The sequence below is a fragment of the Panthera tigris genome, chromosome A1, assembly GCF_018350195.1.
Source record: "Panthera tigris isolate Pti1 chromosome A1, P.tigris_Pti1_mat1.1, whole genome shotgun sequence".
NCBI classification, from domain to species: domain Eukaryota; kingdom Metazoa; phylum Chordata; class Mammalia; order Carnivora; family Felidae; genus Panthera; species Panthera tigris.
In genome coordinates this window covers 98,796,254-98,868,342 of record NC_056660.1, presented here as the reverse complement: position 1 = coordinate 98,868,342, position 72,089 = coordinate 98,796,254, and the positions used below count along the sequence as shown (strand labels likewise).

At 37.4% G+C, this 72,089-nt stretch overlaps 1 protein-coding gene and 1 long non-coding RNA gene across 4 annotated transcripts; both read right to left on the bottom strand.

Annotated features, from left to right (window-relative positions):
* Positions 1–27,953: 27,953 nt before the first annotated feature.
* LOC102970717 (protein FAM170A-like) lies at positions 27,954–44,166 on the bottom strand. 2 transcript variants are annotated; one of them, XM_042982675.1, is made up of 8 exons: positions 44,152–44,166; positions 43,141–43,259; positions 41,196–41,330; positions 38,924–39,064; positions 34,145–34,282; positions 32,996–33,145; positions 30,950–31,986; positions 27,954–29,927 (listed from the first exon to the last, which is right to left on the bottom strand). In XM_042982675.1, the coding sequence occupies exons 2-7, from the start codon at positions 43,208–43,210 to the stop codon at positions 31,301–31,303; spliced, it is 1,320 nt and encodes a 439-aa protein (XP_042838609.1). In that variant the 5' UTR covers positions 43,211–43,259; positions 44,152–44,166; the 3' UTR covers positions 27,954–29,927; positions 30,950–31,300. The 2 variants fall into 2 exon arrangements, with proteins under 2 accessions (XP_042838609.1, XP_015395117.2); XM_015539631.2 differs by lacking the exon at positions 44,152–44,166 and having other exon boundaries at positions 43,141–43,349.
* A 2,831-nt stretch (positions 44,167–46,997) lies between these two features.
* LOC122237666 lies at positions 46,998–68,555 on the bottom strand. 2 transcript variants are annotated; one of them, XR_006216268.1, is made up of 8 exons: positions 68,465–68,555; positions 59,732–59,995; positions 59,511–59,604; positions 56,509–56,696; positions 55,539–55,620; positions 53,409–53,474; positions 52,768–52,994; positions 46,998–47,214 (listed from the first exon to the last, which is right to left on the bottom strand). It is a non-coding gene; the product is annotated as an uncharacterized LOC122237666 (long non-coding RNA). The 2 variants fall into 2 exon arrangements; XR_006216266.1 differs by lacking the exon at positions 55,539–55,620.
* Between the last annotated feature and the right edge of the window lie 3,534 nt (positions 68,556–72,089).

Sequence of the window (72,089 nt, the reverse complement as noted above, 5' to 3'; positions counted from 1 at the left end):
ATTCACTGGATCTTATTTTATGATTTTCAGGTAATTATCTCTCTTATAAGAGTGCGAATATAGTACAGACTTTCTCATTTGCAGTTTTTCCCGTCTATGGAACACGTTCATCTTGCCAAAAGGTAATGTTACAAATGGTACTTAGCTAATCAAAAGTTAAAAGAAAACATGACAGAAGAATGGATGCATGAGAAAAACACAATTTTGGTAATTATAATTACACTGGAAATCCACTTGAATCATCTTTTTGCCATGGTTAATTTTAGATATTTTAACTTTTCATGTATCATCAGAGCAAATGCTATCCCTACTAAGGAGGAGAGGGCCTGAAGAAATAGAAATAAAACCAACCGATTATTAACCCAAGTAGTAAAGGGGAAAAGCCTGAGTTCAGACTAAATTCTACACTCCTGCGTCTGTCCAAGGAAAAATAATCAGTAAAAAATATGCATACTTATTCATTCTTTCATGAGTCAATCATTTAAACTTTCATTAATAAAATGATCAAGTTGAGTCAACTAATTATATCCATCATATTCTTTTAGCACCACTAGTATGATATGAAAAGATAGGATAAAATAGGCAGCGATGGAAAGGATTAGGACCTGAGGTCCTGGGTGGGGAAAGACACCTATTTGGGAGCAATGCTGGGAGATTTTGACACTAGCAAACCCCTTGGGACATAAAGTTCCTTTTAAGAATGTAACAGACAACACCTACTGCCACCACCCACCCCCTACCCCCGCCAGGGTTCCCTCAGGACTTTGACAAAAGACCTGACTAAAAAAAGTAGACCATAAAACCTATGACCCACAAGGAACAGTATGGCCATACACTACCCCTCATAGAATGGGAACGAGCCAATCAGGAATGGACAACCCAAGACCTAGAGTTAGCCAATAAGGGTAGAACCTGAGAAGGACCAGGAGGAAGGATGGGGGGGAGGGGGACAAGAACCTTGTAAAAGTGGCCCCTCTCTGAGAAGAGAGCTTTCCTACTATTCTTCCTTTCTAATCTTATACTCTTAATAAATTTTTGCCTGCTCCTCATTTTGTGTCTACCTCTTCATTCTTTGAAATGGTGAGACAGTGAATTCTGGGTATTGAGGTAAAAAAATACTGCAACAGTAGAGAACAAACATAAAGCTGATGTTTACCTTGAATTATAAGGTATATTTATGAAAAATACAGTTATTATCTGAATGTGTAGAGCATTTTCTAAATCTTACCAGATTGCTTAATTTGAATGCTTATTATAGTGTCTTTGTATAATATTTTTCCTTTTAATTTTCTTGATGTTTGGAGAAAACCAACATAAAGAATATTTTTTAGCCAAATTCATTCATTTTAGTTTTCCAGTCATTTGTTGTCATTTGTTCAACAAGTATGTCTTTTTTACTATGTGACAGTTGTCACATTAAGGGTTGAATGTATATTGATGAAGTCGAAAATGCTGTCATTCAAAATTAGTGACAGATGCCTGGGTGGCTAAGTTAATTAAGCATCCAACTGGCTCAGGTCATGATTTCATAGTTGGTGGGTTCGAGCCCTGTGTCAGGCTCTGTGCTGGCAGCTCAGAACCTGGAAGCTGCTTCAGATTTTCCGTCTCTCTCTGCCCCTCCCCTGCTTGTGCTCTCTCTCTCTCTCTTTCAAAAATAAATAAACGTTAAAAACAAAACAAAAAAAAATGTTTTTAACTTAGCGACATATCAGGGCACCTGAGTGCCTCAGTCATTTGAATGCCTGACTCTTGATTTTGGCTCAGGTCATGATTCCAGGGTCTTAGGATCGAGCCCTGTGTTAGGCTCTGAGTTAAGCATGAAGCCTGCCTAAGATCCTCCCTCTCTCTCTCTCTCTCTCTCTCTATCTGCCCCTCTCCCCTGCTTGTGCTCTCTCTCTCCTAAATAAATAAATAAATAAATAAAAATTAGTGGCGTATCTATCAAAGTAATAAAGTGAAATAATTTTAATATGATACAAATATTTTAATAATTCTAAACTAATTCAGTCCTTGGTGATCAAAAAACACTAGTTCACATGACAGAAAAAATATACACAAGGAATTAATGCAATTTTACTGTGGTGTTTGAGGAGCCATGGTTGAGACTTTGTGTGCAAGTTTGCATTTTTTTATAACTGGTTCACCGTGTCATAATTAGGAACTGTCTACAGCTAAATGTGGAAACTCCAGTTTTCAAAGGGTGTCTCAGCAAATTAGATTTGCTTCCAATACCACATTCTTCACAGCAACGTGAAGATTCCTGACATATGGTACAGTTCCTAAACTTGTTTAGGTTAATGTTGAAAATTAATCCTAACAACTGACATTTTCAATGTACAAAAATCTCCCAGCAGGATCTGACCAAACAATACAAATTGAGGCATTCTGAAGACAGAAGTTTCCTGAGTCCAAGTGTAGGGAAACCTGATCTAGAAGAGGGCAAAATATTTAATGGGCTTTAACAGCTAGGTCCAACAGAAACAAATCACAAACATTTTATTGAAAATTCCCACCATGCCTTCACTGGACTGCAGTCCTGCTGGAATCCCTGAGTTGAAAGTAACAGCTATACGACATAAATTAAAACTGAGCGAATAATTGGTTTGAAATGACCTGGAAATCCCTATATCCTTAAGCATTTTTGTTATTACCCTCTCTTTCGGCTTATATTCTCTCCATATGCAACATGTCCAATGGGACATCCTACAATAACCAGAAATATAATTGTTCAGTTTTTAACTTCCATTAGATAGTAATGTAGCAAAATGCACCTGTAAATACCATGGCATGAATATCTCTATTTGCTACTTCTACTAATCAGAAAACAAGGGGCCTGTGACTCAATTGTTGTATTTATATAAACATAAATATATAGTATATATATATAAATAAATATATAACTAATAAATATATAAATAAAAATATATAAAAATATATAAATAAATATATATTTTTATATATAATATATAAATAAATAATACATATAATATAATATATAATAAATATTTAATATATAAATATATAAATAATAAATAAATATATAAATAAATATAAATATGTAGTATATATATAAGTATATAAGTATATATAGTATATATTTATGTTTATATAAATACAACAATTTGTATGTAAAATTTGTATAAATTTGTATATTTTATATTTTTATATAATATTTAAATATTTAAATATAATATGTATATTATATATATATTTTATATATTTGTATATATATTTGTATATATTTGTATATATTTTATATATGTATATATTTATGTTTATATAAATACAACAATTTGTATGTAAACATACATATATTTATACATTTAGATATTTACATAAATTAACGTAAGCATGTGTGTGTGTGTGTGTGTGTGTGCGTGTGCATGTGTGTGTGTGAATCCAGAGACGAGTCTACAGAACAGGAAAATGAGAAATGTATTTCAAAAATTGAATTCATTACCACTTCTCAGATGTGTAACTAACCCCCATGATCTTTCCAGTCTTCCAGAATTAGAGTAACTTTGGAGATATTACTTTTGTGTATGTGCATTCATGCGTGTGTGTGTGTTGTTATTTTTTCCCTTTAATATCTCAAATCTATAGCTATATCTCTGACCAATGTATTTTCTATAAACAGAAATTGGATATACTGGCATGCCCTTCTTGGGCTGGCTAACACCAAGGGTGTTAAGATTTATTGGTTTATTTTTTCAACAGAAAAAAAGTAGAGTGAATTTTTCACAGAATGATTCTAAATAATGTCACTGAAGTTAAAACCTAGATGAAAATAGAGTAAAAGTTAGTGTATAGGCATGTTTATGAAACTTTCCTCATTTTAACTGAATAAAATTGAAGAAAAAGTAAAAACTGTAATCTGAGCAGAATGCCTCCAGCCTCATAGCAGAAATGAACAAGTGAGAGTTTGGAACCAAGTGAAAAGGACAGCAAACATGAGCAATAACTCCCATACTCAAAGGCATGGGAAAGTCTGTGAGAAGAAATTGCAAAAGACCCTACCAATGTTTTCTGTCACGGAAGAACCAGAATTGTGGATATGGGCGTGTTGTACAGAAGGCATTGGATAAAAAATTTTTTTCATCCTATTTCATCAAGACATGTCAGTAGAAGACCAAAGGAAAGTCTGCCAGGCTATATACCAACCATTTTTGATCACTGGCCTAGATCCCTAAAGAAGAAAATTGAGGTTGAATAATAAAGGTAGAGAGTAGGAAACGGTATAAACAGCTTACATTATGAAAATGATGGTGGCCAACCATAAGAAATCTTTGGGTGAAGAGTAAATAACACACATTTTAATTCAGTTCTCATTGTCATGTCACCCCAAGGGAGACAAGGCACACCCACCAGTGTCTCTGTGTCAGTGGGAAAAAGTAGACATGTTTCACCAATTTTGATATAATTTAGAGAAACTCAAAGAAAAATTTCACAGACTGACGGCCATTACCCATATTTGTGTTTGTTTCCTCTGCTCCCAGGCAGCTGAATGAATGAATATAGAAGAGACATTCTTCAGTCAAGCTCTTAGGCACAAACAGAACCCAGGTAAACAGCTAGTCAAAAACAGTCTGCTCACATGATTTTCAGACATAGTTGTCTAGATATCTGTTGCTTCTGATAAAAAATGAGTAGCAAAGTAAATGGGAAGCATGGAATCATATTCAAGAAAGGAAGAAGAGAGAAGGGAAAAGTGGAGAAAGAGGAGAAAAAGCAAAAAAAAAATTTTTTTGCAAAGGATAGCATTTAAATATGAGGCGGAATTCATCTAGCAAGTAGAAGATAATTTTAGAAAATCTGTATTATTCCACCCCTGCCATCCCCACATTTAATTTAAAGAAAGTGTGAAATCTAAAATGCTGGATAACGGGAAAACTGAATATAAAAGAGATAGATAATAAAGAAAATTATAAACAAGAGAGAACAGCACCACAGTAGTCATTAAACATTATAATGGACGAACTAATATCAACACTGGAAAAAATGAACAAATCAGGAGACTATAGATGCTGGAGAGGATGTGGAGAAATGGGAATCCTCTTGCACTGTCAGTGGGAATGCAAATTGGTGTAGCTGCTCTGGAAAGAGTGTGGAGTTCCTCATAATTAAAAATAGAACTACCCCAAGAGCCAGCAACAGCACTGCTAGGAATTTATCCAAAGGATACAGGAGTGCTGATGCATAGGGGCACTTGCATCCCAATGTTGCACTTTCAACACTAGCCAAATTATGGAAAGAGCCTAAATGTCCATCAACTGACGAATGGATAAAGAAGTTGTGGTTTATATATACAATGGAATACTACTTGGTAATGAGACAGAATGAAATCATGCCATTTGCAGACACAGATGGAACTGGAAGGTATTATGCTAAGTGAAATAAGTCAGAGAAAGACAGATATCATGTGTTTTCACTAATATGTGGACCTTGAGATACTTAACAGAAGACCATTGGGGAAGGGAAGGGGAAAAAATAGTTACAAACAGAGAGGGAGGGAGGTAAACCATAAGAGACTCTTAAATGCAGAGAACAAACTGAGGGTGGATGGGGGGGTGGGGAAGAGGGGAAAATGGGTGATGGGCATTGAGGAGGGCACTTGTTGGGATGAGCACTGGGTGTTGTAGGTAAGCGATGAACCACGGGAATGTACCCCAAAAACCAAGACCATACTTTACACACTGTATGTTAGCCAATTTGACAATAAATTATATTTAAAAAAAATACTGGAAATATAAAAGTAAGTGAAATAAAGCACAGACTTAAAAAAAATATGCCCAGTCGATTGCCTAACATCAAACACTTCACTGTGGAAAGAGATCGTGAGGGTTCATATGCTTGTGTGTGTGTGCACGCCACGTATGTGTGTGTGTGTGTGTGTGTGTGTGTGAATAAGGGAGTGATGAGTATGAAATTAGTTTGGGAATTGTACTTAAATGGATTAAAACTTTTTAAAAAACTGTAAGATTAGTAAAATATTTCAATATTGTAGCACATTACTTTTTATCTTTCTGATATGGATAAAGCTCATGTATATAACAAAGTTATTAACATCTGCCCGAAGACTGCAAATTGGAATGCAGTTTGGTCAATCTCTTACACACAAAACTCAGGGATCAAAGATATGGCAATGACTGGGAGAGCGTATAAGATGGGGAGGGAAAAAGACATAAGAAACAAAAGCAGCAGACGTAACAATAGAGTTAAGGTCTTTATAAGAGATTCCAGAGAGCAATTTCTTCCTCTCCCTCCCTCCCTCTCTCCCTCTCCCACTGTGTGTGTGTGTGTGTGCCCATGTACAGTGGAAAGACCATTTGAGGACAAGTAGAGAAGGTAGCCAGCCATCCACAAGCCAGAAAGACAGCCTACATGTACAAACTGATCATGGACTTCTTGTCTCCAAAACTGTGAAAAAATAAATTTCTGTTGTTAAAGTGGCTCAGTCTGTGGGATTTTGTAATGGCCACCCAAGCTAATACAGTAATACATCATCGATGTTTATAATTCTCATACCTCCTTACTTTTTTTTTTTTAGTTTATTTATTTATTTTGAGAGAGAGAGAGAGCGCACAAGCGGTGGAGGAGCAAAGTGAGAGGAGAGAGAGAATCCCAAGCAGGGTCCATGTTGTCAGAGCAGAACCCAATGCAGGGCTCAATTCCACAAACCATGAGATCATGATCTGAGCCAAAACCAAGAGTTGGATGCTTAACTGACTGAGCCACCCAGGCACTCCATCCTTCCTATTTCAAACATAATTCTTTATTTTCAAAACATTATTTCATTGCACTGAGTTCCAATTTTCCAGCAGTATCTTTTCTAGTAACACGGAGATACATGTTCCTTGATAAGGTTTTTAATAATAGCAAGTAGTTCTTGCCACTTTTCACACTGCTACTCCTCATAGAGACCCATCCATGGTGAGGGAACAAAAATACCTCTATGCATTCCCCAGACATTCCATGTTGTTTGTCTCTGTGGCACTACATAAATTATATGGTAATATATATGATAACATAATATACATTTATATTTATCTAAGTGTAAATAGATATTTAAGTATATTTAAAACAATATATGGCAATATAAAATCTGTATGTGTATATATACATATGCATATATTTTTATATGATTTAGAAACAAATAAATGTTTCTTACGATTCCTGGAATTTAAACTCAGCCCCTGGATGGCTCAGTCAGTTAAGCATCCAACTCTTGGTTTTGGCTCAGATCATGATCTCACAGTACAGTACAGATTTATAGAAACAAATAAAAGAACAACACCTCAATCTTAACAATTCTTTGGGAGAATGAATCAGATCTTCAGTTTATTCTCTGACCATAAACAAAAAGCTGGACAATTCTAAAGTCAAATTTACTATAGTAGTTTTTGTGTATTGTTCAAGATATTAGTGTAGTACTCTCAATTACATGGGAGATAGCAATATAAAAAAATCACAAATAGGACAAAAGTTTCAAAACATGTTTTCAATAATGCATTATGGTAATGGCAAATCATAGTTAATACGCTAAAATAAGACCATATAAGAAATCGCATAAACATATGTAAGGTGTAGCAAATACACATAAGAGACAGAATTATGGATCAGGAAGGAACTTTGAGATCTTTACATTTAAAAGCTTCAATGTACTGGGGTACCGGGGTGGCTCAGTAGGTTAAGCCTCTGACTTTGGCTCATGTCATGATCTCTCTGTTTGTGAGTTCAAGCCCCATGTGGGGCTCTGTGCTGACAGCTCAGAGCCTGGAGCCTGCTTCTGATTCTGTGTCTCCTTCTCTCTCTGCCCCTCCCATGCTCACTCTCTGTCTCTCAAAAATAAATAAACATTAAAATAAAATAAAAATAAAATAAAAGCTTCAATTTATAGATGTATAGATCATTCCCCATTTGTCCCCTCATGTCCCTTTTCTAATCATCTTCACCATGTTCTGTTCGGACAACTACCGAAGACTGTTTCATATTGTAGCCTGGTTGTGTTTGAACATTAAGCTCCTGGCCACAGACCAAAGGGTGGGAGGAGAAAACCATTGGGGTGCTGATTCCCCAGCTCCCTTCCTGCCAAGTCAGCAGGTTGCCAGAGCAGGTGTTATTCTTCCAAATGTCACTACTCCTGCACAGTCATCGGATAGCTCTCCCTTCCAGTCTCTACAAGCCCACAGAAAGGAGCAACTTCCCACTACTGTTAGTACTGGACTCATTCACCCTTTCCTCTTGGTTTCCATTAACAATTGTTAAAACCCCTTATTAAACTCCTGCCAATTGCCCCTTTTTAATGCCCTATTTTCCCTGGGAAATGAACTAATATGAAAGATGAAATCTCTAAGTCCTAAAGAGATAAAACTACAAGGGCTAATTTATCTCGGTCATATTATCATTTGCCTGTGGTCTTACAAAAGCAAGGAGCTTTATGATAGCCATTATAAATGCTGCCCACAAAGTACCAGCTTAAAAATAAAATTCACAGCTCCTAGTATATAAGAGCGTTTCTATTCATCCCATTTCATTAAAACGCTGAGCACAAAGGAAACACAAAATGTGTACACATTAGTTTGTCCGTCAGACAAGAGTCTAGAAGGCTCATATGTTGCTTTTTGTTGTGTGCCTCCCTAGGTGCCAAAGGTTTACAGGCCCTGATCACAATGACACAGGTTAGTGGTAGAGCCTAAGCCAGAACTAAGCCCTTCCCACATTTGTGCTCTCCAATGGGATCCGACCACTGGTAAACAATGATGACACACTATTTCTGAGAAACTACATTATGTCCCCACATTAAATAGATGCATGGGATAAAGAGAAGGGAAACTTTGGAAACAGACACAAAGAATAAGATGAGTGGAGTGGTGACTTAAAAAGGAGCCCAGAGCCCTTGATCATCATCAAATTTTCGGTTGCACTCCTTCTTGTTGGCTCCTATCTCAAGGAAGCCAAAGTAAGCACGGACATCGATCCTCAGATTCCTGGTAAAGAGTGAGAGCCTGGGAAATTGTGTCATACAAACAGCTCAAGTGAAACCACAATGGCCAGGAACGGGTTTCCTACACTCATGGAGAAAGAACAAGAACACATTGGCTGCCTTCATTTTCCTACGCTGTTGCCAAAAGCCACAACGTTAACCTGTGTGCAGTGACTTGACCCCCGTTTTGCAGCATTCCTGTTCACTAGGTTTCAGATAACCATTTAGCAACAATTGGTTAGGAAAAAGGCTCAGAATCAACTGAATTTCTGGATTACGGTATCATTTGTAAACTATGTCTCATCATTATCAGGGTAAAACCTTTCCATTTTCATCAATTCAAATTGTTTCCATTAGGACACACAGATTTTGCACAGGGACTATAATTACCAACAATTTATGTAAACTGATAGATTACTTGCTGAAACACATCAAAAAATTCCATTATATATTTTGTTTTCCTTAAGCTATGAAGGGAATAAAACCCAATTCCTTTCATCCTTGTTGGAGCTTCATGTTTCTTTGCGTGCCCATTTATATCCTGCTGCTTTTTTTATGCCTGCTACAGGAAGGGCTGTGACATCAGGACTCTTGACCATGACAATTGGTTAACTATGCAATAGTTAATGGAAGTAAACATCAGGAATAAGGTGAAGTTATAGTGGAAAGAAGAGTAAAGGGGCTAAAATGTTAGGGGAAATTGGCTTCTTTTTCCCTTTCCTTTCTATAAATGCAGAAATCAGAAAAGAATGGGCTATCAGATTTCTGTTCAGCAGGGACCTAAAGTTGTAATCCATACCAGATGTGAGGAATAATAGGAGGAATCAATAAAAAGGAGTTTTAAATCCTACCTTATTATAATGAAAAGGAAATGGAAATTTTTTTCTTTTCTTTCTTGCTGTTTTAAAAGAAAAAGCAATACATAAAACCATACAAGGAAACTTCAGTTTTAGCGCACTAACAATCATCATGTTTTGATGATATATGGGTAATCCAAAAATAGACAATTTTCATAGGGTTAGAACAAAAGAGTAGATCACTAGGAAAATAAATGTTTCAAATTATTGCAGATCGCTTTGCACTAGTCACAAGTATTTACATTTCTGACAAGTTTTTATTTTATTTTTTTAAGATTTTTAGATATTTACAATTCCCAGTGTTCTAGACTAAGATGTCATTTTCTCATTTCTTTTCCATTGGAAGGAAAACATCCATGAAATGTTAGTATCCGATTTTTTTTCCAGATAAACTTTTATGTTAGGTATTTGTGTTCAGTTCCAACGTCCTCATCAAACTGCAACTAATCTTAAAATCTCTGGAGAAAGTGTCCTATTTTCTTTTCTTGTATTGATTCACTTAAAATGTTGGCAAGGCGGTGGGGCAGGAAGGAAATGTGAAGAAATGATCTTCCAGAGAGTCATAAAATTAGGAAAATCATCTCTATTGAAATGCATTTATCTCTTATTTTCATGCTATTTGCCTTTAATGTTCATGAAGTATTGTCCTTGGAGTCTTAGATAGTCAGCCAAAGGGTTGTGGTTTACGATACTTCTGTCTGGCTCTCACCTTGACTGTGAAGATCTTCTCTGTTATTCATTTGGACACAAATCTATTTTGCTTGCTTTATTCCTAAAATATGAAATGATCCAATTCTTGAGCAGGCCACAGAATAAGGACAGAACAGCCATTCCCAATTTAAATAAAACAGTCGTCTGACTTTGTGCAAACATGGATTGTCCAGGATTGTTTATCTGTAAATTTATAACGGCAAAATAAATTCCTAACACTAGAGAGTTAGTTAAATAGATCATACTTCTTTATAATGTATGCAGGAGAGAAGCTTAAAACATGTTATATACGCATATTTATTTACTTCAAATAATATTTTCCTGTATTGTTAACTAATTGTATTGTAGGAGAATATGATAAGCAGATGAGACCAGTCTAGAAAAATGTACTCATTAATGGCTATATGAATAATATTTACCTTTTTGGTAGTGACTTTTCTGTCCTGTGCTTCATGTGCTAATTTTCTTCACTGAACTGACATTAATTTTATAAATAAAATCAAGCAATTTAAAAATGGAGACTACAGTGGTTATCACGTAGAGTTCACCATGTTTATTCTCTGCCCTCTCCATATGTTGAAATATTTGAAAGCACATGAGCTTGAGCGTTGTAACTCAAAAGTATTAAGGAGAGACAGTTTGAACAAAACCTTCACAAGGGACAAGGCTTTTATGCAGTCTGGTGGACAAGAAGCGACACACTAAAATTTTAACAAATGTATCACTGATATTCCAAGAGGACAGTATACTGTGACTTTCACACACTGCTTGAAGGAAGTACTTGTCACAGCTATAGGGAGTCAGCAGACAACATCATATGTCACTCCTTGGAGGCTTCCTCAGCTACACAGGGCAACATCATCCAAGGGCCTGACCTATTGGGGGAGTTTACACCAATAACCAATCCAAGAAGAGTACAAAGGCCACTACTACACAAGCCCCTGGGACTCTCAATGGTGTGGGCTGAGGCAATTGTTGGGCCTGTATCACATTCACCACCTCCTTCTGTCCAATGCTGCTTCATTCTGCCATCTTCCTCAGCTGTCAATCTTGAAGGTGAGCTAAACTCTCCCTCAAAATCTTTGTTTTCAGCAATTCAAACAATGGGAGTCCAAGAAAACAATGGGAAAAAAAAATTCTGATCCTGAGCAAACACAAATATATTTTATTGTAACATTATAGTACGTTTCGATGTGGGAGAGAATTTGCATCTACTTTATTGCGTTAGTTATTCTCAACATAAAATTAGGAATTAGCACGATGATGTCCATTAAAGACTTTTACTAGAATACGTATGTATTTTGACGTTATACAGTAAATCACAAAGGCATTATATTTAATTCTTCCAATAAATAGCACATAATTATCTCCATCTACTCAAATCTTTTCTTGTACACCTCAGTGAAGCCTTAGTTAATTCTTCAAATAGGGACTGCACATTTCCTGTTAAGAGTCTTGTTCTATCTCAGTGCTTTCAATCCATTGTGAATGAAATCTGAGTTCCTCTTGGATGTCCCGATATGTAGGTGATTTTCTTAATATTAATATTCCCGCGATTAATCACTTTGTAAACATTGTTCATATCCACATTTTCCTTTGCTATTATCTTCAAATCTTCTGACTCATTTATTTTGATATGTCATTTAAAAACCACAGAGCGACCTATGTTGCAATGGTTTATTCCTTGCTGAAATGAGAATCTCTGATGTTTAAGGATTTCACTCATACCCACTTACTGTGATCACTAATGTGCAGTTGTATTTTACGTTTGTTTTTGACTCTCTATCCTACGTTCTTTCCAGGTCTTTTGGTTTGTATGTACACAAAGCTGTACATAGTCTACCACCAAGAAGGTACTTGTACTTCTTTATCTCTTAGTTTTTTCTTTTACATTATATTTGCATAATTATTTAATATTATATGTTGGGGAACCCTCTTAAAAGCCATGGCTCTGGTTTTTTTTGGTATTTTTTGTTTCCCTCTTAGATTCAGGTAATAATACCAATGAGCACTTTGAAACTGTTCTGACACTTTCCTGATGTTTGCTGAAAAGTTCTATTTATTCTCAGATTTCTGAATATATTTTCTGAATGGACCAAAATGCCACTTTCATTATTGTACAGGATGTTTTTTGTTACTCCTTTTTTGGCTAGTAAGAGCACATTCAGTACGTCTTTCTTAAGCATTGGGATATTTTCTCCCATTATTTCTTGGTTATTTTGTTCCTTTTATTCTATTCCCTTCTACTGTTTGTACAGAAGAAATCCTCGTGGCAGTTTCATTGTATTTCCCTAGATTAATCTTCCAGGTCAATAATTTCTCTAATTTATTTCATTTTACTATTTAATTCTTTTTTAATTTTTTTTTTATTTTTGAGAGAGAGAGGGAAGGGCAGAGAGAGAGGGGTACAGAAGATCTGAAGGGGGCTCCACACAGACAGCAGTGATCCTGATGTGGGGCTCAAACCCACAAACTGCGAGATCATGACCTGAGCTGAAGTCAGATGCTCAAATGACCGAGCCACCAGGTGCCCCACTACTTAATTCTTCCACTGAAGTTTACTTCAGTGTATGTTTTTCTTCTGCAACCACAATTTAAAAATTTCAAGATCCCAATTTTTTTTATGAAGTATATTTATTTTGCAAGAGAGACAGCATAAGTGGGGTAGGAGCAGAAAGAGAGAGGAGAGAGAAAATCCCAAGCAGGCTCCAGACTGTCAGGCTGATATAGGGCTCGAGCTCACAAACCATGAGATCATGAAGTGAGCCGAAACCAAGAGTCACATGCTTAACTGACTGAACCACTCAGGCATTCCCCCACCCCAATTTTTAATAGTACCCTTTTCTCTTTGATTTATGAAGATTATGTATCTTTTATCTTTATGAGACTAGTAATGACCTTTGTTTCAAATGTTCTCTTATCTCTACTGCATTTTGTCTTCTTATAGAATTACTTTTAACATTTGATGCTTCTACTTCATAATTTGGTTTCTCTTTGGTTTATTTGGTAACAATTCTTTTTGATTTACTGCTTGTTGTCTCAATGTTACATTAGAGAGTACTTGTTACTGTTAATCTCCTGGAGATTAGAAGCTGCTGTGGGAGGACACTGTATTCAATTATTTTGGCTGAAAAACAGATTTAAATATTTAATATATACATGCACTTATATTCATTCTCAAGTTTAAGTTCATTACATTAATCATGAGGTAACAAAAACAAACCTTTCATGAAAATGGGATCTTTTGTTGATGGGAAATTATTTATCTAGGTCACTAACATACCCAACTTTTTAACAATAATTATTTTATCTTCTGAATTTTTTTATAGAGTGCTAGGATAAATATTGATCCAATAAAGTTGAGGTCATAGTTACACTCTTGGGGAGTATATTATTGTTAATCTTGATGTTTAGAGAGTGGTAATTCTTACCTTTGCAACTTCTTAACTTCTCTCTAAAAATTTATATCCAGAAGAAGCCAGAGTTTATTTAAAAATCACAGGTTTTTAACTACGAAGTAAGTTTTCAGTGTGTAATGTGTTTTGATGCTTCACCTCATTTATTTAGAGGATTTAAGATATTCCCCTAAGGGATAATACTCTGAGATATATATAAAATTTAAAAGCCTGCACAGTGAGACAACTTCATTTCAAACACTCTGTAGGTCTTTACAAAAAAAATAAATAAATAATAAATAAATAAATAAAAGAAGCAAGCATTCTTTCTAAATGTCAGAACTAATTGAATCCATTTTCCTATAACATATTCAATAGCTATTAGGGACACTTTCTTCTTTCTGCATCCACAGTCTCATTTCTTCCCTTCCCGCTTTCATATCCAGAGGCTCTTCTGGCTTTTCACTTCAGAGCTTGGACCAGCCTTCACTGCAGTGAAAAACTGGTCACTTCCCTCTAAAATACAGAGGCATCCTCCTCTGCTATTTGTGTACAGAAAGATATGCCATAATCACAATTATCAGAAAAACCTAGTAAGAAACAGTAGATAGTAACAAGAAAGAGAAGTAGAGAAAGGCTTAGAACAATGGTTAGGAAGTAAAACCTCCCCTCCCTCTGTCCTTCCGCCCCCCCCCCTCCCACACACACGCACGCACATACACACACATGCACACACACAGCTTTTCTCCTCTTCAGAAGTCCCTGTGGGAACTATCTCTAGTGATTTCATGCCCTGTCAACATCTGGCTCCTACACCCTTACATAGACAGTGCTCAAATCCCAGCAGTGAGATGCATTATAGCCTGTGGCAGTTAAAATCTCCCAACTCTAGAACTGGACTATGATTTAAACTGGGTTTGGGGCATCTGGGTGGCTCAGTGGGTTAAACGTCCAACTCTTGACTTTGGCTAAGGTCCTGATCTCATAGTTCGTGAGTTTGAGTTCTGCATCAGGCTCTGCACTGACAGGGTGCAGCCTGCTTGGGATTCTGTCTCCTTTGCCCTCTTCCCTTCCCCCACTTGCTCTATATCTATCAAAATAAATAAACTTTAAAAAAGAAAATAAACTGTGTTTTGAGAAATATTCTGAAACTACAAGGCACATAACGCCATTGATAGGTAAAATCCAAGCCCAAACAAACTGCTGTTCATAGGGTAAGACAGGGTAATAAGAGAACCTGTATATTGTAAAAAGTTGCTGCTTTTATAATTGCCAAACCTGGGAAGCAATTAAGATGTCTTTCAGTAGATGAATGGATCAAGAAACTGTGGTTCATCCAGACAATGGAATATTATTCAGCACTGAAAAGACAAGAGCTATTAAGCCATGAAAGGACATGGAAGAAACTTAAGTGCATAATCCAGAGTGAAAGAAGCCAATATGAAAAGGTTTCATGCTGTATGATTCCAACTATATGACCTTCTGGAAAAGGAGAAACCATGGAGACAATAAAAAAGATCAGCGGTTGCTGGGGAGTCAGTGAGACAGTGGAGGATTGCGAAGTGAGAAATAGGCAGACTACAGAAATTTTTAGGGCAGTGAAATAGTCTGTATGTTCTAATAATGGATGTTATGTCATTATATATTTGTCCAAATCCACATAATGTATCCAAGAGTGAATTCTAAGGTAAACTATGGACTTTGAGTGATTATCATGTATCGGGTCAGGTTCATCCTTGGTAAAAGGTACACCATTTGGGTGGGGGATGCTGATGATGTCGAAGGCTATGCGTGTGTGTGTGGGAGGGACAGGGATTATATGGAAAATCCATCTGCTTTCCTCTAAATTTTGTGGTAAATCTCAAAAACAAAGTGTGTAGGGCAGGTGGGTGGCTCAGTCAGTTAAGTGTCCAACTTCAGCTCAGGTCATAGTCTCACAGTCTGTGAGACTGAGCCCTGCAACAGGCTCTGTGCTGACAACTCAGAGCCTGGAGTTGCTCTGGATTCTATGTCTCCCTGTCTCTCTGCCTCTCCCGCACTCACACTCTGTCTCTGTCTCTCTCAAAAATAAATAAACATGTAAAAAATTTTAAAAATATAAAATAAATTCTTTAAAAAAAAAGACACTGCTAAGAGTTTTGTCTGAAACTAAAGATATAAGTTGAGATCATTTGACTTAAGACCTTGAGGTGATTTGTTAGAGGAACTGCTTCTACTGTTTAATGAAAATAAGACAGTCACATATTTGGATTGCTTCCCAGCCTCTAGAACAAAAGATGTAGGCACTTGAAGAAGAAATAGACAACCCAGTGTTGATGGGTGGATTACTATACTCTTTAACACTGGTCAGCTGAGAAGAAAACATCCTAACTAATATCTAGTGTTTTCAAGAATTGGTGCAGGTGAATAAGAAGAATGAAGGGAAGAAACTCAAATAGAAGATAAATTCTTCTTGCATAGGATAAAACAAAACAAAACAAATCAAAACAAAACAAAACAAAACAAGAAACTGCAATAACATCACGGGGACTAGGTTTTCAATCAGGGGCAATTTTTTTCACCCCAGGGGACACATTTGGCAATGTATAGCAATATTTTTTTAAGTTTCTATTCATTTAAAAAAGAACATGAGCAGAGGAGGGCAGAGAGAGAAGGAGAGGCAGTATTCCAAGCAGGCTCCACACTGTCAGCACGGAACCGGATGCGAGGCTGGAACTCAAGAACCGTGACATCATGACCTGAGCTGAAATCAAGAGTCTGATGATTAAACAATGGAGCCACATAGGTGCCCCAGCAATATTTGTTATTGTTGTAACTGGTGTAGCGAGGGAGGGGGGGAGAGTACTTTCATGTAGCGGTTAGGGGCCAGGGATGCTAGTAAATATCCTACAATGGACAAAACAACTTTTCATCTCCCACCCCAGCAAAGAATTATCTAGTCCAAAATGTTAATAGTGCCTAAGTTGAAAAAATCTTCCATGGAGGAATGAAACATCATCAGAGAAGAACAGATGAATATGGTGGTGTATCAAGTTCAAAGGCAGGATGATGCTACAACTGAGGATATACTGAGGAAAAGGTACTTTGCAGGTGAGGTAAAAAACCAAGGTATGACCTCATGATGGCACAGACAGAGGTAACAGATAGGAGGACCATTACATATGTTACAAGTTTTTTTTTAGCCCACTTTTCACAAAGAACAGCTCAGGTTTTTTTTTAAAAAAATAATAATGTTTATTCCCTTTTTGAGAGACAGAGACAGAGTGTAAGCAGGGTAGGGGGCAGATAGAGAGGGAGACACAGAATCGGAAGCAGGCTCTAGGCTCTGAGCTGGCAGCACAGAGCCCGATGTGGGGCTTGAACTCACAAACTGAAAGACCATGACCTGAGCCAAAGTCAAACGCTTAACCGACTGAGCCACCCAGGCACCCCAAATAGCTCAGGTTTCTTGAGAAAGGCTCACATAGTTTCAAAATAAAATCCCCATCAAAAAAACAAAGCTCCACAGATAACTACAAAACTAATGGTGTTAAATATGACCAAACCTTAAATTTATCTGGGGCCCAAGGAAGGAAAAAAGGGTATAGTGTCACTGAGCATTTTCTCTCACCTCCTACCTTCTCCAAAACTATCATTTTATTTTTTCTGAGAGAGTAATAAAACCATATCATTTCCCCCCAACTTTACATCTGTGAATCATGAGCCCTGTTATCCAGTGTATCTCATCAAAGAAAAGACACAGTATTACATTTCAACAGAGAAAAAGAACATGACAGATTATTAATAGGGGAATGAGAAGCAGTTTTGTCAAAAGCAAAATGATTTTTCTTGTAAAAGTCAAGAGACAGACATCATCGTGTCTGCTCTTTTTATAAAGCTATATATCTTTGTTATCTGGAGAAAAATCTGTCTAGAGGGTCTCTATGAATTTCTGAGCAGACAAAAGAAAATCAAGATGTCGTGAGAGGAAAAGCAAAAGCAGTTGCTCAGGACTATGCTAATAACAGCACAGGAAAATGAATAATGGAGCGAAATAAACATGTACAGAGATCACAGGACCTGTATATTATACTTAAATTTTAACAAGCCATTATATCTTATATTTTGATCCATTGTTTCTCTGGTGATTACAACTAAGGAATGAGCAGAAGACTGTAATTTTAGGCAAGCAATGGTTTGCTGTGCCTGAAATCACATCAGCAAGGTTTGGTATTAATGCATAAAGTCAATTCGATGCTCACAGACACTTACAGCAATGGTCTCAATATTTCCGGATCACTAACGCCACTGCATTATTTTCCACTGTTCTTGACTAGCAGACTAGCAGGAAGATTCCCTTTGCTACTTTCAACCATAAGTTTTAAGGCATAAAAAATAAGAAAGGTTTGCACCCTGAAATAGATTCCACTAGTATTCCTGGTCTGTCATCAGGCTGAGAGTCAATTTAAGATCAAGAATTCACATAGGGAAGAATCATTTTGCTGGCCAGTAAGTTGTTATGTACCCATTGGTGGCTAATCAATGTAATTGTCCACAACTCTAACAATTTTTAACAGATTAAAAACCAAATGTTTCTCTACCATAGGTAATGAACAGATTTAAGATAATTTTGAAACTGGGTGTCCAATGTACAGATTGTAAGAATAAAACCTATTCTTTTGGCAAGAAGTTGAAGCTCAACACATACTGTGAAATGTTGGAATTTATGAAACATGTGATTATGTCAGACATGCTAAAAGCTTTATTTGGCAGACACAATGTGAAGTAATTACATGATGTACAAGTCTTCCATCTAGGTCTGAGTCAAATAATGACCTCCCAAATGATGCTGGTAGATAATATAACAAATACTGAAGGTAAGTGTAAGCTTTTAGAAATACCAGAGGTAATCTAGTAAAATAGATATATTAATTTGTTCTGAGAAGAGTGAAATAAGAGCTACTTAAAATACTTTGTTAAACCCTATAATTAACTAATTTTACCTTCTTAACAGAAAGTAAAAATCTACTTTATTGGCACCAGGTTTATTTGAGACACAGATATTTCATGTTGTACAAATTATCAGAATAATCAATTCTCAAACAGCATTGAGAAAAATAAACTACCAATAAAGACAAAGAATCAAACTGAAAACCTATAAACCCAATCCTCAGTGAAAAAAATAACATGTATGAAATATTAGGATACTAGTTTTATAAATATTGAAGTTTAAATGGAATCAGAATGAATTGCACTGGCAACCTATATTTTTGGCTATGTTAACCTCAAAGTCATATATATAAATAGCCCCTATATGAATTACATCTGACCACAAAAATTTATTTAAAAAATAAATATTGGTAAGTATCTGCAGAATCTTACTTAAGCTTCAAAGAACATAATGACATATAATTTATATAAAACATGACTTGTGTTTTCCAATTCCATATTGTAGAGTAGTAATTTTAAAAAGACCATTAATACTACAACTAATGGATAATAGGTCTTCTTTTACCAGCATTAAAAAAAAAAATTATCAAGACCAATGAAAGTTCGGGGCTTTACTCTACTTGAAAGCCAAAAGGTTAGCTGCCAATTTCATGAATGATGGTGGAAGATACAAGATCCCTGGGTTAGCAACAGAGGATTTTATTACTTATGGCACAGAAGACAACAGGGTCATGATACTCACATTTGTCTCTCTTGCTCTGCCTGTTCCATACAACTGAAGCACAGTTGTTCAGCTGGATGCTATACTTACTGAAACTTTGCATTAGGCTAAGTGAGTATGCTATTACTAGTCACACCATTTTATCAAGGATGATAATGAAAAAGGTGATGATCTGTAGACAACAAGGAGCACATAGGTCACTGTGGGGTAAGCCCTAGGTAGCTCAGTGGGTTAAGCATCAGCCTTCAGCTCAAGTCATGATCTCGCAGTCTGTGAGTTCAAGCCCTGCACCAGGCTCTGTTCTGACAGCTCAGAACCTGGAGCCTGCTTCCGATTGTGTGTCTCCCTCTCTCTTTGCCCCTCCCCTGCTCACGCTCTGTCTCTCTCTCTAAAATAAACATTTAAAAAAAGTTTTTTATAACGTTTATTCGTTTTTGAGACAGAGAGAGACAGAGTATGAATGGGGGAAGGTCAGAGAGAGAGGGAGACACAGAATCCGAAACAGGCTCCAGGCTCTGAGCTGTCAGCACAGAGCCGGATGCGGGGCTCGAACTCACGGACCACGAGATCATGACCTGAGCCGAAGTCAGACGCCCAACCGACTGAGCCACCCAGGTGCCCCTAAAATAAACATTTTTTTAAAAGGAAACCCCACTGTGGGCCAGGTTTTGGTTCTGTACTAAATATTCATATTGATAATCTTATGAAATTTTTGCAATAACATCAAGTTGTAATTGATTGAACTATCCCCAGAAGGGATGGTGGACATTAAGAAGAGAGCATATTTAGCTTAAGCTTACAGAATAAAAAGATCCTAGATGCCTGGTGCCAGAGCTCATAGTTGTAATCACAAATTACGAAAGTTGTAACCTTTTGTCATGAAGACGTGACTTCCCATCTGGAACTCTGAGAGACAAGTGGTCAACTTTCTCCTTTAAAGTCTTAAAACTACCCAAACAGGTAATGATCCCTCATTGGGATACATGGGATTGGCACATTTTGCTAATATATTTTAATAAATTGTACTGAGAAATATGTGCAAGAGAAATTTTATGTATTTCAGTAAAATATTACATAACATTTGCAAGGTTGGTGTAGGACAGTGGTTATCAAAGTACAGTCCTAGCACCAGCAACATCAACTTGACCACACAACTTGTGACAGGTGCAAATTTCAGGCCCCATAACTACCAAACACAAATTCTGGAAATGTGTCCCTGCAAACTGTTTTATCAAGCCCTCAGGGTGTTTGTGATGCATGGTAATGTTGAAGAACCACTTCTGGGGAAAACCCTCCCTGGCTTCCAATTCAGGAAAACCAGAAACAGTAAGAATAGGGAGGGAAACATACATTGTGAAAACAGGGAAATTGAACTACTTCAGACAGAATTGTTACTTATTCCTCTTCTAACAATTTGGCCTCAAGAATATTCTGGTAAGCATACAGATTCCCAAGCTGGAGATTTTAATACTTTTTTTTTTTCTGGAGACGGGAAAGGCCCCTAAAGAAATCCCTACATATCTGACATTGAAAATGGCCAGTACTCTCTCATTCACACCACAGGCAAGCCCATGAGTTAACAAATCTTGCATAGGATCATAGCAGTTCCAAGAAACCTTTTATGACTCACTCTAAAACATTTACAAGCCAAACCATCAGTGAAATGCAAATGATAAAAGCATTTTCAGACATGTAAGCTCTCCAAACACACTTTCTTAGAAAACTCCTGGAAGTTTTACTCCACTAAAACAAGGGAGTAGACCCAAACAAAGATAGACCTGGGATCCATCAAGCATAGCTCCCAAGAAGAGCACTGAAAATACATCCCATGAGTATATTTGTGTAGATCTGGCAAGTAACTATTCCAGATTGTTTCTCAGAGATGAAGGACTGTAGGTGGAATGCCTCAAAGGAAAACATGAGGCTGTTCATCTGATGGTTGTGAATATGTAATAAGTGGCATTCAAAGAGGTTTTTAGTACTGTTGAATAATTGGGCAAGGCTTAATGAACTAGGAATGGAAAAAAAAATGCCATAAAAAAAGTAGCTGTAAACAGAAGAAATGTCATTATAATAATTACATGTCTTTTTAGGGAAGAAAAATTATGGAGCTGTAATAAAGTAAATAATCCTGATTCAGTCAAATCAAGCCTTCAAATCCAAAGATTAGAGAATGTAAGTCAGCAAAAATGGAACGAAGAGAAATCTGTGTGTTTGTGCAGGCACATGTATACACAAAAGTGTTTAAGTAAATGTTATAAATAATGGACAATCAAATATGAATAAATTTATTAGTCTAAAAATTACTAAGGACTTGCAAAGGCATATTATCTAAACATATGGCAATAAATGCCAAAAAAACTAAAAGGATGGAAAACATGTTTTAGCATAAAACTTGCAAGATTACTTTCATAATTTATATAATTATTTGAATTATTATCATTTACTTTGATAAAAATAAAATTTATAATTAAAATAAGGGGTAATAGGGGCCAGATTACTCACTGGCCTAAAACAATAAAAAATGGGCAAAATATATAACAGCGCTTAAAATATCAGACAGTGAAAAACAGTAATATTTGAGAGACAGGAAATTAATAAAGCAAACCCTTAAAATGCTCCATCCTACTTCCCAGTAGAAATTTCAAGATGAAGGGAGGGAACACCCATGTAGAGCCTGCTGGACACCCTAAGGTTGACACAGAGTTGAGAAAACCAGGAATCCAGTGAACCTAGAGCTTGTAAGACACAGGAAAAAGAGAAGAGAGCTGCACAGAGAGAGGAGTCTGGATTTATGCAGTAGTCAAATATTCAGCTGAGTACTAATCCAGGAATACATGTAATGAAATCAGTCAAGACTAGAAAAAAAAAATTTAGGCCCTGAAAGGACTAGAGAAAAGAGTGTCCGTAGTTGACACGGGGCTAAGAATGATTCCAGTACCTAATAGCCAGAGTGTAAAAGTCATAAATCAATGGGCAATGATTAGATTATAAACTGTCTTCCCAAAATAGCAGGAAGGAGGTAATTTAACCCTAGAATTCTATGCGAATGTAGCTTTGGTTCTACCTAACAAAGTTTATTTTTTTTCACTTGAAAAAAAATTAATGTTTATTTATTTTTGAGAGACAGAGTGAGAGTGGGGGAGGGGCAGAGAGAGAGGGAGACACAGAACCCAAAGCAGGCTCCACGCTCTGAGCTGTCAGCACAGAGCCCCATGCAGGGCTTGAACTCAAAAATGGTGATATCACATCCTGAGCCAAAGTTGGGATACTTAACCAAGTGAGCAACCAAGGCGCCCCTTTAACTATCAAAGTTTAAAGGTCAGACCAAGCATATCAAAATGTTTCCACGTAATCTGATCTTATCCTATGAGAAAAGTTCTGTAATAATAATTTAAAAGCTCCACCATGCAATACGTAAATACACAATGCCTGACATCCAAATGAAAATTACCAGGCACACAGAGATGCAAGAAAATACAACACATATTAATCAACACTGATCCAGAAATGACACCATACTGAAGGTGGAGTAATGGATAAGGATACTAAAATACGTATCATAATATTCCATATGGTCAAGAAACTAAATAAAATACTGAATATGATAAGTAGAGAAATACAAGACATTAAAAAGACTAAAAAATCACACTTGTAGAGATAAAACCTAAAAAATACGCTCGATAAGATTAACAGATTAGACATAGAGTCATTTGAATTTTTAATTTTAAAAATAAAAATGTAGCAAACTCTTGCCAAGTCATTCTATCTGTAATAGCAAAAATATTTTAAAAATTCTATGCTACATAAGAAAAAGTTATAAAATGTAAAAAAAAACAGTGTAAATTTAAAATGAAGGCACAATTCTGTACTATGAGAAAATCTTTTATAATGGGACACATGCAGGAAAACTAAACAGCTGCTCTTTATTAAACTAAAGAGATAATTTTCCATAGTTAAATCACTCTGTGGTTGCCACCGTACAAAGCAGACTTTAAAAAATTATCTTATACTGCACTTAATGGCAGGTATATTGGAACTGAGGGAAAAATAAAGACAAGAACAAGGAGGACTGTGAATCTCAGAACCATATGTACACTTTTATTGTATACTTTTATAGGAAAATGGGAAAATCAAGTTAATGTAATCATACAGGGGCACATGGGTGGCTCAGTCAGTTAAGCAACTAGCTCTTGATCTTGGCTTAGGTCATGATCTCATGATTTGTGAGACTGAGCCCTGCATAGGGCTCTGCAATGATGGCATGGGATTTGTTTGGGATTCTTTTTCTCTCCCTCTCTCTCTGCCCCTCCGCCACTTGCTCAACTCTGTTCTCTCTTCTCCTACAAAATAAAATAGTGTGTGTGTGTATAAAATGCATACAGATATTAAAATTATTAATAATCATATAGGAAATAATAGTAAATGACAAAAATGGGCTTGGTAGCATGCTAGAAATTTTATTTTATTTGCCCAATTAACAAAACCCACTGGGCAACTCTTCAATATTTATCATTTTGTAAAATGCATGCTATGCTCCATCAATGAAGAAATATACCAGTTGCTGCAAAGGTTGATATGAATGGTATTTAAAATTTTTTTTTAACGTTTATTTCTGAGAGACAAAAAGATACAGAGCATGAGCGGGGTAAGGGCAGAGAGAGAGGGAGACAGAATCTGAAGCAGGCTCCAGGCTCTGAGCTGTCAGCACAGAGCCTGATGTGGGGCTCGAACCCATGAACCGTGGGATCATGACTCAAACCAAAGTCAGATGCCCAAGTGACTGAGCCACCCAGGTGCCCCTGAATGATATTTTTGACAACAGTTAAGGATCCTTAAAAATCCACTACTTCCATATGATTCAGCTTCAAATAAGCTGTACTAAAGATTGAAAATGAATGAAAAAATATTTTGAGTATACATTTTGTGCCAACCCCTGCGTAGCACATAGGCAGGATGGACCTGAAGGAGCACAGCAAAGGCTTTGCAAACTGAACTGACACTGAAACCATGACCTACATAAAATGATAAAGAATTTGCACTCTGAACTTAGCCACGTTGATTGTATTCAAAAATATAAGATACATTTGTCGTACAACTTTAATAGCATTCAAAATCTTCCACTTCAATATTGAAAATGTAACAGATACAATTCTAAATTACCCCAAAACAAAGAAACATAAAATATGATCAACCCTCAGGGTAATATATAACTGACAAATGTCAATCTCATGATGTCGCAGGTGGAATTTTCAGAAAAAAAAAAAAAGCTTTAACACAGCTACTATTAACTGTGGTCAATGAGGTAAAGATAAACAAATCTAAATGAGTGGAAAATGAGCATATTATAAAGATATACAAGCAGTAAGAGCCAACTGGAAATTTTGGAACTAAATATTATAATATCTTACATCTTAAAAATTATGAATGGGGGGGGCACCTGGCTGGCGTAGTCAATTAAGTGTCTGACTCTTAATTTCAGCTCAGGTCATGATCTCACAGTTTGTGAGATTGAGCCCCATGCTGATTTCTGCAGTCAGCGCAGAGCCTGTTTGGAATTCTCTCTTCTCTCTCTCTGCCCCTCCCATGCATTCTCTCTCTCTCTCTTTCTCTCAAAATAAACTTTTAAAACTAAATAAAAATTATGAATTGGGCCAAAGAGCACAATGACAAAGGAAAGATTCAGCAAATCTGAAGGTAGATAAAGAGAAATTCAATTATGAAAAAAAAAAAGAATGAAAAAATGTTAAAAGAATGAACAGAGCCTCAGACAAACAGGGATAATACCAACAGTTCTGACATTTATGCCACTGGTGTCCCAGAAGGAGAATTTACAGATTCAAGAAGCTTGTGAATCAATCTTGTAAATCCTGCACAGGGTCTGTAGAATGAAAAGTACAAGCACTGATAAAAAAAAAAAAATCAAAGAAGACCTAAATAAATGGAGAAACATATAATATCCATGCTTTGGAATGCCAGGCATTTTTAAGATGTCAGTTCTTGACAAAATGATGTAGAGATTCAATGTAAGCCTTATTAATATCCCAGTAAGATTTTTGGGTATATATTTACAGGCTTACCTTAAAATTTATGGGGAAACACAAAGGAATTAGAATGGCTAAAACAGTATTGGAAAAGCAGCAACCAATTGGAAGAACCACACTACCCATTTTTAATAATTGGTCAATATCTACAGCAATCAAAACAGCATGGAATATCAAAGAGATACACACATATAAATCGATGGGACTTGAAATAGGGAACTTGGAAATAGTTCCCCACACAAATATGACTAGCTGATTTTTGACCAAAGTTACAATATTAATATAAAATGATGGTGGAAAAAATGTATAACAGTGACCATAATCATCCATCTAACCCTCACATTCCGCGCAAAAATTAACTCAAATGGATCATAGATATACATGTAAAATGGCAAGGTATAAAATTTTTAGAAGAAAACATAGGGGAAAATCTTTGGGACCTGGAGTTAGGTAACAAGTTTTTAGACATGACACCAAAGGTACTATCCATAAAAGACAATAGCTGAAGTATTTGGATTCATAAAAATTGGAATTCTGGGGGCACCTAGGTGGCTCAGTCAGTTAAGTGTCCAACTCTTGATTTTGGTTTAGGTCATGATCTCACAGTTTATAGGGTTGAGCCCGTGTCACGGAGCCTGCTTGGGATTCTCTCTGCCTGTCTGCCCATTGCCCACTCACTTGTGCGCACTCTCTCTTCCTCAAAATAAATAAACATAAATAATTAAAAATAAATAAATAAAAATAGGTAAAAGGCTTATACTCACAATCCACAAAAGAAAGACTGCAAATGATAAGTACCTGAAAAGACATGCAGCATCCCTAGTCATAGGGAAACACAAATTAAAAACACAAAATACCACTGCATATCTACTGAAATAGTTTAAAAATATTTACATCTATATTTGTCATATATTATACTATTATAATAACACTCTTAGGCATTTATATGGGGAAAACTCACGTCTACATTAAAAACCTTTGTCACAGAAGCTTTATAATCACCACAAACGTGAAAGCACCTTTGAACACTTGACACGTTAAATGGCTCTACATAGCTCGATGGAATACTACTCAGCAATAAAAGTAATGAAGTATCAAAGTATTCAGACATTTTGGCTGGATCTTAAGAAAATTGTTTAGCTGGAAATGCCAATCTCTGACGTTTACATATGGTACCATTCCATTTATATGAAATTTGTGAGGTAAATAAGTTATAGAGATGGAGAACAGATAGGTGGCTGTCAGAAGTTGGGGGAAGGGAGAATGGGTGTGCCCTTTATGACCAGCTTAAGAGAAGTGCTTTGTGGTATCAGAGCATTTTTGTACCTTGACTGCAATGATATGTATATAATTCTATACAAGGGATAAAATGTCATAGAATTATATATAAAAACATACAAAAAATGAGTGCATGTAAAAAGAGTGACATCTTAGGAAGGTCTACAGGATGGTTTATTGTATTGTTCCAGTAAATTTCCTGTGTTTGGTAACGCGCTACAATTATGTTGAAGGAAGCAGGGTGATAGGTACATGGTACCTCTTTGGAGTGTTTGCGTAACTTCTTGTGAGTTTATATTTATATCAAAACTAAAAGATTTTTTAGGTGCGCCTGGGTGGCTGATTCTTGATTTCGGCTCAGGTCATGATCTCATGGTCTGTGGGTTTGAGCCCCAAGTTGGGCTCTATGCTGACAGCATGGAGCCTGTTTGAGATTCTCTCCCTCTCTCTGTGCCCCTCCCCTGCTCTCTCTCACAAAAATAAATCATTAAACTTAAAAAAAAAAACCTAAAATTTCTTAAGAAGCTCAGCATATCTAAAATAATATATATAAAAAAATTCCTACCCAGACATATGAAACTACTGATAAAGGTAAAGAAAATAGTTACTAAAAATGTATGAAATTTTATTTGTGAGTAACTAAGTTGGGTGCTTTTACCTGTATCTTACTCACCTCACAATTACTATTACTTTAGGTACTATGATCTCCATTTTTTTAAAATAGAGCACTGACTCAGTGTACAAATATGTTAAGTGGCAGTAAGAAATCTAGTCCAGTTTGACTATTTTGAAGCCCGATCATTTTGTTTATACACCCAAATATTTGTAATGCACTTTTCTAATTAATCAAGTGTACGTACTGAGTATAAGCATATCTCTTACTGTTTAAGTATAAAATCAGAGGAATATAATAATGTATTACTGATTTCTAGGCCACATCATTTCAACTATTATAATGGAAGAAATTATCATGTTAAAGTTGATTTGCATCAATTAAGGGACATTAGGTAACAAACAAAAGTAATCGACTCAGGATAATGGAAACAAAACAAGAATTTATTGAAGTGGTTAGTGGGGGTGCTTAGCATATTAAACTAATAGTTAAAACAGCCAGGTCTTCTAAAAAGGAGGAATTGAAGCGTGTCCAGTCTTAGAGGCTCATAGACCTTGAGTCGCAGACAAAGGATAACTCCCCACCAATTGCCCCAGTCTCCAGCTCCTCTATTTTAATTTTCCAAGCTATCAGTACAACCCAGACTGATGATTATTCCCAGGGTGAATCATGGAAGCCAAGTAGCGAAGTAAGGACTTCACTTCATTAGTCTGACTTACTTGCCCATATATTTGTGGCCAGAAAGTAGAGCTTCTTATCAAAGGAAGCAGGAAAAAGAATTACACAGATGAAAGCAAAAGCAACTATAATCCACCCCTTCTATGACACACGGGTACACACACACTTCTTATATGTACATATCCATAGGGGCAATAGACATAAAAATAGTTTCAAGATAATCATATATATATATATGATATATACATAAAGAAGAGATGTGTATATATATGATATATATATGCATATAAACACATACGTATCTATATATATACACACACACCTGGATATACTGTATATATACATATAGGTGTCCCAAATGCCATAGGTCAGTTTTAAGCTTTAGTAATACCAGAAATGCAAAAGCTACAAATTATAAACACCACCATCTGAAAGTTGAACTATTTTAATTTCCCTTATATAGCTTTGTGAACTGTAATGCTTTAAAAACATTTTTTTTGTGTGTATCTGTCCCTCTGACTGAAGATGGCAGATGACAAAGAAAAATTACAATTTATCTTTGAAAATGTATAATTACAGTGTTAAGTGACATGCAAATAATTCAACATGCAAATTATATTGTTCAAAAATTGGTAGCTTTTAGGTTTCTAAAATGATTAAGCTTGAAAGTGTGCTATGACTTTTGGGACACCCTTGGGTACATATACTTGATCGTCTCTGATGTTTGTCATACGTTCCATCCTTCCTACTTTGACCGTGTAAGAAGTGTGTGTACACCTACACGTGCACGAGCTCATGAAAGCCAAGGAGTGGGTTTTCTTTACTTTTGGTTTCGTCTGTACACTAGCTTTTCCTGTCTCAATGATAAGAATGGCTCCCCAGGCAAATAACTGTGTGGGTGAGCATGTTAGAGAAATGTAGGGGAAAGGTATATGTGCGTTTAAAGAAAAAGATATCGAAAAATAAGTCAAGTTGTTAACAAAGACTACGTTGGTGGGAATGTGTGGGTGAAAAGGTATGGATGACAATCTGTACCATCTGTATCCGTCAGTGTTCATGCTCTGCTACACGTATTCTGGGTAGAAGGTATGGAGGAGGGGAATACATTTGGTGGGTTGAAGAGTGACAGCTGGGCTGGAGAATAAGACTACAAGCCAGGTGGTCAAGCCTCCACTAAATGAAAGGGACCTGAGAAGCTACAAGTAGAACTGAGACTGGGAAAGAAATTGACATATCCTTTTAAACCTTCTGTCAAGTTAGCAATCTCCTCCCTGGAGTCCTGCCAAGTCCTCATCAACCTTCTGTTGCACCGGTGAAAGGTCTAGGTATGAGAAATGTGCTTTCCACAGTACTAAGATCTCTCTAGGGATATCGCCCTCTTCTCCACAAGGCAACCTTGCAGATGTCTGCAATGGCATCGAACTCCTGGAGGGGTGAGGTGGGTTGGCAGGGGCAGGAAAGTTGTCTTGCAGATCTCCTGAGTGCACAGTATTCCTGGTGCTCCTCGGGCTCCTCACAGGTCCATGTGGATATTTTCTCCAGACACGGGCACCACATTTTACCAGGGTAACTTGGGAGCAGCTGCAAAGGATAAGGGACATCCATCTACAGCCAGCCCTCCCTGCTATGGGGCTCACGAGAACTTTTGTGCTCCCATCAGACTGTAGGAAGGTACTGGATACCATCACTTGAAATCTTTGGGCCATGGGTCTGTGTTGCTGTGAGAAAACCAAAACAGAGAAGAGGGTCCCTTCAGTGAGGAAGGCAGCTTTTCTTATTTTAGTGATAAGTTCTCAGTCACTCTACATTATTCAGAAAATTTGGGGCCATTCCCGGGCTACAGTCTAACTGATTTCTGGAGCATGGAAAATGAGCCCTTCCTTCGTCCCATTAACTAAAAAGACATACACCCATTCGTTGTAGTGTGAAGCTGGCTTTGCAATGTCTTTGTAGTTTCATCCATGTTTAACCCCTCTACAGATCCCTTAGAACAAGGCACTTGATGCTGTAACAAAAATAAAGAATAAGATGTGGGGACTGTGCACTTTCATAAAAGAATATGAGGATCCTCCAGGAAGCAACACATTAAAAGCTTCCAGAAAGGATCCTTGGCAGAAGGGTACCCTCGATCCCTCTCCTCCTCCAGTTGCATCTGACACTTGAGAGAAAGCAACCAGAACTACAGGCAAATAGTATATACCAAAGGGGATGAAACAACAACAACAACAACAACAACAAAACAAAAAAAGGATTCCATTGGTTGTTTCTCTCAAGTGGTTGTGACTCCCCAGCAGATTCCTCAGGGTATGCAACTCACAGTATGACATCTGAGATCTCACTCACACCTAGGAAGACTGGCCTGTGTACCAACCCTTCCTCCAGGAGACAATGTTTGTCCCTGCTAAGCCCTGTGCCTCTTGAAAGGGAGGCAGGCCCAGGAATATATTTAGGGTGGATGTGACTCCCAAGACATTTGGTTTACCTAGGAATGATGGGCCCAGGCTTGTCTGCCCTACTGAACTACCAGACTGGTCTGTCTTTACTCCTGTCTCCTCAAAGGGCATAAAAAGGAAGCATTCTCACTAATTAATTCCACTTTCAAGTCTATATTCTTCTGAAGGAAATTCATCATCACAGTTACTGGAGAACCTCAGGAGGCATCTCTGCTGGCTGCCACCTTTTCTCAGAACCCTGAATCCCAAATACCCTTGAGGTGCTCTCTTACCCCAAGGGTCCTCACCTCTTCTATAATTTGGCCCCTAGAAGTTGCCACCTTCCAGTGAGTCTTTTTTTTCTCAACTGTAATGGTGGCGATGATATACTGGTGTTCACTGTTCTTTCGTTGGCTCAAGAACATCTTGCTGTTCCACAAGGTGTGACCTTCCTTCTTCTTCCTCCTTCTTGGGAGAGGAGTGGGTAAAAGTGAAAATGGTTCTCTGCTCCTATGGGTGGTGTGGTGATAGTGGTGAGGGTGGGGGTGGGTGTAAATAAACAACAGTGGGTATTAGGGCTGTTTAGAGAAGATGAAGCCCCCTCAGTAGAGTATGGCCTACTCTACTTCCTCTCTTTTAGGGGCTGAAAAGTAGTCTGTTTATTTGCGTGAAGATTTCATGCCAAAACGCTTTCCTTTCTGGCATTGGTACATTATCTTCCTGACTTTATTCCTCTTCCTCCTCTTCTTCTCTATCCTGCTCTTCTTGCTCTTCAGCCAAGTCAAGGTAAGATGGAAAGTACGGCAGCTAAAGCCCTCACTGATCCCATGCTGCACGTGCTGCTGGAGGACCTCTAAGGTGGGGAAGACCCGGCAGCAGCCCATGCACCTGACACCACTATCCTGGGACACCAGCCATTCGGGCGTCTTGGCCCTGGAACACTCATCTACAGCTGGAGGTTCTGCTGGACTCTCAACCTCCTCCTGTTCCTCTTGGTCTTTGTTGTTCCAGCTGGACTCACTGTCAGTCAGGAGTTCCTTCGTACCCACATAAGAGAGGGTGGCTTCTGTAGGGCTCTTTTCAATAAAGGTCATTTTTTGTATTCTTGTCTTCTTTGAGGGAGGCTCCAGTCCTTCCTCTGTGTCACATAAGGCAGCCACTCCCCTTTTCATCTGGACACACATATAGTAAATTGTCATGAGCCTTTCCTCTTTCATGTCTTCTGAGGTAAAAGAGGACTTAGTATCACTGACAAAATGGAATGGGAAGGAGACGTGTGGAAAGGGGGAGGAAGTCTCCAACTGGTATCCAAGACAAGAAACATCTTGATGTAATTGGTGGATTCCTAGGAAAGAAAATTCCAAACATAAAACAAGTAGAATAAGTATGTGATGTCTGGAGGACTTAATATGGCCAGGAGAATATTCCTATGCGGAAATGTGAAGCAGAAGCATATGTACATGTTACACTGCAGAATTCTGGGAGTGGTATGTTTTACTTGAGGTGCACCTGGTATAACTGGAGAAATGAGGGTGTGGTGTGTCTAGCGGAGTTGTATGTGTGTCTGGGGACATCTCTGGTGAGTGTTTTCGATACTGGTAAAAGGCGACGGTGGATGAATGTGCGCATGTGCGTTAAATGTGAACAAATGCAGGAGCACTGCCTATTCTTGCTGCGAGTCGATATGACATCGAGTGTTAGCAGAAGTGACCTGAGCTCTCAGAGTGTGTGGCTCCATGAGGGGCCGAAGTCTTTGTGGGTCAAGTGGCATATAGATTAGAAAGGCAGTATATGAAAGTGCATTCCCTCCAGGGTCTATGAATTTTCTGCAGTTTGGCTTAGCATGAGGGAGTTGAAACAAGTTATCTGTGTGAGGCAACATAAATTGCTTACGGGATTAGTGTGTAAGTGGGTGAGTCGGAATGAAGGTACCGGGGCATACCTACACCATGTTACTAGAACACAGGAAGGTTAATGAGGAATGAAGGCAGGTAAGTTTGGTAGAAAAAGTAAAAGGAAGGAGAAATGGCACCATACCTGGTAGGAAGGAATACAGATGAGTGAGTGTGTGTGAGCATATGAATTCATGCTCCTCTGAGGGGGAAGGTTCCGATGAACTGCCCACACCGGCACTGTGCTCTACATGACCCATCCCAGTGTTCATATGAGGAGCTGTGTCTTATCTTTGAAGGGACACTGACTCTCTCTGTTCCTCTGCAGAGGCTTCAGCCCAATGCCTCCGCCCTGAAACCCTTTTCTGCTTTTGAGGGGAGACTAAATAAGTAGGGCTTGGGCCAAGCAGCTCAGTTTTATCTCCTCTCCATACTCAGACCCCACCTGTTTGTTTTTCTTACCACAATCATCAACAGGAACGAGCTTGCGTACAGAGGAAACACAGGAAAAGTATTCTGAGACAGAGGACTTTTCTTCTGCTGCCTGATTGCAGGCAGGGACCACTACACATGACTCAGCAGGAGGGACATCCTCTTCACCTTTCGTGACTTCTGGAGAATGGAATAAACACGAAGAAACACACCAAAAACCCAAAACATTGAGGTGGCATTTTGTGGAGTCATAAAAACAAACAAAACCAAACAAAACATTGAGATGTGGCATTTTCCAGAGTTTGTCAATTCAAAAGACACACATTGAGTGGACATTAGAAGCCACACATCATTACCAAACGTGAGACTTGCTCTCATTAAAATGAAGGTGACTTTCTCATTTGAAACCCAAAAACTCTAAGGTGCGTTGGCCTTTGAAAACTTCACTTACTCTAAGATATAAGTAAATAATAATTATTAAAATTGTGTTTATGGTGGACGCCCATGATATTTAGTACCTCGTATGTGATATTTCTGGAGATGTGTAGAGAATACTGAACACTTAGAAAGAACTATTCCTGGAAAACAGTATGCAGTCACTTAAGTTGGATATTAATAGCTTGATTTTCCTCATGGGAAATTGTGTAATTAGGGAATGTGGGGTACAAGTTGTATGAAGACCTCTGCATCTACATCTACTTACATATGGATATATATCTATCTACACACACATATAGTGAGGATAGATAGATGATGGATGGATGGATGGAGAGAGAGAGACAGAGAGAGGGAGGGAGGGAGACAGAGAGAAACATAGATACAAAGATATGTATATATACAGATAAAATCGATTTTCAAGATTCCCTCGGAACTCTGGTGCTGGAGATGGTCAAATTAAGACTTCACAGACTCCTCTTCTGGAAATGTATTTCTACATTTCTCTTAGATTTTTAATCTTCCCATTCAGATCCATTAAGGGCTTCTTCCAAAGAAGACAGGGATGCTGAAATGGTATATTCTGCCTAACAATTATAAACAGAGACCCTGGGCAGTCCTTGAGAGAAGAGGTCATCTATGGACATTGCTGAGCAAAGGAGCTCAATTCTAATTTTTGACTAACACGCTGCCTCACCACCATGCCTGAATCCCCCTCAGCCCCTCCTCTCCCCCATCACATACCACTGTGAATGGGCCTGTCTGGAGAAGGGACACCGAAGATCTGTTCTGAGCCTGAAACCTTTGCCATCTGGTTGTGGAACTGGACCAACCTAGAGGGTCCAGAATGTGAAGAGTCTTCTTCACCTGATTTTAAGACCTCTGGGGAAGAGAAGGAAAATCAGATATTTTTTTGCCTCCACTAAACATTCAAGAAATACCACATAGAATCACACACATGGCACTTATCTTCATGAAGATTATAGTCTAGTTTCTGTTCAAAGTCCTAAAATCAAGGTATATAAAAATATTTGTTGGAATGAAGTATCTGATGAACTATGAGTGCCCTATGTTGTTTTCTGGAGTGTATCCAAGCTCAAATTCTTTCCAGGTACATGATAAGGTAAAGGTCTCAGTTTGACAGTTGTGGTTTATGATATATAAGTCCTGCTGCTTCATGATAGGTTTAGAATTTACAGGAAAGAATTGACTGACTTCCACTGCTGGTCCTTAACCTCCCCTTCCAGGTTATCTACTCTTGTGGAACCTCACATGAGGGCCCTGCTGAACAGGTATGCAATGCAGGACCTGGAGACTCCAGTAGGAACCCCAAGGTGGACTTCAGACCACACCTCTCAACAATGGACACAGCTCCCCTGTCAACAGCTACTGACTGCTAAATGGTTCAGCCCTCATTTGGCCCTGTCACTTGTGTCACTTTTCTCACATGCCCCACACATTGTTCTGATCAATTTTTGCTCCTATACTTACCAAACTCATACCCTACCTTTAAATCTTCCCAATCTACAGGTAAATTCTATGTTGTTGGTTATTTTCCTACTAAAATATGCATATTTCTTGGATCACCTCTATCTCTACCATGACTTTAAACACATCATGGAAATCGCCAGTTTGTTTTCCTTCCTCCTACATTTCCATGGACTTTCAGTAATAGGTGAATTTTTGTTCCTGATAAAGTAACTCAGGATTAAGTCTCTTATGTTTAAAAACTTCAGTTAAGCCTGGACCCCAATTTTTACTTCACAAAATACGTCTATTTTGTCTCTTGGATGACTGGTAGGTCATGTTGGTGTAAGGATGAGACAAGTCAGTGGAGGTGGTATATCTTTCAGAGAGTTCGTATGTGTACCAGGTTTGATGAGTACAGTCTGATGTGTGCATGTGTCTGTCAGGTTTCTTCAATAATTTTATGTAGACAGTGTAGGGGTGACACGGACATTGAATGTGAAGGTGGCGTTGAGTATGATGTGTTGGGTGATATGCAGCATAATTCTGTATAGGTACAGCCAGTACATCTTCCCTGTATCATGAGTGATCTGTGTGTCATATACTATTGAAGTTCAAGTAGTTACATAATATCTGTTGGTTTATGACAGACTATATGAACCTGGGTGATTCTGTGAGATCTGGTGACACTGAGAAAGTGTTGGAAGACTAACCATGTGAAGGATACATGGGAGACCTCATATGAGCTCCCAGATTGTGGAATTGCATGAGGAACCCAAGGGACTAGGAACAGAAAAGTTTTAGAAGATGGTATATGATTGTGTTGGCTTCATGCATTACTGTGCAATACGAAGTTCTACAAGAGTGAGATTATCTGTGTGAGTTAGAGATTACAGTATCTAAGGAATGAGGTTAGAGAAAGCAAACGTGAAGAATACAAATGCTGCAAAATGAGCATTTGTATCCTCCTTACTATGTGAGGATCTGAGCTTATGAGAATGTCTGGGAGTGTAAACAATTGGGAGCAGAGAATGGGGAATGAAAGGAAGAGTGTTAATACATGTAAATGTGAGGGCACACGGTGTTGAGTCTAGTTGTGGGTGTGATGGAATAAAGATTCCTGTGTGTTTACGGGGGTAGGAGGTTGTTAGAGATAAAATTTAAGGATTCTTTTCAAATCTCTGTCCCATCTTCACCCGTTAGAGGACATATGCTAAGGAGTTTACTCCTCTCAAAGAAAAAAAGGAAAATCTAGTGGTTCCTCCTTAGATACTCTCTCTGGTCCTTGCTGGCCCATTTCACACTGGTTGTCAGAACTCTGCCCACATTATGACCAACCGAGTTCATCTTCCCAGGTTCAGACTGAGTTTATCTTGCCATTTCTCAGAGATGTCTGACATTTCCTTAGCCTCCATCTTTGCAAACACGGTTCTGTTTTGATATCCTTGCACTTTGGGCTATTTGTCCTTTTTGAGATTTCCCTCGAATCTCTCAGTTTTATTTTATATGGCTGCAAATGAGTATCCCCCAAGGGGGAAGACACCTTGCATTCTCACTGTAGTCCAGACATAGACTTGGATCAGCTGATACCAGTTTGTAGACAGCAAACGCCGTGCTTACTTTCTCTGCCACTCCCTACCTCCAGTCCAGACATCTCTACTTACGAGTATTCTTATTGTCAGAGACAGAGAATGAACAGTTTGAGAAAATGACATTGTTTTCTTTGTGCCTGGGAATAGGACCAATCAGTGTAGTTTCCTTTTGCTTGTTTAAGATTTCTGTTAAAGTGCATCCAAATTAAAGAGATATATCCAATCATTCATACACTCAGTTCATTTGGGTTTCTAACTCAGACATACGTGTGCCACATATGGAGAATACTGCATGGAGAATAGAGTCTTTTTTCTGGCCAAAGCTCCAGAATATAAGTACTCAAAAATTTTTTTAAAAATGTTCCCAACTGTTGATGGTCAGGTAGATATATGTATATTGTCTTCATGGAGACCCCTACAGTGTGTCCGGGAACTGTGCTATGACAGAGTGTAGTCAATATATTTAAATATTTGTTTACTTGACTCTACATCTGCCATTGCGTGTAACACATTTTCATTTTCGTTGTTAACCTATTCACATGTCTTTGCGTGTAACACATTTTCATTTTAGTGGTTACAGGCTGAATAATACCTTAGCCAAAGATGCCCATAACCTATCCCCAGAACCTGTAATGTTACCTTATAAGGCCTAAGGGACTTGACAAATGTTATTAAATTAAGGACCTTGAAGTAGAAAGATTATTTTGGATTAGATGGGTGGATCTATATGACATATTTTAGACTTCTGACCTCTATAATAAGAGGATAAAGTGTTGTTGTCTTTAATCCACTAGATTTGTCATAATGTTATAGCATTTGATAGCTGATAACAAATATATTACCTTAAAGTAAGCACTGCCATATTCACTGGGAGCTTTCAAAATGGGCAGGCTCTATTTACCCAATTTCCTTTCTTTTCTGAGGGCGAGTTACTTATGTGAGTCAATGGTGCTGCCCACTCTGTGCAAAATACGCAGCTTCGAATACTTGAACTCCCAGTCATGTTACATGTGACTATCATCTAATACTTCAGGTATACACGTTTTGTTGACCATCTCTGAATTCATGATTACCAGTCTGGGTGTATTAATCATCAAGCCTATTTACATTCAATCACAGACTTACCAACTCCTCAGCTCACCTTTTGTTCCTGTGTTCCATTCCATCTTTCTGAATAGATTCTGTGCTTGTAACTTTTTTATATTTTATTTTTTACACTTTTTACCTGAAGAATGTCTTTATTTCATCCTTATTCTTTATGATATGACTGTTCTTTTCCTTCAGCACATAGTTTTACACTGTCTTCCAGTGTTGACAATCGCTGCTGAGATGTACACTGCCTGACAAATCACCATTCTTTTGAAGTATTGTGTGCTTCTCTCTAGTTGCTTTAAGGTCTTTGTTATTGAGGTCGTGAATGTTTGTTTTAGTATACTCAGGTTTGGATTTATTTTTGCCTTTCCTGTGATAAGCTTCCTAATAACGTTTCCTGATTCTAAGGATTTGTATCTTCCATCATTTCTGAAAAAAATCTTGACCATTATCTCTTTATGTTGTCTTACTTTCTTCATATTACTCTTCATGAACCTCGGTTTGATATGTCATACTATCACATTTTGTCCTCATTTATTGTAATCTCTCTCTCACACTTCCCATCTATTTATCTCTCTGATTTCTATTTGTAGGTAATTCCTTGGCTATATCCTCTGGGTCACAAATTTTCTTTTCATTTGTGTCAAATGTGATGTTTAATTCATCCCACATTTTTTATAATTTCTAAAATGTTATTTCTCATTTCTAAAACTACCACTTTTTTAAAAAAACTTCTTTCTTGGTAGTGTTTTCAGTTTTTACATCTTTAATAGTTTTAAACATTATTTACCACCCCTAAAGCACTATTAAATTAAGTGAACTTTGAAGCTAAAACTTGGTGTTCACGGTGTTTGCAGAATCTACCTTGAAGGTATATATTTTGTAGTTTTCGATTGTGAGCTCAAATTCAGCAATTCATTACCTATAGGACTCTTTAACATAGATAACTAATGATGCAGGGCTCTTTTATATTTTCTCTGGTCATGTATTACTAGAGTGCTACAAGCTATGGTTTAATTTTATATTAATTCTTAACTTGTAGGCTTAATGGACACCACAGCAATTGTGGATACTGTGTCTTTGATTCTACTTCTTCCCTCAATAAATGATGTTTGTCTCAAAATGAATGCACAGAGTACCTTCCTACCCCCTACGAGTGAAAAGTGTTTATATATAATGAATTCCTATTGAGGGTACAGAAACAGAGACCTAGACTCCCAAATAAGAGAGGAGGAGAATATGATAACTGGACCCAATGTGTACCTTTCCCCCAGTGGCTGAGCAGAGATGCTGAGCTGGACGTCTACAGGTCTGTTCAGACTCCCACTGCCCTGATCTGCCTACACTTTAAATGCCCTTTCTTTCTCCTTACCAACATAAGGGTGATGGTGAAAGGAGGAGTTATAGGAGAAGTATTTCAATGCAGAGTGTCCATCTTTTGCCTCAGAGACCAGAGTACTGTCTTCCAAAGAGTACTCAGGTGGTGGATCATATTTGTGTGACTTTGGGATTCCTAGAAAATGAAATCAAAGTCATAAAAATAGTTGGCTCCATTCTGTTCCCCTCCTACTGTCTTCTCCCTAACCTACTCTCCCCACTGCCAGCACCCTCCTGGGGAAATACTTATTTTGTCCTGAACAGTACTTCAGCATTCCATTCTTCTATCTGGATCTTGCTACTATGGCTCCTCATATCCATTCACCCTGGTTAGGATTTTTGGTACCATTTGCTTTCCTTTACATTTGATACTCTTTGACCCTCCACATTCAATATCCTAGAGATTTATAACCTCAAATGGAACAATTGATGCATTTTTATTTTTGAAGAACATAGTTTTTATTATTATACCAGTGTCTCTGTTTCCAAGTTAACCAAGCTCACTGCTCACTAATAGTTTAAGATTATGATCGTTCCTCTGGGGCGCCTTGGTGGCTCAGTCAGTTATGCATCCAACTTCGGCTTAGGTCATGATCTCACAGTTTGTGAGTTCGAGCCCTGCATCAGGTTCTGTGCTAACAGCTCAGAGCCTAGAGCCTACTTCTAATTCTGTGTTTCCCTCTCTCTCTGCCTCTCCCTGACTTGTGCTCTGTCTCTCTGAAATAAATAAACATTAAAAAAAAAAAAACAACGATGATCATCCCTTATGGATGTGTCTGCACATATTGTAGCAAACTGTTGTGATGGATGCAATGTGATTTGTGTGTATAAGCTCCTAACATGTTGCTTAAGACAGGACTGATGCTTAATATATGATTGATTTGGTGTTTGTGAATCTGAATACGGGGTAAATTTTGCGTGAGTGAGAACAGTAGGTATGCTTCGTGTCTGTTTCAGTTCAGCTAATATCTATGTGTGTAGATTGCATGTCCCATGATTACATGTTTGAGTGTATATGCTGTTATGATTCAGATGTATAAGGTAATGATTAGGAATATTCTCTTTAAGGCTCACCGCATTAGTTGATTTGTGAAATCTAAAGAAATAATGAAAGAACATTAGAAGGTGTAAAAATCAAAACTGTAAGAGAAAGAATATATAAGGCTTTGAGACTATGTGAAGATCCAAATTAAATGGGGGTATAGAGGAGGATGCGGAAGGTTAAGTGTACAGTGACATGTGACTGCATAAGAAAATAAAGGCATAAAAGACTCATGTCTAAGAGATTAAGATAAAATCTGAAAACTACCACCTAACAATTTAACTCAAGCATTCTCCAAACAGAAATATGTCAGATAGCAAAATGCATGTAATAGAATATTCAAACATCACTTTTTAGAATAGCCCCATATTAAAAACAACCCAAATACTCAGAAAAATATAATCAATAAATTATTTATATTCATAAAATATGTGTTTGTGTGTGTATATATATATATATATTGTGTGTACATATATATATATATATGTGTATGTATCTGACACACAGAACATAAATTTCACACATATGATGAGTTAAAGGAATCAGACACAAACTATAAATTGTGTACTACTATTTAAATGAAATTAAAAAAAATAAATGAAATAAAAAAAACAGGGATAACTAATCTAGGGTTCTAGAAGTCAGAGAAATTACCACTGTTTGTATGGTAGGGACAAAAATATGGCACAGAGAATTTAGACACATATGGAAGATTATAAAGAAATCAATGATGGGAATAAGGAGTGCAAAAAGTGTATATGGTGATAAGTGTGAGAACACTGGCTATAAAAATACATGAAAGGGACGGGTCTTAGACTGGATGTCTCTAAAGTCTACCTCAAGTCCAGATCTCAAGGATCCTACCTCTTTTGGTCCACTTCAAGCTTTGAGTAATTTCACACCTTCCTGATAACATATATGCTTTGCTGGCTCATACTGACATTCTCTTCCACGTTTCTCTAGTAAAATTCTCATACCCAACACTCTCCCACCATTTCCTCAAATAAAACACCACTCTCCACTGATCTTTTGGGGCTTATTCTAATCCTCTTAAGTATTTTTCTCTTCCAACTGATGGCTTCCACAGTTGATCATGGAAGAAGATGAAGACACATTGTATGTCTGTTTCTGTACTAGGGAGCCTTGTATCAACTAATGGGCAGAATCACCCAGTTTATCTCTGGCCTCAGCCTAGATCCCAATTTATTCAATACACTCTCCTTACCAGCACCAGCAAACATGTTTTCTGAAGAGATGCAGGAGAAGTAATCTGAAGAGGAAGAATCTCCCCTTGCTGTCTGGTCTTGAGTTGGGGTCATTCCCTTGTGTCCATGATGCAGAACTTTTAAATTCATATATGCTGAGAAATTACATGAAAATAATACAGATGTAGTCCATGTTTGCTGTTTGTACATTTATCCATCCATTAAACAAACAAGAAGAGTCGACCATGTGACATGTTTTGTGAACAAACATGGACTCCATTTTCATGGATAGCAAAATATAGCTCATGTATTGTATTTATATCATGATTGATTGGGTTTATATAAGGGCACTCTTTGTAAATGGAGCAGAGACTGTAAGCTGTCTCCTTTCGACCTGGACATACTACTAAATTATATTTGTCAACTTCTCTTGTGGTAGTTCTGACCACGTGATTATGTTTTTCACAATAGAAATGAGTGGAAATGGCATGTGCCACTTCCAACCAGAATCATAAAGACCTCCTCTGTGTCTCTCTGAGCTCTTTCCTTTTCTAGCTGATGAGCATGTTGATAACCCAGGGTCTATTGGAAAACTGCATGTTAATGATAGCAAAGTTTCCATCAGCCCAGGAGGCTTGACCCACTCCTCCTCATATACCCTGAATTATTAAATAAGTAAGAAATAGATGCGTTTGTGTATGAGTTACAAAGGCCAAAGTAGAGATGTAACGTGTTCTTGAGGGGCAAATAAATGGACCTAGTACATAGTACATAGTACATACTAAGCATATGTGATATTAGTATCTACATTTTCCTGGCTTATTTACATTCTACATGTGTGTATATGTGAACACATGGTTGTGAGTGCATATTTTACAGCTTTCATAGTTTACACTTAATAACATCTCTCAACATGCACTCATTTTATTGTAGGTAGACATGACTCACTTTCTAGCCCTCTCTCCCCAGAAACCCCAAACATTGTTGGAAGTGCCAAGTTCTCTTCAGGAGTAACAACTGCCACTTGGAACTTTGGGGTTGGCTCTCAACTGTCCCCCACCCCCACTCCCTTGAACAATGGTTTTTCCTTATAGAAGTTACTTGTTTACTGTTAATCTCCATGGTAACCAGAATTATTTCAGTTTCCCATTTTTTTTTTTTTCAGGAGAAAACCACAAACTTTCTCCTCAGTTCAACCATTACGGCTAAACAGTGGTATGTATGTGTATTCTGCCTTTTTCTTGCATTTCACATAGGAGCCCCACATTTACATTTTCATAGTCTGAAGGAAAACAATTCTTTTTTGCTTCTGAATAAATAAATTATGACTTTAAATTCTCATCCCTCTACAACCAGTTTTAAATGTTTTAATTTTTTTCTCACTTTTATGAGCCACATTTTCTTTTTCATTAACAGAAGAAAGGACTATTAGAAGACTCATAATAACATCATATACTTACCCAATGCCCTTAGGCAAAAATCAAATAAAGGAAAATACGATTTTTTAAGTAAAACTGTACTACTCAACCACCACGCCTGTGACACAGTGAGTGACATGGTATAAACAGTACAGATCTTAAGCTGCAGAGACAAGGACTTGGCTATTTGAACTTTCTCTTTACTCTCAGATGACCTGTGGTCTCAGAAAAACCAGCATATACACATCCCTCTCCTACCCATCCCTCCTTCTCTCCTTTGCCATAGCTAGGGATACTCTCTCCCTATTTTTTTAAGTTTATTTATTTTGAGAGAGAGGGAGAGGGAGAGAATCCCAAGAAGCCTCAGCACTGAGCTCAATGTGGGGCTTTAACTCATGAACTGTGAGATCATGACATGAGCCAAAATCAAGAGTTGGACACTTAACTGACTGAGCCACCCAGGTACCCTTCTCCTTTTTTTTTTTTTTTTTTTTTTAAGAGGCAATTCCATGGTATCCTATGCTCAGAGAAGATGCTTAACACATACCTCTTGACTTCTTGGAAGTTTTGGGAAAGTATGTACTTTCCAGATGTTTCCTTTTTTGTTTCTGCTTCATGGTTCACCTCTTCAGAGTGACTCAAATCAATACCTTTCTCCCTGAAACTCTGCTCTCAGAGAGTCAGTGGAAAATAACAGAGAATCAAATCAGTACATTCAAGAACAACAACTCACTTGAGAAGTTACCTCTCACTAAATCACTGTCTTGACCAGTGCTCAGAACACCATCAGGACTATTATGATGCAAGTCAGCATCAAAATTCTGTGACCTATGCGTTACATCAGTGCACCCCAGGGACACAGCTGGTACTCACAGGACAGAAGGAGTGCCATGACCCACTGACTAGAGCAATTGCTTTCCCCCCAGTGGAAACCCCATTAGTGACTTGAATTTGTGAACTTTGCACATGATATCAAAACTACACATGACTTGGATCAAACAAAGAACATTCTTTTATGTATCTACAGTAACCGCATTACTAAATCTCCCCATGTAGACGATATTAAAATCGTGCCTGAGAGAACTAGGTCTGAATGGTAGAAAAGAGTTGACATTAGATCTTATTAGCAGTACTATTTAACTTATGTGAAATGGTTATATGTAAGGTATATGTTGGTATATACATATGCAGTTGAGGACATCTCATAATCCTACACAACCCTAAAATATATTGACATTCCCCACTCCCGGGAATAGTCTTATGTATTTTGACAACAAGCCGTTGTCTCTTTTGCTACTCTTTTTTCTAATTATTTCCCAAGAGATTTGGGGAAAGTTAAGCCCTTGTATTACATTTACATTCCCTGGACCACATAATGAAGCTTGTTCTCAAGCATGAAGGTCTCATTCTACAGGCTACTGTTCCAGGCCCCAGTCTATGTCCTCTGGAAGGAGCGGGGCTCTGTATAGGGTTTGAACTCTGTGGTTAGCTCCATCCTATATCCCATCTACCACTGCATACACCCCCTCCCTTAGGGGCAATCTGTATTTACTTCCACCTCAGCAGCTGGACTAAAACCAGGCCATAATCTATGGCCTCCTTCTGTCTTCTTTGGTCCCAGTAGGCACTGCCTCTGCACATTCCCCTCACTCACCAGGGGCTCAGCCTCTTACAGCCACTGAATGGCAGGCACATTTATCAAGAAATGTTCAGCCTTGTTAGCAAAACAAAAATTAGATACTATTTTACATGTATCATATTGGTAAAAAAATAGTAAAAAAATTGGTAAAAAAATGATTATAAAGATATGGGTAAAAAAAGGAATCCTCATGATCTAAAATGACTTATGTAGCCATGGTGAAGAACAATTAGTCAATATTTTGTAAAATTAAATAAGCATTTACTCCACAAGCCTACAATTTCATTCCATAAAGAGGTCATTACAAGAGGGATACTCATGGCACTATTTATACCAGCAGGGAGCGCTAATTTTTGTTTAGTTTCCAACTCAAGAAGAAAGGGCAAGCAAAGTATGATAAGTACATGTGACAGAATTAATTTCCAAGGGTGTAAGTCATGCCCCTTAAAATATATGACTACAGGGAAGAATGTGATCAGAGATAAAAAGAAAATAATGCAATCAAATTATCACAAGTAGTTCCTTAACCAGACTAGTTACTAAGCAGAATTATGAACTCAACAGTCAATACTTTGTGGAAGAAAAAAATAAGAGTAATTTCACCCAAAAGTAAATGTCTCAGATTATGTCTAGATCGAAGAGAAAGAATTGTTCTGAAGATTCTTTACTGTATTAGTTTCCTTTTGCTGCTACAGCAAATTACCACAAACCTGGTGGCTTAAAATACAAATGTATTATCTTACAGTTCTGGAGGACAGAAGTTCAATATGGGCCTTACATCCTGAAATCAAGGTTTTCAGTTCTGTCTGGAGGCTCCAGGGGAGAATCTGCTCTCTTTTCTCCTCCGGACTTTAGAAGTTGCCTGAATTCTTTGGATCTTGCTCCCTCCCTTCATCTTCAAAACACACCACTTCAGGGGAACCCGGGTGGCTCAGTCAGTTAAGCATCTGACTTCCGCTCAGGTCATGATCTCCTGGTCTGTGATTTCAAGCCCCACATAGGGATCTGTGCTGACAGCTCAGAGCTTGGAGCCTGCTTCGGATTCTGTCTTCCTCTCTCTCTGCTCCTCCCCTGCTTGTGCTCTGTCTGTCTCTCTCTCTCTCTCTCTCTCTCTCTCTCTCTCTGAAAAATAAATAATTATTTAAAAAGAAAATATAGCACTTCAATATGTTTCCACTTTCTCATTTCTGTTCTATCACTCTCCCACCTCCCTCTACTAATGATTCTTGTGATTCATGAGTCCCACACAGGTTATCCAGAATACCTTCCCATTTCAAAACCTTTAATTTAATCCCTTCTATAAAGGCTCTTTTGACACTTGGAGTAACCTATTCAGAGGTTCTAGGGATGGGTGGTGGGAGGGGTTTGACATTTTCTTCCAGGGGCAGGGAGAATGAATATTTCAGCTATCAGAGAAAGACAAAAACAAAGCATGTGAGAGTAAATTCACCTAAAGTAAAATATAGTGAGGTAAGAATACAAACCCTAAATGAAACAAGAGCAATAGGGGGTAAAAAAGACACACCAACAGTGGATATCTATTGAGTAAAACAAAGCAGGACAAAATATAGGAACAACCCCAAGTGGGACATTAAACATAACCCAAGGAACAGAAGAAGAATTACACGAGATTTCTCCATGCTGTAGAATTTAAACAACTAGATTTAATAAAATGAGAGCTCTAAGACAAGATGTCATGTCAATGCAAAGATATAAAAATGGAGAATTCAGAGCTGAGGAAAAAACAAAGACTCTAAACAAGGTCAAAACAGGGTAAGTAAACAAAGGAGAACCAGAAAGAAATAAGGTTTTAAATTGAAAAACTGGCATCTTGACTTAAGTGTAAAGGGAAGAGAGAAATAGGTAATTAACTAGAAGACAATGGATATAAAAAGGCTAAATGATGATACATAATTATAAAGAGGTTAACAAATAAAGCAGTTATTTAAGATATAATACAGTAAAATATCCCTAGAATACAGAAAGAATGGAACCACAAAGGAAGAGTATACATTTTTTCCAAAAAAAAAAAAAAAAATTGAGAGCCTTACAGGAATTTATAACCCCCAGTTATATACATATACATATACATATACATATACATATACATATACATATACATATACATACATATACATATATATACATATGTATATATATGTATATAAGTATATACACATACATACATACATACACACACACACACACACAAATGTATAAAAGACATATAATCTTAAAGGATAAAAGGAACAAGCAAAATTCTTCAGGTATTCTAAGAGAAGGAGCAAGTCACTTGAGAGGGGTAAACAGGAAGCTGGCTTCCCCATTCCATAGAGTGACACCTATTGCTTGAAAATAGAAGAGTATCCCCAGATACTGAAAGAAAGAAGGTGTGAAACTGTGATAGTATTTGTAGCCAAGTTGTTTTGAAGTGCAAGAGCAACTGGCAGACATGGTCAAAAGTGTATCAATTTTTTTTTTTTTTTTCAGAAAGATGTGTGCTGTTAAGAGCCATGCCTGGAAAAGTCAGCTCTGTGATAGAGCCAACTCCAATGCCGTGAGAAAAGGACAAATGGTATACTCCATGCCAAAACACAGGAGAATTTTGACAGTAAACAACTGAGGGTGGGGACAGGAATGGGGTGAGAACTACATGAAAATAATAGTTTTACTATACTATTCCTTCTGAATAAAGTTTGGGTTTCAGGGCTGTCAAGGGCCTGCCCCTGACTTCCTGTCACCCGGTGGTGTCTTACCATGTGCTCCCAGACTGGCCAAATTTCGATGGTACCTCTGCACGATTGTGTCTAATCTCTGTGCTTGTGCCCAAACTCTTCTCACTCTTGAAAACTCATACAACATCTGGGGCTTCACTGTTACTGTAGTTAGTACAGTATATGGTTGCTTGGTCAACTTTAAGTCTCCCAGTTGAGGAATTTCTGTGTGTACATCTCTCACATGGTAGTGAGTGTTCACTGTCTTCTTGCAAGTAAAAAAAAAAAAAAGCCACACGTAATTATAACATTTTAAGAGCCAATAGAATTCTCAAAAATGTATCATCCATGAGCCTTAATTGAAAAGGCATACAAAAAAATTAATATGATGATGAAATCCAGCCAACCCAGAGATGGCATTTTAAAAGTCCCCCAAATACTATGGATATGGTATAATGGCTGGGGAAGAGCAATGAATCCATTGAAGTATAAAAATAAAATAAAGCAAGCGCAAAGATTACAGTTACAGAAGAGAATGCAGAACAGAAATAGCTACAAAATCTAAAAAACAGAGAGAGAAAAGGGGAGTACAGATGGGCTACTTTTATCTTTTAATGGCAGGATTAAATGGATACTATCTAAGAGTGAAACTTAAATTCATACCTATCTCAACATTTTTAAAGTCTTTATTCTTAGTCATAGGGGTATTTCAAATATTACTACATTTGTGTTTATGAAACATTTACAGTTCAACATTGTTAGCTTCATTCGTATTTGATTTTTGATAAGTTCAAGTATACCTAATTTAATATTTTAATAACTATAGTATAACTCGTTTTCTGCAAAATAACTTCTGTTCCTCTTTCCATCCATCCATCCATTCATTTATGCATCCATCCATCTACTGATCTACTTGTATACAGGTATAAAGGAGGGTATTCAACTAGTTTGATATCCAACAAATGTGGAAAATGGTTACATTTGAGTAATTTTGAATAATTTTAAAACATAATTTTTAAGAACTTTTGAGGTCCCATTTTAATATGTATTACTTATACTAAGCTCACCCTAAAAGTTAAAGAAAATGTAAATCTGGGGAAAAAAGTTTGCAAACTGGGTAATTCCTTGAGCATTCTTTTCTCTGAATACTTCCTCTTTTCAAAATACTTTTGCTTAATAATATCATTCAAAGTTTCCAAGTTTTAAAGGAATATAATACTCCTAAAAAACACTTTTATGTGACTGTGCTCTTATAAACACAAGACAGAATTTGTGTGATAATGGATAACAATTATAGAAGATTTCAACAAAAAATAATCAACAAAGGAACAGCAAACACATTCAGTAACATTGCTAATCTACTTAATCTGGTACATGATCCAATGAGAGTGAAATGCATATAATTATGTAACTGGCAACCCCATGATGTACCTGTCCTGAAGACAGTCTCACAGGTCAACAATGTTTGTTTGTTTGTTTGTTTGTTTACATAGGCCCTCTAACATTTAATAGTAATTCAGGCCATGGCACAAATTCTTTTAAATGGACAGCCAGAATTATACAGAGTTGGGTGAGTCAAGGCTAAATTAACTCCTACTGAACTTTAATGGGAAAATATATCCTCAAGAAATTATCCAGCAAAATGTAAACCCTATAAGAGCTGGAACTATGATCTAGCTTTTCTTTTTTATTATTTTTTTAAACATTTATTTATTTTTGAGAAACAGAGACAGAGCGCCAGCAGAAGAGGGCCAGAGAGGGAGACACAGAATCTGAAGCAGTCTCCAGGCTCTGAGCTGTCAGCACAGAGCCTGACATGGGGCTCAAACTCACAAGCTGTGAGATCACGACCTGAGCCGAAGTCAGATGCTTAACTAAGCCACCCAGGCGCCCCTGTGACCTACCTTCTTAATTGCTCTAACTCTAATATCAGGAACAGTTAGACCTTTTAGATTTATTGCAAAAAATAATAAATCTATAAATGAATAATAATGAATAAATTCAGATAATCAGAAGTGCATTGCGGTTTTCTCTGGCTTTAATTACCTGACTTAAATTAGCTGGCGAAACAATGTTTCTTCTAATAAAACATATCTATTCCAACAGAGAATATTTTAACTTTAAAACTCATTTACATCCATAATCTCTTCTCACAAAAGAATGGATTGGACTCATAATGTATAAAGAGAAAGGTTAAGAATGCTTCAGACAGTTAAGCAATCTGCTTGGTCATAGAACTTTGTGAGTATGGAAAAAGTCTTTCTGCTAAATTAACATGAAATGAAATTAGTTTTTCCTTAAACTAGGAGAGGCTGTATTTTGTTTTGAATGCTGCTCTTAATACACTATAAGCTTACTACAGCCATTACTTAGTAGGTTAATATATCAGTGGAAATTCTGACTTAATGAACCAGCCACAGGAGTTTTAACAATGCTCATCTTTTTAACACGCCCAAAAAGCAGATTTTTGTAGAGGTCAGAGACACTGACTAGAATAGCACTTGCTTCACACCAGCTCTCAAGAGGAAGCTTAAATAATAAATGTCACACCCTACTGTTAACAAGTCTTCCTACCGATGCAAAGCTACCCAAAAAGAAGTGTGAGGGTGAGTACAAGGAAGAAAAAGAGAAAGCGAAAAGAAGGATGTGAGTTAGCCTCTTCAATTTTTATCTATTTGAACGCCTTTGCCTCTGACAACTGGTGCAAGGTGGAACGAACATCAGAGGATAGAGTAAGCAAGACGAATGTGAGAAAGGGCTGATATCCCTACCCTGCCTCCAATTTTCTCTTTTCAGTTCTGCCATTACGCCATAGTGAATGTGTAGCTTGAAGGAAATGGGATGAGTGAGGTTAATTCCTGTAATGACCTCGCTTGAGTCAGACTTATGACTGTAAGGCAGAGCAGTTTAAGAGCATAAGTTCAAGCCCCGCGTCGGGCTCTGTGCTGACAGCTTAGAGCCTGGAGCCTGCTTTGAATTCTGTGTCTCCCTCTCTCTCTCTGCCCCTTCCCTGCTCATGCTGTCTCTCAAAAATAAATAAACATTGAAAAAAATTAAGAAAATATGGTGCCAATCTTATTGATATGAAGATTAAGTGATCAAAGTCTTTTTTTTTTTTTAAGGTTCTATTTATTTTGAGAGAGAGACAGACAGCAAGCAGAGAAGGGGCAGAGAGAGAGGGAAACAGAATTCCAAGCAGGCTGTCAGCATAGAGCGCACTGTGGGGCTTGAACTCACAAACCCTGAGATCATGACCAAAGTCAAGAGTTGGGGGGCGCTCAACCGACTGAACCACCCAGGCGCCCCAGTGATAAAAATTTTAATATACTTCTTGGATGATTGCTAACACTCAATAAATATCCGTCAAGAGTTGACTGTATGCTGAGTGTTTTCATATAAGATGGGTATACAGAATTACAAATCTAAGTCAAAATGTCAGGTTTAGCACTGAAAATCGAGCAAATGCAAACTGAAAACATTTGAAATAGCTAATTTACTTTCAGCACTTATTCTGTTTAAATATTTTCACATCCTACTTAATTTTAATGATGCTAGTCATTTAAGTCAATTTCCCCTCTCTGTTCTCCTTTATTAGTCCAAAATGGCAATTCTCATTTGCTTTTGACAATCTGATGAAAGTACTGCTTTTCTAAAATTCTCTTGAAAATTGGCATTGTGCTTTGATGAATATGTTTCCATTATCATTTAAATGCACTTTAAAATGGGTGCTCTGACAGATTAGATGCAAAAAGTTATACGTTGTCTGGCAATGGCTGTGTTTTACTACCTGTGGTGATAAAAACATTTCTTCCTATGGTGATAAAAGGATATTTAACATTTCATTTTGTCAAATTACCTGTAGTTAAGTTCCTTTATGGGAGTTTGCATAATAGGAAAAAGTAAGGTTCTACAAGTTTTTAATAAACTAACTGAATCACCCCAGGAGAAAGTAGTTACTAACCAACAGATGGTTTGCAAACATAAATCTTTTAACAGAGGCATAAGGGCTAACTGCCTGATGCCAACATTTGAGATTTCTTGGGGGATCTATTTTATTTATTTTTTAAACTATGATTAAAAAGTACTTTAGTTTGTACAATTTATTATCTGTACATCCATAATAGAAGTGTAGCCAGGTTTTGCTAACAATAACAACTTTTAATAAAGGTGATCTATTTTTAATTGCTACAATTTCCTCATAATATTCTATTATCATTTTAAATATATCTTGACATTTATTTCCAAGCAAAAACAGAGCTGATCCAGTGAAATGCATTTCATGGTAAGCACAGATGAGAAACATAAGATAATTATAAACTCCAAATTATTTCATAGAGGAAATATTCTTCAGCATATTACAAATGAATTTAAATATATACTTGGTTTGTGAAAGCCTTATGTAAACATAACCTGAATATACTTTAAAAGGAAAAACAGAGACTAAAACAAACATTTTTATAACCAGACCAAAGACAGTCAAATATACATTTAAATAATAGACTAGTGAAAAAAAAAAAAGAGAAAGAAAAGTAATTTTAGACAGAAATGTTCACAAAGAGTTTACTAATCAATCATCACATGCACATTCTTCCCCTAACACAACAATGTTGAATGGCTATTCCTTCCACCTCTTGCTTGCTTCCCATAAACAAGGAAGGGGGAGCTATAACTGCTTTATGATCTTAAAGAAACAGATTCTTTTTTTCAACGTTTTTTTTTTTTTTTTTTTTTTTTTTATTTTTGGGACAGAGAGAGACAGAGCATGAACGGGGGAGGGGCAGAGAGAGAGGGAGACACAGAATCGGAAACAGGCTCCAGGCTCCGAGCCATCAGCCCAGAGCCTGACGCGGGGCTCGAACTCACGGACCGCGAGATCGTGACCTGGCTGAAGTCAGACGCTTAACTGACTGCGCCACCCAGGCGCCCCAAAGAAACAGATTCTTGATCTAAGGTTCATTTTGAGGAAAAAGTGCAGTTTGCTTTTCAGAAACAGTTGTTCACTGTCATTTTTCCTAGAGCTTCTGGATCCAGAGAAAGAATGGGAAAGCATGGATTCAAACCTCCTGACATGAAGAGTTGTTGCCATTTCTTATAACCCAATAGGTTTCAAGGGTATCTTTTTCAGGTAACACTCCTTGGGGCCTTTTTGCTCCTTAATTGAAGAAGGGTAACCACTCTCTTCTTTTATAACGAAAAATGACTTTCCCAATGAAGAAGCCATTACTACTAACATATCACCATCCTCAGACATGGAGGACTGTAAAACTTTTCTTCTTCATATAATTACTCTGCATCATTCCCTACTACCATGAGGGCTATGAGGCTGGTTTTTTTTTTTAATTTCACTTAATGTTTTCATTTTGGGGTCAGCAGGTATATTCTGGAGTTCAGGAGGAACTACACTATCTTTTTCAGAAGGCTTTCATGGAGAATTTGGAATGTGCACTGATTTGGGCTCAAGTTCCATCTTGGCTATTTTTTTTTTCTTTTAAATTATTTACTGGTTTCTCTGTATAATTTATTTCACTTAGCATAACACTTTCCAGTTCCATCTGGTTTCATTCTTATGTGGATCCTGAGAAATTTAACATAAGATCATGGGTGAGGGGAAGGGAAAAAAAAAGGGAGGGAGCCAAACCATAAGAGACTCTTAAAAACTGAGAATAAACTAAGGGTTGATGAGGGGTAGGAGGGAGGGGAGAGTGGGTGATGGGCATTAAGGAGGGCACCTGTTGGGATGAGCACTTGGTGTTGTATGGAAACCAATTTGGCAATAAATTTCATATTAAATAAATAAATAAATAAATAATAAATAATTTACTGGTTTCTTTGTCAAAAGTCTGGTTTCTTTTCATTTTTTGTCACTGATAATAATTACTTCACACCATCATTTACTTGCATCATAATCATAATAATTTGCTTGGCCTTGTAATAATTTTCTTCTGAAATATTCTTGAATGACTTCAGTAACATTTTGCATTGCATCTTTTAAAGTTCTAACAGCAGCTTCTTAGCATCCTTTTCATTCTTTACAAAAGTCATTGAATCCTGTGGAAGACAAAGCAGAATTCTGATTTTTAGATGTTTAGACAGATGACACCTTGAAGAAAAAAGAATTTAGGTGACAAAGCTAACCAAAAGTTCATTTGGGGTCTTTGGGAATTCAAATTGGGGAGATACAGATTGAGGAGGAAACTGAAATGTGTTCCAAAGGGGAGGAGTAAGACAGAATTTATAAAGGCAAAAACCATATGCTTGTGTAAGTTATTCTGAAAAAATTACGACTGATATAGGTAAAGATAATTAAGGTTGATCCATATAGGCTAGGTTACTATGCTAAATGCTGGGTTGAAATACAGCAAATTAAGCCTCATTCTGAGAATTCCAACAAGATGTACTTTTGTGGTTGGCGCATTCTAAAAGTTCATATTCCATCCAAGTATGGAAGAGCCTAAGACTAACCTTCCCAGTGGTCTTCTGGCTCCATTTTATGGCCTCTTGGTATTCTCGACTTCATTTCAGATGTTTCTGCGAACAATATCAAATTCACTCCTTTTATTTTTTTCCACTCCTTTTATTTAACAGATGAATAAATAAAATTACTTTCAGTGTCAAAGTAATATTTATTGTTAAAATAGGAGAAGATTCCAAATTCTTCAATTTCTAGTGCTCTTTACACTGTATCATATTGCTTCTTAAGGATTTCTTTATATTAAGCCTAGTTATTCATGGAGTTAATCGGAAAGAGAAAGAGGAGAAGGCAGGGAGGTCAGGGAGGAAGAAGAGGATGAAGAGAAAAGGAAAGATTTAGTTTATTGCTTTCACTATATACTTGAACATGAGTTTGAATTGTGCAGATTCACTCATACAGAGATCTTTTTGTAAATATAACAGTACTGTAAATGTATTTTTTCTCTTCCTTATGGTTTTCTTATTAACATTTACTTGTATCTAGCTCACTTTATTGTAAGAATACAATACAGAATATGTGTAACATATAAAATATGTGTTAATTGACTGTTCATGTCATCGGTAAGGCTTCCAGTCAATACTAGGCTATTAGTAGTTAAGTTTCTTTTGGGGGCGGGGGGGAGGAGACTCAAAAGTTGTACCTGAGCTTTCCACTACAAGAGGGCTGATGCCCCTACACCTGTAATGTTTGAAAATTAAGGGTACTAGGATTTCTTGATTTTCCTCAAATATCTAATATGCTTAAGGGTTCTAGTCCAAAGTCTATTCTGCTCTCCTTGCAAACTCTTCTGAAATTCTCAACTACCTCATTACTTCCACTGTCAGTTGTTACCTCCCATCACCCTTCAGGTAAGCCTCAAGTGTGGATCTGCAGTTCTCTCATGGTCTTGGTCACCCTTCAGATTCCACTTGAGGTGAATAAGCACCACCACAGATGTCAAAGAGCAAAACAAAACAAGATTTATAAAGTGTCAAAGAAAACATCCAAGTCCAGACATTAGTAAGGAAAACGTCATGAAGGATGACTCTTGCACTTAGAGAATGCTCTCACCATCTGCTCTCTAACAGTCTTGAAGGTCAGACAGAAAGGACATTTTCAGGGAGGAGCAAACAAAGCTATGAGGAATGAAGTGGGGGGTGGTGATGAACAGGTGACATGATCAGACAGTTGAGCAAGGAGAATGCGTGTGTGTGTGTGTGTGTGTGTGTGTGTGTGTGTGTGTGTGTGTGTGTTTTATTTTTGGTCCTAATTCTCAGGAGGGACCATAAAGAAGAGATGTTTCATGATCCAGTGCTTGGAAGAACCTCAGGAACAAGTCAGAGTTTAGAGGGGAGGAGAAAAGTCTAACTAAATTTTAGTGGTCACATGTTCAGATTGACCAGTGAGAATAAGCAGGGCAGGTAATCGTTCAATAAACAAAGAGTGGGGATTTAGAATCTTTGTGTCTAGGTTTGTCACGGGGAATCTAGGGGAACATCCCAAGAGTTATCTATGTCATACAGAGAAGGGTGGTTCTTTGCATTGAGCTGTTGCCTGGAATACAAAAAAAGGAGGGAGTTTCCTTTTCATTGCTATTTTCCAGGAGTACAGAGATTAGGTAAAGGTGAACACTGCCACAACAAATACCAACTCTTCTTTTACTCTCATGAAGTATTATTTTACCTCAAGATGATGTTTCACCTTTGTAGCTTCCCCGTTCTCATCAGTAGCATCACTAAGAGCTCAGCGGCTCTGTGACAAGTGCCCACTCAGAGGACTTTTAAAGTGATTGCCCTTGATCACATAGCACTCCAAATTGATGCAGGTAAGCCACCATACATGCTTGGGATAAGTGATGGACAGTTCCTCCTACTCCACCTCCTTCTTGACAATCACTGTTATGTCTAGAATAACCTCAACTTTGGAGGGATATTAACATATCTCCAGGAGAAAATTAGACCCCAAATACTTTTCTATAGTCAAAAATCTCTCTCTACAACATACCATTCAGCATCCTCATACTGCTATTTGCAGCTTCTTTATTTCCTAAAATCCCCTTCAGTGAGCCTTCTGGAGTGCCCCATTGACACCACCTCACTATGTGTCCCCAACTCCCTCTTCGTGTGCTCCGCGTCCATCACCTTGATGACATTGCTTCTTCCACGGCCTCTCAAGTGGACACTGCTTTCTGTCCTACCCAGTGTCCCCTGAGCTGCAATAGTGCTAGAGAGAAAAATCAAAGAACTCATTTGGTGTATTTATCAGGTTGGTGTTACATTTATAAATAAAGTTAGGGATAATTGATATCTTTTTGATGTTAAATCTACATATCCCCAAATACTGAAAGCATTGTCATTTTTTCAAGTCTCCTTTTGATTTTTGGTTCCTTCAGAACAATTATAATTTTTCTCACCTAACTAACTCTAGTTAAGACTATTTAAAGGTATTTTATTTTACTTTGTCATTTTAAATGGGGTATACTCTTCAATATATTGTCTAGAGAGATGCTTTTACATGTGAAGATGATTGATTTATATGTTAATTTTATGTATAGCTTAGCCCACAATTCTTGCTTTTCTAACATATTTAACTTGGCTAATTGTATTAGTTAATACTTCAAATAAAATGTAAGTAGTAAAGATAATAGTGAACATTTTTGTATTTTTTATCATAGGAGGAGTATCTCATTTTTCTCCCTAAATTGTTGGATTTTAAGTCAAGATAAATATTTTATCATGTTAAGGAAATATTAACCAATTTTAATTTTTATTTAATCAGTTGAAAATCAAAAAGATGCTAAATTTTATGACACACTTTTTCAGCATCTATGGAGATTTATCATGTGGGATTTATCTTTGGACATAATATGGTGAATTTTACTATTATGCTTCTTAATATTGAATAACACCTATATTTTTAGAATAAATCCCACCCTGATCCTGAGGCACTGTCTTTGCTATGGCAGAGTTATTTTACCTTTTCTCTTAGTTCACATATGTGTTCCTGGGTTGTATCCATTCTGCAATTCAACTTCTCTGTGGAGTTGTTTTTTTCATCAACTTTATTATTTTTCAGATTCAATATTTCCAATCAATACTTTTAATGTCTTACCTTGATTCATGTTTCTGTTATCATTCCCCATATTTATTTTGCCTCTTCCTGTAAATCAAATTTAGCTGATTAAAAGGGTGTGTTTTCTTGTCTTTTTTTCACTAATGGTTGCTCCGCAAAAATGTCTTAATGTTTTCTGAGTTCATTTTTTTCCTGGAGAAACTGGCTCATTAGCCTATGATTTGAATCTGTGTGGAGAGATCAATGGCCAAGTCTTAGTATCCATGTTTGGAGGATAGAAATGCATTGTTTCTCAGGGCAGAGAGCATTGACACTTCTTTTTCCACAGGGTAATCATCATCCCTTGTGCTGTGTTGTTATTTAGTCCCTCCCCTCAACTGGGGCATCTGAGAATAATTCTGATGCTACCCTACTAGTCTGGCTAGCCCAGAGCTAGATTTTTTTTTGTTTGTTTTCTGCTTTCAGAAGGAAATATTGTGGTGCTAATATACAAAAGTCGATACGAAGACCAGAGACTACTTAAAAACCTCTCCTCAACCCATACTCACATCTGCAGTGTTTTTCCCTATTCCACCATGGATGTTATTTTAATAGACAAACTGTTACCATCTTGTATTTCTCACCCTTGGTGTTTCTCATCTTTCTAATAGTTGTTAAACTATTTGTTGTTAAAACTAGTTGTTAAACTACCCATCAGCCTCCTTAAGCCTTCAGTACCATCTCCAAAATGGGGGCCGTGCAAGAAAAAATGTAGGTCCATGCTGGTTGTACTATATTTGGAGGAAATAGAAGTCTCCATGCATTTCTACTAAGAATTTGTTTCTTTAGTCATTAAACTGATTCAAAGAAGTTAAGGGCTTAAAAGTGATTGAAGCAACTTAATAATATTCCTAGCAATTTATTTAAAACACCAATAGTATGTTCCAAGTGTGAGACTGACTTATTTTAGTTTGATATTTCACCAGGTCTGATCAGATACCAAGGCCAAGACTGTCTGATCCCAGCATGCCTAGCCACACTCAGTAACAGTCATAAGTGAACTCAGTTGGTCCCATCCATTTCCTCAATGACTTAAAGGATTTTAGAATACCATCCCCCATTTTCTATACTTTCATAGTTGTTCTGCCTTCCCTGGAATGTTGGGAATCTGTAACCCTAGAGACCTAACTTGACTAGAAACTGACTGCTTCCTTCCCCACCCTATCATTGAAGGAGCATTAAAACTAATTTAATTCATAATTTATATATCTGTATCACAGTGTACAGGTCCATTTATTTAAGGGGAAAAATACCCATTTCCAGTTTCACCACTATAAACAGCTGATTTATAATTACACCAGCAGACAGTTTACTGGGAATCTGTTTCCCTACGAGCTGGAGTTTGATATCTGGGTATTTTCAACAAATCTCCACTATAGCCAAATGATGGAAAAGCTCAGGTTCTGCTCCCTTGACTGAAATTTAAGTGTCCTGTCTGGGGTCCTTCCTATACACTAGCGGTAGATGTCAGATGGTATATCTTTCCCCTAACCAGAGTAGACCTCTTACGATAAAGCTTCTACCCAAGAAAATCATCTAATCATTCATGTCTCTCTCACCCTCTTCTAGTAGCAATAATTTCTAGATGAAACAGAAAACCAGAGAATGGTAACACATCAGTATTAATCCCCAGGTGAGTTTTCACCCCTCACTTGGACTTCAGCATACTGGTCCTGGTTCCAGGTTTGCACGTTCTCATTACTCTTCCCTTTACTGGTTATTATTCTTGGTTGCCCACTGTAATCCTTGGGGAGCTTTTGTAAATACCGATGCCTTGTCCCAATTCACCCTACTATCTCTACCCTCACCTCTACCAAAACTCGTATTTAATTGGTCTGAAACATGACCTGGGCATTGAAATTTTAAAAAAGCACCCCCACGCACCCACCCAGATGATTCTAATATGTGGTCAGAATGGCTAGTGCCTCATTCAGAATTTTTCTGCCAACTCGTGAGACCAGATGTGGATTTTTTTCCGCCACAAATCAAGGCTGGCTACATAAATTGTAGCACACAGTGCAAAGTGGAAATACAGACTCCCTTATTCAAAAATTGTTAAGAGTTTCAAGCCTGTGATAGGAGAGTATTAAATCCAGCCTGGGATCTGTCTGAGAATATGCACAGGTAGCTTGTCCATGAAGCTAGCCCTGTCTGAGATCCAATGGTAATAGTTCATTGCTTTTCCTCTTGTGGGTTTTTTACTTTCATATTTTTCTGTCTCCCTACTAAGTCTCTTTAGTCCCCCCAATCTTCATGTGGCATTACCCTTTCTCACACCTGACCTCAGCTTTGGTGGGTAAAGGTAGTCTATTAATAGCAACCTGAGTCATGAGAATCTTCTGTCTCCTTCCTTGGCCATTCCTTTTTGAAGTGGCATTGTCCTCTTTTCCTTATTTGGTTGTTCCTGGGACATTCTAGCGACTATTTCTGGAGACTATATTTTAAAATTTATTTGATAGATTTCAGGGAAAGAAGATACTTAGAAAGAACTTTAACCATAACATTTTACCCAGAACACAATCATAATTTTGTTTTTCTGGATTGTAATATAACTTGTTATATGGAAGTAGTGAAATCATTAATTGGCAAAGGAAAATTAAGACAGAGAGTGAGAAAATGACCTTAAAGGCATCATTATATATGATGGGTATTCTTTTTAATTAATTAATCAATTTATTTATTTATTCATTTTGGGAGACAGAGAGATTGCACACGAGCATGAGCAGGGGAAGGGCAGAGAGACAGGGAGAGAGACAAAGAATCCTAAGCAGGCTCCACATTGTTAGCACAGAACCAGATGTGGGACTCAAACTCACAAACCTTGAGATCATGACCTGAGCCGAGTCGAATGCTTAAGCAAGCGACTGAGCCACCCAGGTGCCCCAAGCAATGGGTATTCCTAAAACAAAGCTCCTATCTTGGGCTAAAGGAAGACCAAGAATAATGTAACTACAGGCTACTTAACAAATATATTGTAACTCGGTGAGACTTTCTGGACTTACTTTTCTCCTGCCATGCTTGCCCATTTCAATTACAGCTTCTTCTCCTTCCCAGCACTTCCAAAAACTTGAAGAAGTGACAACACAAGATGCATGTCTGAAAAGAGATTTAAGGATCAGAGAAACATAGCCCATAATAATCATCACATCTTTCAAGATGAAAGCATTTTTTTGACTCTTGGGCCAGGACTGCAACCGAATTTCAGGACCCAGCACTCCCTTACCCTCAGAAAGATGGAGCTGTCAGCACCTCTGACAGGACTCTGCATCTAATACTCGGCTGACCTTGTGGCGTGCAGAGGATTTACTACACACGGTGAGTGGGGAAGGAGCCAGCACTGCCGTGATATAGTGCGGTGTCAAATAAAGCGGGAGAAAGGCTGCTCAGTCAGGATCTCAGGGAGACTTTAATCCTCACCAGACCAGAGCTGAAGTTTATATGACAAGCAGATGTGAAATCTCCACTGGGAATTCAGCAGCCAGGGGCTCTAGAAAGGGAAAAGAAAGCCCAATAATATGAGAGATATAACAGTGAGCCCAACAGGTTCACTCAATTCTAGCTGGTCTATGGTAACTGATGTGTTATGATCTGCTGATCCTGCCTTCTTTCTTTTTAACCATGTTCTTCCAATTCTTTAAAGTTAGGCTCCAGTCCAGATGCCTAACTCAAGTTTTCCCTGATGGCATCAGCACTATTTTTTTCTTTGAAGGTTTATTTATTTTTTGAGAGAGTGTGTGCACACAAGTCGGGGAGGGGAAGAGGCGGGGGAACAGAGGATCCTAAGCAGGCTCTTCTACACTGACAGCAGAGAGCACAATGCCGGGCTCGGACCCATGAACCATGAGATCATGACCTGGGTCGAAGTCAGATGCTTAACCAACTGAGCCACTCAGGCACCCCTATTATTTTCTTTTCTGAATATCCCCCCTCCTGTCAATCCACAATTTAAAAACATATATATATGTTATATATATATAACACACACATACAGTATATATATTACTCTATTCTGTTGCTAAGTCAATTATTTTGTAGATTAGAAAGCCAACATGAAATGCATATGCACGGTTTACTATACTCATGTTTTGTCACACCAACTAGAATGCCTGATCCTGTGGGCAGAGCCACTGGACAACCCCTGTCTAGTCATTTGGATTCGAATGATGCTGAATGCAATGCTATGAACCTATCATCCAACTTTCAGTAAAAGTGGGTGTTGCTGCATATATTGAAAGACAGATGTAATCTGTCAATTCAGAATGAAGCATTATTGTAGGTAAATGTAATTCTTGTGAACTTGGAAAAAAAATTCAGTGGAGCTAAATTTGTTTTTCCTTTTTTTTTTCTTTTTTACCAGGTTTGAAGTTTGTTTAACTATACAGAGGGGCGCCTGGGTGGCTCAGGCAGTTAAGCATCCAACTTCTGCTCAGGTCAGGATCTTGCGGGTTTGTAGGTTTGAGCCCCATGTCAGGGTCAGTGCTGACAGCTCAGAGCCTGGAGCCTACTTCAGAATCTGTGTCTCCCTCCCTCTCTGCCCCTCCCCCACTCATGCTCTCTCTTTTTCTCTCTCTCTGTGTCTCTCCATAATAAATAAACATTAAAAAAAATTTAAACTATGCAGAAAGGGTGAAAAGCAGAGGAAAAGAAGGAAACAGAAATCAGAAACACAGAACAGCCTGATACTGTATGAAATAGATGGAAACATCTTCCTCAGCTTCTGTATCAATAATGTGTTCAAATCTCACAGGCTAGTTTTTCTTCTAAGGCAGCTGACACAGGTTTTAAATGTCTACCTAAATACACAGTCCATAGTACTGTTTCCTTCTAAGAAGAAGGCAGATCTTGGGATGGGAATTTAATACGAATCAAACAAACAGAACGATAAAAATATCTTTACCAAATACCACAGGTCTATTTGGTGGTAAAGGTTTGCTCCCGGGGGGGGGGGGGGGGGAATCAAAACAAGACGATAATTTAATTACTTCTAATTTTAGCACAATAATAAATTTAGTGGCCTGAGAGAAACTTATGCCAACTTGCGACATAGAAACTATGAGTGAATTCTTTTTTCTGGCATAATTTATTTTTTGAACTACCTCTATCTCATCCATGGATTAAACATGAACATCCCCAGTTAATATTTCTGACTTCTGTAAATTTATGCACATAACTCTCTTTTCCTTTAATTCCTTCCAAGGGATCTGGCTTCCCATTACCTCCAGAAGCAAGCATATATAAATGATTACTTTTCCAGGGAAGTAGACCTTGTGTCACCTCTCATGTCTTTTACACGAGCATCCTTAACTTAATTCTCAAACCAGTCCAATAAGCCAGCTCTCCTTCTCCACATGCAAGAAAAGCCCTTATTACTACTTGCTCTGCATTATCCCAAAACTACCATTAGTATATAATTCAAGTTAAGATGTGGGAAATTATCACGGTCAATTCCCTCACATTTCATCAATTTTCCTGAATTTTCATAGCGATACTCAGTTTTAGCTGACCTGACACCTCTGCAGGGCCCACATAGAGTATGAAGAGCAAAGGATACCAGAGCTGTTCAAAAAATGCTAGAGGAACAAATGAAGGACCATGGCCGTCAGGAATTCTTTTTTTTTTTTTTTTTTTAATTTCAGAATCTGTGGCTGTTTAACTGAATTGAGATGGGACACAGGAATCTGGCCTACAGATCTATGGAAATCACAGATGCTCTCAGCTATTGACCTACTTAGGGTACACATCCTTAGAACAGATGATTTATTATGACTAAACTCAGGATATATCTATAGTCTCAGAGTTTATGTACCTAGAGCCTTTGAGGATGCAACGTGTACCAAATCCTAAGTACTTTTCACTCCTGTAGTTACTATCATTGCTTTGTTTTGTTTGAGTGGTTTTTGGTTCACCTGACTCATCTCCTCTATTATACTAATAGAACCTTGGGAATCAGTGGCATATTCCAAAAACACAATAGACACTTACATACTTCAGAAACTGTAAATAAAAATTCCTTACCTACTCTGTGACTAGAAAATAAAATAATAAAATAAAAATGAAATAATAAAATAATTAAAAAAATAAAATGTTTAATCAATCAATTGATCATTTTACATTTACATTTTACATCTGACTCTTTATGACAGTAAAGAATACTTGTCCATGATATCTTCCACTCAAGGAAATGAACTATTTCAACTGAACTTACTGGTTACTTTGGTAATTTGGTAGCAAACTGAATTAAAAACAGTCTTAAAATGATATTAGAAGAAAAGTGTTTCTAAGTTTGATTTACAAGTGTGATGTTAAAAAATAAAGAAATAATACAATCTGGTACCATGGGATTAATTAGGAAATGGAGTGCTTAGTTTTAACACATTTAAGAAAGAAATCTTCAAAAAATGTCTAAGAGATAAACAATTGAAAATGCACAGAAAATAAGTAAAATATAAATGTAAAATAATCAGTGTTCATATAATTCACAAATTTCATGGTGTGTAGATCAAAGTATTTTATTCATGTATTATAAAACCAGAATAAGGAATAAAACAGTGATTCCTCACTGAATATTTCCAATGAAAAAATAAAATTATAATTATTTGGCTTCTTTGTTTTCATGACCACTTTATTAGCCTAAAATATAAAATGCTCATAAATAAAACTGTTTCTTTTTTTTTTTAATTTTTTAATGTTTATTTATTTTTGAGAGAGAGGAAGACAGAGTGTGAGTGGCGGAGGGATAGAGAGAGAGGGAGACAAAGAAAACGGAAGCAGGCTCCAGGCTCTGAGCTTTCAGCAGAGAGCCTGATGAGGGGCTGGACCTAACAAACTGCTAGATCATGACCTGAGCAGAAGTCGGATGCTTAACTGACAGAGCCACCCAGGAGCCCCAGTAAAATAATTTCTTGAGAGTAGTCAAGTTAATTCTGAATATTACATAAACTCATGAAAAGAGTAGCAAATGTATTAGCACCTTTTATAGAGTAATATGAATTAATAAAGCAAGATGTTACAAAATTTAACACTGACATTCTAGAATTATCTTCTTCAACCAAAAACTATTTTTTAAAATGTCAATTTTAAAATGTCATTATTATGCAGATTTAAGGGCATTTACTAATAATCATTTTTTATCAGCCCTCTACTCACTTTGGGTATGCAACTACAATAATCTGGATTCTGAGCCTTTAAACTGAGCCTATGGTATAAACCCAAAACTCAAAATTCTAAGCTAAGAAGACATACCGTCAACATGTGTGTTATGCACACAATTTTGGAAATAAAAAAGTAATTTCATTTAAGAATAAAATGACTTCAGTAACTTCAATGACTTCAAATAAAAATGATTATCAGAAAATATTGGTTGCATATGTTTTGATTTAAAATGTTCTGGCATTTACTTGATTCTCCCCCACTGAGCTATCTTTAAGGCTGCCCATATAATGTGTTTACCTATACTGGTTTACCAGAAGGTTTAAAAAAAAAAAAAAAAAAGTAAAAACTTACAACATATTTCATGACCCAAATCTCCAAATGTCCTTGAAACTCTGCTCCAGGGAGGCATAAGTTTGTTTTTTTTTTTGTTTTTTGTTTTGTTTTGTTTTGTTTTTTGTGGTCAAATGGAAGCATGTGTTTCCTTCATACAGAACAATGGAATCCATAGTCTTTATTTTCTTTTTCTGGGGTATTTCAATCGCCTCTCAAAACCCTCCACCAGTCCTAGGATTAACTCATCATTTTCTTCTCTGTTGGCATTAAGTGTATGTTATTTAGAATGTTAATTTAAAAGCATGTGCAGCAAAGAACCTATTGTGGTTCTAACAGAAAACAACTTATACAACCATGGAATAAATAAATAAATATGGCGAACACCCAAAAGCAACCCAAGTGTTCACTGATGGAAACATGGACAAACAAGATGTGGTATATACATACAGTGGAATATTAAATGTCAAAAAAGAAGGAAATCCTGATACATGGTACAACATGGATGAACTATGAAGATAGTTCAAGTTGAAATATACCAGTTGCAAGAAGATAAATACTGTACAATTCCATTTATATGATATATCTAGAGTAGTCAAAATCAGTGGTAGCTGACAGGGGCTGAAGGGAGGAAAGATGAGGAGTCACTGTGTAATGGGTAGAGTTTCAGTTTAATAAGTTGAAAAGACTTTCATGGCTGGATGGTGATGATGGTAGCACAGCAATGTTAATATACTTAATGCCACTGAGCTGTACACTTAACAATGGCTAAGATACCATGTTTTAGGTGGTGTGTGTTTTACTAATTTTTTTAAAGAAATAAATTTGGTGAAACTCATGAATGGTATACTTGGATTTAAGACTGATATCTGGAGTCAAACAGGGTTAGGTTGAATCTGTTTTACTATTTACTATGTTCTTGGCCTCTCTGGCCTTCAACGGGAAGGGAACACATATATGCTCAGGATTGTGTTGTTCTGACATACGCCTTGGAAAACCTTCACCAGTTATGTTACAGGATAAATTTGTATAAGGTAAACTGATCGTAATGTGACCTACTGGGTGATGAGGGAACAAGATTTGCCTTATGCTTTGATTCAATTCAGATCAATCATTTCCAGCCAAAATAAATAACTGTGGTTGCAACACACATGCTGTACTTGAGGGTTTGCACTTTATTTATACTAATAATGAACTACCTATCTACCTATCTATATCCATATATATGTCTGTATCAATAAGTAAGAAACCTGTGTTTAAGTCCTAAGGGTGAAAAGTGAGAGTCACATTATTCTTGAGCTAAAGCTAGATGAAATCAATGCCAGAAGTACTCAGGGATATTTAGATTTTATACCTTTACATATATAACTATAAAAAATACCTTTGTTATTGAAATATGAGCGAGAGGGAGAAATAAAGCCTTTATTATTGTGAGTCATGAACACTAGGACTCTTAAGAATTCTTTTCTTAGAAAAAAATATAAATCATGGCATCTTAGAAATACAATAATTAGATATATAGAATTATCAGATAGACAATATCTAATGAGAGACTCACTCAGAAGACTCAATAAATGTTTCTTTCATTCTGCCCTATCTCTTCAGTGTATACAGTATGTAACTAGGAAGAAGAATAAAAGTCACAGAAGGAAATAAGAATATGAAGTTGAGGAGGCATTTGAATAAAACAGGGAATAGAAAACATCATAGAAAGTCTGGCTAACGTTCTGCAATTAAATGTGAAGAATCAGGAGATTCCTCAGATGGTGAGATCTTTCTGGGGAAGCCATTGGTTATATGGTAATCTATGTCACATAACCAGGAGAATGTTATCTGAACTATATATCATATTTATGTCTACTTAATTCTCACAATTTGAATATTTTAAACCCAAAACATTCTGACTAAAATATAATCAATACCATATGGTGTTAATGCCACATGTTTGTTCTCTGGAGCTAAAACTGCCTTGCAGACATTATCTGCCAGTCATTGTCTCCATACACTGACAGAGAAGAAATCAACAGATAAAGGGGGTGCTGAGAATATGGTGAGTGGGAGAGACTCTAGGACACAAAATCCAAGGAGGCACTTAGTTTGGGAATCTTAGGAAGCCCAAGTCTCCTTGACCTGTGTGTGTCAGGTGTCTCACATGAGTCCTGGCCATGAGAGAGGTGTGGAGATAAAAGTTTGTCCATCTGACCAAAAAGAATAACCAAGAAACGAAAATATACAACCATCTACTCCAGTGTAGTGTATTAGTGTTAACATGTCACCTGCCAAACACCTATACTCCCATTCAATTGTAGATTAAAGATGGTTTCTAGGAAATCCAAATACCCTGATACTTTGGTCCTAGACATTTTAACCTCTAGCCTAATAACTTAAATAAATTAAAACTAAGTAAGGAAATTGGGGCGCCTGGGTGACTCAGTCAGTTGAGCGGCCGACTTCGGCTCAGGTCATGATCTCACAGTCCGTGAGTTCAAGCCCCACGTCGGGCTCTATGCTGACAGCTCGGAGCCTGGAGCCTGTTTCGGATTCTGTGTCTCCCTCTCTCTGACCTTCCCCCGTTCACGCTCTGTCTCTCTCTGTCTCAAAAATAAATAAACGTTAAAAAAAATTAAAAAAAAAAACATTTAAAAAACTAAGTAAGGAAAGATGTAAGTAGAATACAAACTTTCGAATTTCATGAAACTAGCTATGCATGAAACATTGCACACACTCATTGGAAGTACCCGGGATTTTAGTGTTCATATGTACTCATGTGGTTTCAACCATGTGTATCTCCAGGACTATATCTAATTATGGATGTCCATTCACCTTCTAAAAATAGAACCCAGGTAAAAAAGAAACCAGGACACTAATGGAAAGTCTGTGCTATCTCTGTCACAACAGCTCTTCCAAACATGCAGCCCAATTTTAAAAAGTGTCATTTAGCACGATTTAACCACTGTCCCTACACCTATAATAAATTTTCTTAAATTGAGAAGATGTCCTCCTACAAATGAAAACCAAATATCTAGTTAGCCAGCTTTCCACATTAGGCCACCTTAATTCTGTGGTTTTAGCTGAGTTACTGAGACCCATTAAGAGACATTTATTACTGGGTCACCTGGGTGGCTCAGTCGGTTAAGGGTCTGACTTCGGCTGAGGTCATGATCTTGTGGTTCGTGAGTTTGAGCCCCACATCGGGCTCTGTGCTGACAGCTTGGAGCCTGGAACCTGCTTCAGATTCTGTGTCTCCCTCTTTCTCTGGCCCTTCTCCTCTCGAGCTCTGTCTCTCTCTTTCTCTCTCTCAAAAATAAATATTAAAAATTTTCATCAAATAAAAAAAAGAAGCATTTATTACTGCCAGTAAAACAAACTTTACTCAGGTAGAAATGTCTGTAAGCTTCATAGCCTTCAGTAAAGAATCAAATATTCAGGAAACTTTAAGACTTTATAAGAGGGCAAAATATGGCAAAACATAGATAGCATATTTACCTAGTAATAACATCTGACATCAAATAATCTTGTCAGATACAGAATGCTAAGAGATAAGATTAGGTATAGACACATGAACTATTTCAAAGTCATTAGTGATGAAGGTTCATTTGTATCTAGATAATGGCTTGGATATTCAGCTCAATAAATGACATGAATCCTTTATGCCTCACTGTTACAGACAACCCAGTTTATAGTTTTCAATAAAGCATGTAGAATCTTCTGACACCAGGGTAGGCAAACTCTGGTCTGTAGACCAAACCTGGCCCATTGGCTAATTTTGTAAATAAAGTTTTATTGGAACATGTCCTTTTATTTACTGCTGCTTATAGCTGCTTTCCTACTACTACAGCAGAACTGAATAGATGCAACAGAGACCACATAGCATGAAAAGTTTAAAATATGTACTATCTGGCCCTTTACAAAAGGTTTGCCAACTTGATATAACATATTAATTCATGCTACTATAGTTGTAGTCCATGTAAACTGCAAAAGAGTTATTTGAACTGTTACAGTTTTGTAAAGTCCCTCCTAAGCCAACAGAAATGCTATATTTCTCTTCTCTTGTTCACTTATTATTTTGCTTTTAACATCTGAATTCTGTGCACTTTAACCACATATACCATGACTACGGACTTAATAAAAACAGAAAGGATCCCTTAAATAAATAACAAATATATATTTTGTCCATTTGTTATCAGGTACCCAACTAAATCAACAGTGAGAGATTTAACCACCTAAACCTACAGCAACGTGAACTTACATTTTTGGACCAAGCTAAGGTACATTCATTTTCTTTTCACAATGTCAACAGGTAGACTGAATAAATCCCCTCTTTAGAACACTACAGATGGTTAGATAGGTTTCACATACTTATGAACGTAACGACAAAATTGTAGCATTAGAATCACATATTCCATCTCTTAATCAACAGTTTATCCATTTAACATTCTCTGTTGGTGACATTAAATTGTGTGCTTTGAATTACCTGTATACTCTCAGAGATGTTTCTCTTCATCAAACCTCCCTCTTGGCAGAAATCTTTCCTTCCAAAGTGTTAGTGAGTGACCTGGGGGGAAATGAACAATGTTCTTTTTAACCCCACCAATGTTCATCTCTGTTAGTACAATACTTTCTAGACCTACACAACCCAACTAGAGAGACAGCAAATAAATTCTAAATCTAGAAGGAAGTACCATTTCTGTTGCCTCCAGCAGAGTAAGGATAGGCTGACACAGTGAGGCACGTATCTCAGCTACAAAATTTAAGGGTATGCCAAAAAGTTTGGCAATCAATATAAATAATGTTTAATGTGACATTTTAAAAACCAAAAAGAATGTGAATGCCCGCAGGAAATAAAATATAAAGATTTTCAACCAAGACAGATCAGTCACAGTGCCTCAGCGAGCCAGGTGGGACCCTAAGTCAAAAGAAAAATCAGTAATATCAATCCCACTCTGAATTAGCCCTTTTTGTGTGTTCTTTTAAATTCTGCACCCAGAGGCACTTGTCCCTCACCTCAGTCCCATCCCTGTTCTTCAACCAGTTGACTAAAAGTTCATCAAATGGTAAGTAAATTGAAAAGCCCCTTTGTGAGCAGCTGACCCGCAACACAGCTGGGGGCGGGTGGGGGGGGAGGGGGGGAGGGGGAGGGAGAGGAAGGGAGAGGGGGCTTCTGGCACTTACAGTTAATCATACTCAACCAAAAGAAAACATTCCTTCTTTCTGTTTTTGTTTTTTTTCCCTTTCCCACGTTCATCCTCTCTTTATATTCCCATGACACCTTTTCTCTCAAAACACAACCTGGTCTTGCCCTTTACAGTCAAAGATAAATAGAGGCCTGGCCTTTGCTTTTCAACCTGGGTACTTATTCCTAGGGTATCATTATACAGATAGACAGACAGATAATTGGACTAAGGACACTGAAATCCTAACGGACACAAAGAGGTTTTTATCAAACATAGATCCCATTTCTATCGCCTGTAGCTAACAAGCAGCCAAAAAATCTGAAAGTATTAATTGAAATGTTACCATTTACTGCATTACACACCACTTCCCAGGCCCCTCAGGATAAGGCTTGGCCAATGCATGGATATTCTTTGCTGGCTTTACCATGAAAAAGGACAACACAAGGCAATTTCTTTTTCAGAGTACATGAAGCACTGATGACCCACAGGTCGGCCAGGACAGCCTTAAAGTTCTCCATTTGACTAAACTTTAGACAAGTTTCTCCCCAACTTTAGTCCCTGACCTTCCTTTTCTCAGACCATTTACTCTGGAAAACTCATAATTGTAAATTCTTTCTCTACCTCTTCGGGATATAAATCTTCCCCCAGTCTCTCACCAGATTTACAACTCAGGAATGTCTTTCTCAAGGACTTGGGAGCCGTCTCTTTGAAATGTAATCATCAAGGAAGACAGTGCCTGTTATGGAATGAATTGTGTCTGCCCCAAATTTATATGTTAGAGCCCTACACCCCCATTTGAGTGTATTGGAAACAGGGCTTTTAAGGAGGTGATTAAAGTTACATGAGATCATAAGGGTGAAGCCCTGATCCCACAGAACTGGTATCCTTATAAAAGAGAAAGACATACCACCCATCTCTCTCCCTCCCCCTCTCTCTCTCTTTCTCTCTCTCTCCTCCCCCCTGCCCCCCTTTCTCAGTTGCTTTGTGAGAACACAGCAAGAAGGACATCATGTGCAAGCCAGGATTAGAGTCTTCACTAGGATCTACTCCTGCTGATACTTTGATCTTTGGACTTCCCAGTATCCAGATATGATCTGATGAATTTGTTGAATTGACCTCATGTAGACCTCCTCTTTAATATCTTGTTGGCTTTGTTCCACAGGATGATTAGAAACAAACAGAGCCACTTAAGTGTTCAATGAAACAAAGTTTTGTTTTCCAGCAAGATGCTTTTTAAGTAAAAATGTCATTTCTCCACACCCATCCCCCCCACCCCCCCCACCCCCCCACAAAAGTATAAAGGACATTGACCAAAAAGACTTAGCTTTTCCTGGACAATCCCTGTTTTAGAAAGCAAAGTCCAATTTTCCAAGAAGACTCAGTCCCAGGCAAGTTGGTTGAATAGATGTCTCTTCCTCTTTTGGCTTTTCTCTAAGATTAGTTATCTACCAGGTCGTAAGAAACAAAGTCATTGCAAATGATTGGTATATTCTCTATTGGGCTTATGATCTGCAATGGATAAGGACAGAAAAGGGATGGGAGAGGGGCATCTGTGTGGCTCAGTTGGTTAAGCCTCTGACTTCAGCTCAGGTCATGATCTCACAGTTCATGAGCTCAAGCCCCACGTCAGGCTCTGTGCTGACAGCTGGGAACCTGGAGCCTGCTTCAGAGTCTGTGTTTCTTTCCCTCTCTGTCTCTCTCTTAAAAATAAATATTAAAAAAAAAAAAAAAAAGGGATGAGAGAGAGAAAAAGGAAAAAGGAAAAAAAAGAGAATAGAGTTAATGATAGCACACTTCCCTGTACTTATTACCACATCAGGAGAACTACAATTCTTAACATATTTATCTGCAATTATTAAGTAAATTTCCACAGCTATTGTGTCTGTTTTTATGCATGTATAAAAAATGTCTACCCTTAAATATATTTTCAAGCTCATTTATCCCTCAGTAAATCCAAAGATACACCAGTATTAGGTAAGGGATACCAATGTGTTTTAGGACAAAGATAAATGCTTCAAAGCAAAAGCAACTCAGCATATCCACAGCATAAAAGAAAAATTAAATTCAAGTTTAATGGTGGAACCAATCACTGAACAATCCTGCAAAAGTGAAAAGTGTTTGAGTTATTGCTTCTGTGACTACCCCTAACATTTTTATTAACTTCCAAATACACAGTAATGATATTTCGGGAAAATTACCATACTTACAGACGGATTTTAAGAGAGAAATTATTCCCTAACCCCGGCCCCACAGCTATCATGATAATAAAAATTTCCTGCCCATGGCAGCATTTAACTCATTCAATGTTTTCACACCTTCAACTTGACAGACCCAAGGACACAGACATACACAGGGTGAAACTTGAAATTTCTTGCTCGGTGTTGCAATAAAAGTGTGTTTTCAACTTGTATGTTTTCTTCTATCTATAAGATAAGCATAAAAGAACAATTTTATTTATATATCAGTTTTATCCTTTATAAATCCATTCAACTCATTTTTTTCACTGAGGCCGAATTTTTCAGATGTATGGGTTAAAAAGTGTTTAATACAACATATTCAGGTGGATATTACTCTTTAGGAAAAGATCATATTTGCTTATTCACATATATCCTAGTTTATATACAGCTTACTCTATCGAATATACTTTTAGAATATATATACTTCAGAATATATATTTTTCTTAAAAATTTTTTTAATGTTTATTTTTGAGAGAAAAAGAGAGAGAGAGAGCGCGAGCAAGTGCACAAGTAGAGGAGGGGCAGAGAGAGAGAGGAAGACACAGAATCTGAAACAGTCTCCAGGCTCTGAGCTGTCAGCACAGAGCCTGACACAGGGCTTAAGGGCATGAACCTCAAGATTATGACCTAAGCTGAAGTCAGAGGCTCAACTGACTGAGCCACCCAGCAGCCCCTATATTTTTTTCGA

Bases quoted from the DNA above. Each gene is read 5' to 3' on its own strand.
- LOC102970717 (XM_042982675.1), bottom strand. From the start codon at position 43,210: ATGAAGCAGAAACAAAAAAGGAAACATCTGGAAAGTACATACTTTCCC. The intron at 39,065-41,195 runs GTAAGGAGAGTG...TTCATTTTCTAG, and splicing joins AAACATGTTTGCTGGTGCTG to GAATCCCAAAGTCACACAAA. The intron at 31,987-32,995 runs GTAAGAAAAACA...TTTCTTTCCTAG, and splicing joins CGTTCCTGTTGATGATTGTG to GAATCCACCAATTACATCAA.